Here is a 72,089-nt window from a genome sequence, read left to right on the forward strand (position 1 = left end):
ATCCCAAAGAAGCACAAAGTCACTTTTACGGACTTTTAAATTAAATGTTCCCTTCTGGTGGAGTCCTTAGCCATCTTCAAGAATCGGCTTAAAACACATCTCTTCCATCTTTATTTGACCCTCTAACTTTAGCACTCACTATTCTAATTCTATTTAAAAAAAAGATTAAGATTAGCTTTCTAATCTTTTTGTATTCTATCTATTTTCTTTTCATTTATTATACAATTATAAAAAAAGACCTCTAACACTAGCTTTCTCTATTCTTTTTCTATTCTATCTGTTTTCTTTTTATTTATTATATTATTTAAAAGCCCTGGCTACGTCCTGATGACGAAAATGGCGTAATGCTTACTTTGCACGGACGGCCGAAGTATACTTTGGCTTTTAAAGTGGCAGGACTAATCTGTGCACCACATGGGCACATAACCAGTCTGTGGGAGCCAGAATTCTTGCTGGTTGGTAGGGGATCAAATACTTATTTCATTCACTGAAAAGCAAATCAATTTTCTAATCTTTATATAATGTGTTTTTCTGGATTCTTTGGTTGATATTCTGTCTCTGTTAAAATAAACCTACCATAAAAATTACAGACCATTTCTTTTGTAAATGGACAAGTTTACAAAATCAGCAGGTGATCAAATAAATTTTTTCTCCACTGTATACAGTACTGTGCAAAAGTCTTAGGTTTTTAGTATTTTCACCAACAAAAAAATCAGTTGTTTCTATCCTTTGCTGTAGTGTGTCAGTAGGAAATATCAGTTTACATTTCCAAACATTGCTTTTTCCATTAATTCTAATAATCAGTGAGATTTTTCAATGCACAAGGTTTTCTTACAAAAACACATGGATCCGCAACAGGAGGCCTTTATTCACCCCCAAGAGTGGTGTGAGGCACGTTTATTATGAATGCGTGTGCTTTATTTGACGACTTGTGGACTGTTCAACTGCAACACCTGCTGACTGCAATGACAGAGCTTGGAAGAGCCAGGACGATTTTAATATAACTCCGACTGGATTCGTCTGAAAGAAGAAAGTCATATACTCCTAGGATGCATCGAGGGTGAGTAAAACACAAGCTAATTTTCATTTTAACACAAGCTAATTTTCATTTTCACCCCTTTAATAATATAAATATAGTTTATTTTTCTTTGAGGTATAATTTGACCAAAATGTAACATGTTCTTGATTAGGATTGCAAAGTGGCAGACAATTTACTGAAATTTTCTGGAAACTTTCCATGGGAACTTAATTTGGGGAATTTTGGAAATATTCCTAGTTGGAAACTTAACAGAAATTTATGGGAATTAATTGGAAATTTTGGGAAACTTATAGAAACTGTATCATATACAAACATTTTGTTTGGTCATAAGCTGACATGCATGCAAAAAAATACAAATTAAAAAAATTATGTTTTGGGATTTTTTAGGAACCTGTTTTTAGGATATTTTTTCAGCATTCATTGATGAATAAAATCTTAAAAAGAACAATATCTGTTCAAAATATAAATCTTTTCTAACAATATAAATCTTTACTATCACTTTTTGTCAATTTAACACATCCTTGCTGAATAAAAATATGAATTTGTTTCCAAAAAAAAAAAAAAAACAATTATTGACCCCAAACTTTTGAACGGTAGTGTACTGTTAAAACAATTTCTATTTGAAATAAATGCTGTTCTTTTTTAATGTTTTATTCATCAAAAAATCCTGAAAAAAGTATCACAGGTTGTGAAAAAAAGTGTTTCCTGCACTGATGATAAATCAAGGATCTCGTGACACTGAAGACTGGAGTAATGACGCTGATAATTCTACATTACAGAAATACATTATATTTTCAAATACATTAAAACATGAAAACCATTACTTTAAATTGTAATAATGCTACACAATTTTACCGTTTGTTCTGTACTTGAACATAAATGTATGTAATATTTAAGTCACGTATGTTAATACTCACAAAGATGGACACTGAAGAAGTTATCTGCATGTTATGGAGGAATGCACAGTTCGTGTAGGATGCGTGGCCTCAATAGCCCTGCAGCAAGTGTGCTGTGTGCATGTGATTGAGGAATGTGCAGGGGAGAAGTTTTTTCAACTACGTTTAAGTTCCAAGTTTTTGCAAATTTCCAGTTTATTCCTGTTAATTCCCATGGAAATTTTCTTGTAGTGGAATTTATTTATCATATTTATTAATGGTTTGTTTCTTGAGATTTAACCTTGTATACAAACATGCTTAGTTTTAAATGAAAATAAACTTTTTTTTGTGGTTTGTTTTATTGCTAAACTTTAGGATGGAAGTCTTGCGTCCCTCGTTGGGAGGTTTGGAAGGGATGAGTGGGAACTGATCGCAGGCTTCCTACCTGTGAGTGATCTAATTTAAAATGTGAATTCATAAATATTGGCGTGTTTAAGTTGACATTTGTGGTTGTACATATTTGAGATCTTGAGTCTGGAGTTGTGTTTGCAGGCTCGCCCTGCACATGACTGTAGATACCGATTCACTGTTGTCTTAGACCCAGAGCTCATTAAGGGAACCTGGACCAAAGAAGAAGATGAAAGGGTGAGCATTGTTTGGTGTGTTTATTATACTTGAATGAAGAATCAGGACTGGATGTTGTATTTTTCAAAGATGCTGCACAGCAGAACTGTTTACTTTAAAATTTTAGCATACAATAAGTTTTTTTTTTGACTATTTTGATTTCTTGATTGGTTGTTGTTTTTTTTGGTGACTTTGTATGGTGACAAGAATTGGAGCACAATTGCAAAGCACCTAAAAGGCAGAAGGGGCAAACAGTGCCGTGAGCGATGGCACAATCACCTCGACCCTTCTGTGATTAAGACCCCTGGACAGAAGATCTCATGATCATAAAATGCCACTGTGTGCTGGGATCTCGCTGGCCACAGATTGCAAGGTTTCTCCCTGGAAGGTAATTTAGAACTTTAAATAGACTTGTTTGTATTGTTATAATATATCTTTACTGTTATCATCAGTGTTAAACAGTGTTATAGTGTCATTTATTTTAATTACTGTTATAATTAAGGCTTTGATCTCTCAGGTTAGTTTCTGAATGGTAAGTTTGGAAATTGCTAAAGCAATCAGCATTTGGTAATGTTTGGTAGGACTAATAATTCCATAAAGAACCACTGGTGATCAACCTTAAAGCGTAAAATGAACAAGGGCACCTACAAGATAGAGGAAGGTGATCTTGGACTCTGTCTGTCACAAAAAGAAACCTCTTCTTCCACAAGTCATGAAAAGGTATTTTGTGTCTTTAGTGTTGTGTAAATATTCTTTTTTTTTTTTTTTTTTTTTTTTTTTCAATAGATCTTGCTTGTAATTGGGATAAGTTAGAAATAAATGTGTTTGCCTACACTTGTCATTTTAATGTTTGATTTTAATCCACAGTCAAAGAGCACAGCAGAGCCATTGGCCAAGGTGAAGAGGACAACTTCAGAAAAAACCCTGAAAGACAACAGTTTACCCACTCTACCCATGTTCAGCTTCACCCTCCAGCTCCAGAAGTCCTTCTGCTGTGCCGCCGCAGCATAAAGCTTTTGTTGATGATGTTTTGCGAATGCTTGCCGAGGACATGCTGCCCCTGAACTTCACCGAAGGCTCTGGCTTTCGTAAGTTCATGTCCTCAGTTGGTCCTCAACACCCACAGCTCTCACAACGCACCATAGCATTAGAGCTCTATAATACTGTGGAGAAAACCATCAAGCCACAGCTGATCCAGCAGCTCAGGAGCTGTGTATCTTTGAGTGCAGGCCGTAATGTTGTTCACATCACCGCTGATATTTGGGCTAGGGAACATGCAGAACCACTTTTTGCCGCTCAGATGCACTTTCTTGATGACGACTGGAACATTCACAGACCGACTGTGGCTTTTCGCCAGTTGCAGTGTAAACAGTTTACGGCAAAGTTTGGAGGAGAGCTTGAATCAGTTCTTCTAAGCTATGGTATTTTCCCACATAAAATTGGTTACGGCAATATTCATGAGGCCAAGAATACTATTGAGGCCAAGAGCACTACACATGGTGTTTTGTGTGACTACAAAATCATGTATTCTGCACAAAAGAACGATCCAGACGAAGATGAGTTACTGCGTTTTCTTGATGACCATTTCGCCATAGATGAATACTCTATAGCTGAAGTTTGGTGCAGCAAACATCTGGATTATATTACAACACTACTGCATTGTGTAATGAAGGAGGCACTGAAGAAGTCCAGAGTTGTTGAGCGTATGCTTCTTGAGATACAAAGCGTGGTGTTTTTTTTTTTTTTCGCCACAGTGTCAACTGGCTTGAGGTTCTTGCACGGAAATGCAAGCACTCACTGTCTGTTTCTTGCAGCACAAGCAGCTACACCTGGAACTCTTGGAATACTTTCACCTTGTCCCTCGTCCCTCCATCTATCACTGGACTCGATAAAACACTTGAGACCAAGGCCACGAGTTTCAGCCTTTTCTTCTCAGCCCTGTGCGCTGGTCTCCGCTCTTTTGTCCAGCCTCTTATTTTGCAAAGAGATTTTATACTAGCTGCATCAGTATTTATCAGAGCCCTTGTCTGAAGGAGATGTTTCTGTCCAGGCCTTCTGGAAAGAAGCTACCCGCTTCCCTCACCTACAAAGCATTTGCAGCAAATTATTGGTTGTCCCAGCATCTTCAGGAGGATTTAAAAGTTGTTTTCTCTAGCGTCCTGTATCGTACGGGCCCAGAGAAGCAGACTGCCACTACACACGACCGAACGACTTCTGCTGTACTAACAGTATCGGAAAAAGATGGCAAAAATGCAATGGAATAAATACTGAGATTTTTACTTTTTTCAAAGGAAGTGGAAAATATATGCTGATATAAAGTGCATGTATTTTTTGTTTAGTTTGTTTAATAATAAATCTTAAAACATCAATAATCTTGAAACTGTCTTGATATTTTGAATTAATTGTCAAAGTGTTGCCTGTGGTTTCACAAATAGTAGTTTTCACATCATGCTGAATAAGAGATAATCTGCTTATATGACCTGCTAACCAGACTCAGATGTATGGAAAACCTTCAGCTCTGCCTCTTCGTCTTTGGTGGGAGACCCACATGTAAACTTCTGTGAAACTTATTTTTTATTATATTATATTATATTTTATTATATATATATTTATATATACATATATAATTTTTTATTTTTATTTTTTAAGATTATATATTTAATAATTTCAATTTAATGGAGGAGGACTGGGACCATAAAGCTCAAAAATGTCAATAAAAGCTATCCTCTGATTAGGAATCTGATTAAGGACGTTACAGCAGTACCAGATGAATCAGTGGCCATGGTACAGTTTGCTAGAGTCAGAGATTCAAGCTACTCAGAGCTAAGGTGCATTACTCACATTCACATTTTTGAGGTGTGACATTATAAATAAATACAAAAATAAATACATGGCAATAAAAACCACGAGTCCTTGCTCTATCCACAAATGATGTTTGTTCTGGAAGAAAAATCTTTTTGTATTTGGTACGTTTTTGTTGTACTGTACATGTTCTTGTACCAGTGCAAATAAAGGTTATTCATAGAAATCGTTGACATGTTTTGAACAAAAGTGAAAGGAGACAACCTAAAAAAAAACACATGCCAGTTTTTAATTGGAAAGGTATAAATTACAACAATAAACAAAAAATGGGGAAAAGTAGGCTATATTAAAATAGTTATACACATTATCAGGAAACTATTTTTGTTTAATTATTACAGATATCCAACAAATAAATTTATATATGAATAATTTTCTATTATATATTATTATATATGAAGGTTTTGAAACTTGTTTCCTAAAAACAGCATGAACACTCTTACTGGATGAAGCTCTGTGAAGACTCTAAGCGGGTGCAAGGTAATACTCCTTGGCTATTGAACAAAAAGAAGAAGAAGAAGCAACAACTCTTCCTGAAGTCCTTTAAGGAGGTGCATAGTTCAAAAAACATTAGTCCAAATAGTAAAAAGGAAAGAGAAAAGAAATTGAAATTAATTAATGCAGTATGGGAATGCAGTATTTTGCCAAAGGAATAGAAGCATGCAACGATTGTCCCAATATTAAAACCGGGGAAAAATGCAGATGATCCTAAGTTGTGTCGTCCAATTGCTCTTACAGCTATGTAAGATAATGGAAAGTATGGTTAGGGATAGATTAGTATATATGCTTGAGAAACAAGAATTCTTTGTTCTGTATCAAAGTGGTTTTAGAATGGGAAGATCTACTATGGACTCAATACTAGTGTTAGATTTAGATATTAGAAGAGCTATTGCAAATAAGGAAGTTGTCATAGGTGTGTTTTTAGACATTAAAAAGGCTTATGATACAGTATGGAAAGAGAGCCTATTGATAAAGTTGTATGATGCAGGGATCAGAGGTAGGATGCTAAATTAGATTAATAATTTTTTGAAGGAGTGTACCATTCAAGTGAAAGTAGATGGGTCTCTGTCCAGTAAGGAAAATGTGGAAAATGGAACCCCTCAGGGAAGTGTTATTTAATGTAATGACTTATGATATTTTTAGCAAGTTAAATAGAGGTTTCAGAATGGCATTATTTAGTGATGATGTGGATGTTTGGAAAAGAGGGCGGAACTTAAATTATATTTATAAACAATTACAACAAGAAATTAATAAAGTAGAGGCATGGGCAGAGGAATGGGGTTTTAGAATTTCAGTCTCAAAATCTAAATATCTTGTGTTTGGTTTAAAGAAAAAACTTTTAGATAAGAGTTTAAGTATTTATAATAGTCTTATAGAAAGAGTTAAATCATTTAAGTTTTTAGGAGTTTGGTTTGAGGAAAGAATGACTTGGAAAGAACACAAATAAAACAGTAAAAAAGTGTGAGAGGGTTATTAATACTTTAAGGTGTTTGGTTAGAATGGATGGGGTGCACATAAAGAGTGTTTAATGATGATTTATAGGGGAATTATTAGAGCTAATATTGATTACGGTTGCATGGTATATAGATTAGCATCAGAATCTGTTTTAAAGAAATTGGAAGTAGTTCAAGCCAAAGCATTGAGAATATGTGGAGGAGCAATGAGTACTACTCCACTTAATGCTTTGTTAACTGAAATGGAGGAGACCACACTAGAGCACCGAGAATTATTAGTAACACTTCACCGATTAATAAAATGAGGAACATAGTGGGGTTTCTTTGGGTGCCAGCTCACACAGGTGTTCAGGGAATTAAGAGGCAGATGAAATGGCAAGAAAGGCTGTAAATAGAAGTGAAGTAGAGTTGGAGGTTATGTACGATAGGGTTGAGTGTAAAAGTATTATCCAAATAAAATTATGGCAAAAAGAACGGAATGAAGGATATAAAGGCAGACATTACTATTCTGTTCAGCCAACAGTAGGGCATTCTGTGATTAGAAGGTTAGGAAGAAAAGATAGTGTCGTTTTAACTAGACTAAGGTTGGGCCCTTGTGCGCTGAACTTTGGGTAAGCAAGGACTGGAAAACATCCAGATGGCAGATGTAGATGTGGACCAGAAGAAACTGAGCATGTGATAATGGAGTGTTCGATTCATCACGCAGCAAGACCTCACATGTTTTTAAAGTTATTTGAATGTGGAGTCACAAATGTTTCTGTAAAATTTATCCTTAGCACAAAGGATTATGAGTCTACGAAAGTCGTTATCAATTTTTTGCACACGACTGGACTTTACGCAAGGATTTAAAGGTTAAGCGGAGTCTCCAGATGACCTGAGGAGGGCAGTAATACGCCAGTGATGCGTATAGCCTGCCGCAAATTTTATGAGAAGAAGAAGAATAAGAACTTTTTCAGAGCCCGTCTACGGAGAGCCTTCCCACTCTCTATTAAGTCCTATTGTACCGAATTTTGGTTGCAGTTCCACCAGAGTTCCACTGGGGGCGATCGCCATGAGTGCAAAATGAATGGGAGTCTATGGGGCTAGACAGCTAAATTTGTCCCTTTCATCCGATTGCCGTTGAGAAATCTCAGATCTGATTGTAGGTTTTGCAAGTTCAACATGGGGTATAGTTCGAAAGTTGAATGAACGAGTACTTATGTCCTTTCGATTTCTTACAGGTTGAGTTGTTGTTGCCCATAACACGCTAGCATTATGCTAATGAACGTATAACGTATGACGTCATTGACATTTTAAAATACTTTTTAAAGCAAATAAGTGACTCTAAAAAATCTAACACCCAGCAATGTGTAATTTCTTTGCATCTCCTTTCGAATACAACATTCAAATTACTAGACAAAAAATTATATCCTGAAAAAAAGTGGATTTTGAGGGGTATACCGCCATTGACCTCCATTCATTCTGCACTCGTCCTGTGAGCGTCCTCATATGGAATCAGAGTGGAACTGCAACCAGTTCAGAAGCCGGAAGTGTAGTGAGAGTGAAACTTTTCGCCATATTAGACAATCTCTGACTTTTTTTTTTTTTTTGTATCAGGAGAAGAACTCTTCCTGGAGAAATGTCCTTTCCGGTGACGTCAGAGCCGGTAAAGCATGGCTGCCGCCACGAGACTAGGACCAAAGTTGAGCCTGCTGGTTCATCTGCTTATTTTTAGCTGGTATGTTTTTACTATCTGGAGCAACTGTACTCTGCAAACCTCGGACAGACACCCTGGTGTGCGATCATACGGAGGACGCTGGAAATACCTGACGTTTATTAATCTGGTAGGAGCAGTTCTCACTCAATGTCACTCCTGTCAGTCAGGACTACGCGTGTCACCTGCCCGTGTTGTTTCTGTTGCAGGTGTCGCACGCGCTGTTTTTTGGGCTGTGTGTGCTGGCGGACGCGGTGCACAGCGCTGTATCTGTCAAACAGAGCCGCAGCGGGGCTCCTCTGCTCCTCACCAGAGCCAGAGACTTCTACTTCACTGCTCTGGCGTTTCCCGTCGGGACTGTGAGTAACTCCAACCTACAGACACGCGCGCGGAACTGTTGGCGAGGACAGTCATGGTTTTCTTGTATGAGCGCAGAAAATGTCAGAACTTACAATAGCCACTAAAATATTTACTTAGACTTAATACACACTTACAGGGCTCCAGAGTCATTCTTCCCACACTGGTCGCTTTATCTGTTGGTTACACTAGCACATGATTTGAGTATTTTTTTTTTATGGGTGCTACAGAATGGGATTAATCAATGCATGCTGATGAACTTTTATCATAGTTTGCAGTTATATGGAAACGAAAGTGGCTAACATTGAACCCGGTATAGTATTATTTGTGATTTGGTTTTGTGAAGGTGAGTTCCTCTTTTGCTCTGTTATAAGCCCAGCTCGCGATCTTGTCACGTTTTAAGAGAAAAGATAACTGTTTTGCTTCCTTTCATCTACTCACCTTTCACTTTTTAAGAATAAAACAAAAGATGGATTCATTGTTATTCTAAATTAAAAGGCACAACAACAATAAAACCGTAAGATACAATGACATTGTAACATAAACGAATGAGGCATGGCATACATCACATGCTGTATTATATACAGAGTAATAAATTACAGAACATTTAGCAAACACTGAGGAATCTAATAAAAAAAATCATGAAATAAAATAAAAGAGAGCCTCCAGTGTAACGTGAGGTAAACAGCAAAGATAACAAGCTTTTCAAAATGAAAACAAAAAGAAAAGTAAAACCAAACTTGCTGTCGGTGTTTTTTCCCCACAAGAACACCAACATGTTCACCTTCTCTGGTTTAAGAAGCGGTCTTTTACTTCACTACTTTACTTTTTAGCTTGAAGCCCATCCCTCGTTTCCTCAGTACTGCAGATGCATCTGTCTGGTGTTCGTCTGGAGCCCTGACTGAACTCTTCACTAACAGCCCGGCAGAGACTCTCTCTCACACTCTCACGCTCGTGATGTTTCAAACCTTTGTGATGGGTCTTCTGTAGAACACCACAAGAGCTTCTAAAGAACACTCGGTCTCTCTGTTAATACAGTTAAAGTCAATAAGAACTGGGGCTGTCCAGCTCCAATATGACAGCACAAAAGTCTGTTTACGTATCATCTGACGTGTGTGCTGTATTTCATATGTCTCATGAAGTCATACTGTAGCTGTATTAGCTAAAAGTTTAAGTTCTCTTTCACATTTTTATGTGTCTAGGTATATTTCTTTGAGTAAACTACAGGTTTTATTATTGGTTAATTGATTTAATTATGCTACATAATTCTTTTGACATATTGCTATTTTTTGAGCATGACTGTCCGAATGATGTCACAGTATTTTGGAAAGACTAAATATACTGTTAATATCACAATAGATTGCTAAAAATAATTATTATAGTATTTATGATAGTTGTGAAACTTTTTTTAGGCTTTATAGTATTTCCCATGTATTCTTAGATTTATTTGAGGTACAGTTTTTTGTAATTTTGAAAGTGGTTTTATAGTATGTGACTGACTGATAAATAACATGGACATTCATTCACTTTTCATCAGGTTTTTAGGTTCAGATTTATCTGAATGTATAAGTGGATGTGAATGTATAAAACTATTAATAGATTGATATCAGGCTCATTGATTAACTGATAACTTTGCCTGTTCAACAAAAGGTGTTTGTTTGATGCTAATGCATGTTGTCTTTTATTATTACTTTTTTTTTATGTGAATATATATATGTTTGTATGTGTGTGTGTGTGTGTGTGTGTGTGTGTGTGTGTGTGTGTGTAAAATAAGTGTCAGCTTCAATAATTTTGTGTATTATTTATATCGGACCATGGACAGCCTGCTCTCTTGATATTGGTATCATCAGTGGTTATTAAAAACCTTTATTGGTCGACTACTAATGTGAACTTTGAATTTCTTGATGTGATCTTCTTGCCTGCAGTTTGTGTTCGTTTCTTTCTGGACTCTCTACACTTATGACAGAGAGCTGGTGTACCCAAAAATGTTAGACGAGATCATTCCCATCTGGCTGAATCATGCAATGGTGAGTGCATTATTTAATAGTTAATGTACTGCTGTGTTGACGGAGCTCTGTGACCCGTGCGCAGCATTAATCCAGGTCTGGTGTAATGCAGGATGTGCAGTAGTTGAGGTTTTGTGTTTTCCCAGCACACAGTGATCATGCCGCTGCTGCTGCTGCAGATGTTCCTTCAGAATCACAGATATCCCAGTCGCACAAAAGGGATCTTCAGTCTGGCTTTATTTGCTGCCCTGTATCTGTCATGGTAAGCTTGTTCTGCTTGCATGGATCACACAGATCTACGCAAAGTTTAGTTTTTGTCTGTGTTACATGCGTCTGTCTCTCATTAGGGTGTTGTGGGTGCACCATGCGTCAGGGATCTGGGTGTATCCTATCATGGCTCACTTGAGTCCCGTGGGATTGTGTGTTTTCTTCGGAGGCGCGTCGCTCAGCATGGCTCCTCTTTACCTGTTAGGAGAGAAGCTCAGCCTCATGATGTGGAGCAGCACAGGTGAGAAACCTGACCAAATGGGCAGTAGATTGAACTATTTTTTTTAACTCTTTCCCTGCCAGCATTTTAAAAATAAATAAATTGCCAGCAATGTTCCCTCTAATTTGTTTTTCTTCCTGAGCAAACCTTTTCTCTATTGGGTGGACATTCTTTATACCAGACCTGTACAGCGCGCACACACACACACACACACACACACACACACACACACTTAAGTGTACAACCTTTTAACGTTAATGTGCTATTTATATTTAATTTGACCCTTGATGTAAATAATGCACATTTTAGGATACCTGAGATTTTTTTACAGTGCTGTATTACCAAAAAATTCTATAAAAAATCATTTTTGTAAAAATTAGATTGAAAACAGTTAAATTCTTTTTAATAATAGAATATCATATTATGTATTTTAATATAATATAACATGAAAAATGAAGCTGATATTGCTCATGAATACCCTTTTTGAGGTCAATTGTTTATTAGATTTATAATATAATATAAAAACAAATTGAAGCATTTAAACTGAGATCTGTAAGCTAAATATTTTCAAAGAACGTGAACGTGAATTCTTATATAGTTATCTGAGTAGAGTTTAGAGTAGTAGAGTTTGTACACTACTTCAGCTGCTCTTCTTTCAAACATGATGACGTTTTCTTTCACATGTCATCACATTTGTGTTGGCTCTCATGTTGAGTTGATTCATCCTCAACTGTTAAATTATTTTATTTTTACAGCGACTCATTTGGCGCTTACAGACTGTACAAAAACATGGACGTAGTGTCCGTGACGTCACGCGTAGGTTTTTGAAGCCCAAAGTGGGCGGAGCTGGCTGTCACCATCTTGGCTGCGCATCACTCCAGGATAATCGAAAATGGGCAAAGAGGCGGGACGTGGGTGGAGCTGTTGCTGAATCCTAGCTCAACTGTGGTGACACCAGCAACAATCCACCTGTCACTCAAGTGGCCACGCCCTTAATTATGCAGAACTTTAAGACTTAATATAATTTAAACAGATGAGTTATAAAAACATTCACCCCCCTCACAGTTGTCATGAAGGGTAAAAATAGCTATATAGACCAAAACAACTTTTTTTCCATTAACAAAAAAACAACAACATTTTGCACAAAAATGTACGCAAATTTCGAATGCCTCTAAATTATCGAAATGATCAGAACACAATCTTCTACATGCCTTCTGTCATCTGACTGATTGTGTACCTTTGTAGCAACTAAAAGCTCTTTTAGTGTAATTGTACAAACATCCAGCTTCAGCTCGTGCTTCATGTGTCTATTTACTGTGATATCTTTACTTATTTTTATAAAGTAAACAAAAGTATACCTTAGATTGTTAGTAATGTTTCAAGATGAACACTTACTGGACTGAAGCAACTTTTTACTCCGTTTGGGCCTCTGAATAAAAATTGTGTTTTTCTTTCATCCTTGAGTATGAGCTTCATATTCACCTGTATCATAATATATAGCTATACAAGCTGATGTAGCAAATATAACACTCAACAAAAAATACACATGCAGACTTTTTTAAATTTCTTTTTCTTTTTCTGTCTATATGAACTTCGTTTCCTGTCCATTTCAAATCACAAAGTTCAACCTCAGAGTGTGGGAGGTTGTCTCTTAATATTATGATCCATACTGACTGTGATTTTTCTCTATAAGGGAATCAGAAGAAGAAAAAGAAGTAGATGTCTACTGGAATCCACATTAACCGTGTGGAGCTCAAACCAGCCAAACAACACTTTACAGAGCACAAAGCAACAGCTTCAGTAGCAGTACTTGTATTTTATACAAGAGGGGCGTGATTCGCCCCAGCATGCATACAGTACACATGAAATGTGTTTACGCTAATCGTGCTGATATTTTATTCTGTTATTTGTTTTCTCTTTTGACCTATTTTTGTGATTCTAAGTAAAATGCTGTATTTTTAAAATAATTTTCATTATTTTAGAATTGTGTAATTCCAGACACTAATTTTTCCAGAATGCTGCTGTTCATTAATTAAGGGACCGTTAGTACTGAGCACTTTCCCCTTCTCAGATTCATGATCTTTATTTTAAAACAAGTCTGAGCTGGTGAGCAGTTTCCAATGGCAGTTAGTGTCACGCTGTGTAAATGTGTCACAAGATGTGTCCGAGGGCTTTCTGAATGACACACTTCAACCTGTGTGAACTCTGGTAATCTCACCAGTGAAGCCCTTAATGTGATTTTCCGGCTTTGCCCAGAGTTTGATGATGGACTTTATTGGAAACAAGTAAACCCAAGTAATCTGTGACCTTGCTGTAACGCACGTTTAATTCACATCCAGAGAGATGGCTCTGCATGCATTCTTTCACTGACCCTTTCAATGACAGGTTTCATCAAATAAGACTATATTTCATGAAATCTGAAATTTTTTAATAATTATATTGTCAGCTTGTTGACAGTATTAAGCAGAATAGAGTGCTTCATTGCCATTATGGTGTGTTTCCTCTTCATTTTAATATGTGTGTAAAACAAATGTACGAACAGTGGATGAATCTGTTCGCTGGTGATTACAGGGTGACTGTAGATGATTCCTGCACTCATACAGTAGATTATGGCACTTGTATATGGAAAATATGTGATGCACTGACATTTAAACTGTCATCAGTGACACTTAAGAGGGCCAAACATGGTTTCTGTTATTACAGTTATGTAATTATTACTAATGTCATCTATGTCCTTTATTCATAAACAATAAAATCTCTGTTCTTTAATTCATTTAAGGTGGCTTACTGTCTTTTGTCTTTAGATATGTATTGTCATCTAAATGAGTCTGACTCTGATGCTGATGGAGAAATGGAGGAGCAGTGCGTCAGCTGTTTGTTAACTTCCTACTTAGGAGACTCTCCTTTAATCAGATTGGATGTAAGTCCATCAGTTTGCAAAGCTTTGAGAACTTCACCTCACTGTCATTTTCAGTTACTGGCTTTAGTAGGCGCTGCACTGGCCTTTTTGATGGGTTGAATTAACAGCCATGAACGTATGGACTGAAGCAATAAACTAGAGCTGAAAGGACTAGAATGCAGCCAGAGCTCCTGTGGCTGACGATGCTGTCCGTCTCTGAGGTCAGCGGTCAGAGAAATAGGCTATTTCAGGAGTAAGTGGATTAGATGGTAAATCTTGAGGGAGTCTGAAATAGCTGCTTTACTCTTTGGCTTGATGTGAGCACAGAACAGCAGTATTAACTCTACCTTCAGTCAGACACTCGCCGTTTGAAAATGACCAGGATGTACAGCCGATCTGGATGGGTCCATGAGCTTTGCACAGTGAGGAAGATTGTGCATCTTAAAGGAAGACAAAATAAATGATATATTGACACAATTGATCAAATCAGCTGAGGATTCAATGGATCGAAGAGAAAGTACAGTTGATTTTCTCTAGCTGTGTTTGGGTGAGTAATAATCAACTCTCTAGAATCAATGGTGAGTAAAGAAATTAACACGATGGTTGCAAAAGACTTTTTAATGGATGTCTGAGACAATGTCTTTGAAGAGTAAATTCAATATGTACAAGTGAAATAATGGTGAATTAATGAAAAATGCAAACATCTTTTGTATGAAGACGAGTTATATCCTTGATTTGAGAAGCTTTGAATAGCTGGAGCTCCATGGGTGTCAAAACCAAACTCTTTTGCATAAAGAATGAAACCTGACATTTTGTGCATTTTGACATTGTGACAATTAAGCACACTACCATCCAATATTGCAGTTACTGTATCGCATCTGGATGTTTAACTTTTGAGGGGGAAATTAAAGGTAATATTGATGAACTGTTTATATACTGTTTTTGCATTAATAAGAACTAGGGAGAAACTGTACTTGTACTCATCAAAAAATTAAGCAGCACAACTGTTTTCAACATTGATTATAATAAGAAATGTTTCTTAAGCATCACTGAAGAATGGAGTAACGATGCAGAAAATTCAGTTTGTTTTTTTTTTTTTTTACTGTATTTCCAATCAAATAAATGCAGCTGTCATTGGTGAGCATTAGTGACATCTTAAATATATATATATATATATATATATATATATATTTTTAAATAATGATATTAATCTTACTGACAACTTTGCTTTTCCCCTTTGACATCTGTAGTGCTAACTAATTTATCATGTGCCCAAACAGATATTACCATGGAGGAAGGAGTATCATGGACTTTGGTAAGGAATGGCAAAAACAAATGAATAAATTGATGTAATAGTCAAATAATAACAATCAGAATGATGTTTTGTCCTTTTGCCATTTTTAAAGACATTTTGAGTTCCTAATGTACTCCGTAAAGCAACACGGATTTCCATGTATACTTGAGATCTATATTGCAGAACTGAGCCAGTCTCATTAATTGGCGAAAGGTTTTGCTCACCTGAGCAGATTCTTAAAGGAATTCATTAAAGACAGTCTTCTGTAAGAGCCAGTGATCACTCTGCTGATTTTCTAAATAGATGATATCTGTTTGTTTTTTAAAGTGACGGGTTCCAGGGTCCCCAGAGCAAAATACACAATGGTTCAAGAGGCGGTGTGTTATATGATCCCCTACCGTATGCAGTGCTCCATGGGATGTGGTGGGCAGAACTGCAAGTACGAGGATCCTTCACACTGGAGTGAAGACGACCAGGCCATCAGAGGAATCTACTCGTCTTGGTACACTGCGTGCACTCAACACCTGTTTACTTAAACATGGCCTTTACCAAATAAGGTTAAGCCTTTGGCAGTCTTATGAACCGAAGCTTCTCTGTATTTAGTGTTCTCCCAGCACATCAACATGTCATGTTCATTGTTCTTTTATCAGAGTTACAAAAATAAAGAGTTTCTTTCCCTAAAATGTTTCCTCTTTAGAAAGTCAACCGATCATCAAAGGCTTGCTTTTATTTGATTTTACATACCAAAAAAAATAAAAAACAATCAATAAATCCACAGCATGTATGAATGGATTATTCCAACTCATGGTTCCTTCCTCATGGTTTCTTTTTAGGATCACTGATAATCTGCTGGCTATGGCCCGCCCTTCCACCAAAATCATTGAAAAATTTGACGTAATAGACCAGTTTTTGAGGTAAAACTGATGACAGAGCAGAAATGTGCCTTTAGAAAACTGGTTCTGCAGTATGTGTTTGGTACACTCTTATGATTAGCTGTTTTGTCGTGTTAAGTGTGGTTTGAGGACCATTATTAACCTCCAGTGCCCTGGCGAACATGCCAGCTGTGGAAACCCGCTGGATCCCCAGAGTGGCTTTACTTACCGACCGGAGACATTCATGGAGGCTGGCAGTGAGTGACTTTTTTGTACATTGCTTCTGCCAAACTTTTAGATTTCAATGCATTTTTCTGTGTGATGTGACATTAAGAAGCTAAAGACGTAAAGAATCTTCTTAACACATTAAGTAAAAACACAGCTGTGGTTGTTCTTATATTTTCAGGTTGTAAAGGTACTCTTGTTACTTTATTTTAGTATATTTCTACAACTTTAGATGGAATGACTATGGTGTGGCGTCTCTCACATCCATCTTGGATATGGTGAAAGTCATGTCTTTTGCCATCCAAGAAGGCAAAATGGCTGTTCACTGCCACGCAGGGCTTGGCAGAACAGGTACAGTTCTGTGTTGTTGATTTAAAATACAGTATATTTATAATTGAATGAAAATACATCTTTTTTGGGTGATGTGGCTTATAGGTTGCTGGTTCGATTCCCCTCACAAGTAGCCATGAGCTATTATTATTGTGTCTTTGAGCAGCACACTTAACCCCAGGTTACTCCAGAGGGATTGTGTCAGTAATAATGCTGCCGTAAGTTACTTTAGTTAAAAGCATCTGCATAAGCACTACTCATGCAGTGAGCACAAGGTACTAAAAATGTTTTTTTTTTTTTTTTTTTGTAAAGATAGCTATAGCCTTATGGACAGCACTCCAGGTGACACAAGGCTCATGGTCCTTTCCATTTACACAGACTCATTTAGCCGAAGCTTTTACATTAAAGCATTATACAGTTTTTCAATTCATACATTCCTTGGGAATCAGACCCATGACTATGGGTTAGTGTCGAGGGCTGGATAAAAGCACGTGCCCAGGCCACTAGAGCAGTGGGGGGCCCAGCAGAATTACCACCGCCCCAGTCAGTCCGTGCCCAGGGCACTGCCGCATCATAATCCAGCCTTGCTAATGCCATACTCTATTGTTCAGGCTACAGGACAGCTTTCCTGATCCCTGTCTCTCCCTGACTGTCCTCTCAAATACAGATAAAAAAGCCCTAATAAATAATCCTGTAGTAAAATGGCTGCAACCTAACTGCAACATTACAAGATGTACGCTTGTTGGATACTAACTCTTTTTACGTGTTGTTGTCATAGGTGTGTTGCTGGCCTGTTTCTTCTTGTTCACCACACAGATGACAGCAGACCAAGCCATTCTGTTAGTTCGAAGCAAACGACCAAACTCGATCCAGACTAGAGGACAGCTCCAGTGCGTCAGGCAGTTTGCTCAGTTCCTGGTTCCGCTAAGGAACGTGTTTGCTAACGCTGAGCCTAGAGCGCCACCTGTTACTCTTTCACAATACTTGGTATGCCAGAAACATATACTGCACGGATACGAGGCTCGGAAGTTGAGATACGTGCCAAAGCTCGTCACTCTCATCTGCAGACTCTTACTGGACATCGCAGAGAATCGCCAGGTTATCGAGGAGGACATTGTCGAGGTTCCTGACGTCACACCTGTGGCAGAGAAAACTTTTAATGAGAATTCAGTGTACCAGTTAAACAGAGAGATTTTGGGAAATGGGATGGCTATGATCAGTCCCCGTCTTCCAGGTCTACCCAGAGCCAATAGAGGCAACACTCAACCTCTTTACTATGTCCGTAAGAGCCTCAGCTACAGTGAGTCTGACCTCCAGAGGTTAGCAGCGTCTTTAAACCTCTTGGATAACCCTCTTGGGGTTTTAGCCAGCATCCACTCAACTACCATCAATGATCAGCTGGGAGCTTTCAACTGTGTTTCCCAGAACTACGTCACTCCTTCTCTGGGGGCTTGTAAGGACAATCCCATCTACAGCTCAACCAGCAATTTATGGGAGCTGAAAACACTTATGGACCAGACAGAAGGATCTCCACTGCTCAAAACCAGGAGGCAGTCGGTCCTGCAGCGAAGCCAATCTTTAGGCATTTCAGATGAGAAAAGCACCACAAGCATCACCCGAATACTGTCCTACTGGAGGAAAGACTGCAAGCAAAGTTCTGACCCTGACGAGGCTCAACTCAATGAAAAGGAGCATTCGGAGGTGCCCTTCATCACTGTCCAGTCCGAGCTGTCTCTGGAGTCACGTCGCCTCCTGGTGGCTCAGTCCCTTGCGGTAGACCTCGAGAAGGATGGAGAGAAGGAGCAAATTCAGAAGGTGTCTACTTGGCAGGTAGATGCATGTACTGATTTACTAAGACAGCTGTGCAGAACTGCAGAGTTTAGTTCCAACACATACTGTATACCATGTAGTTTTCAAATAAGCCTGAAGGACTTGATTAGCAGGATCAGGGCTGTGGAGTTCTGCACCCCTTTACTAAGAGTATTAAAGCTAAGGACAGGGATCGGCAACTCCTGTCCTGGATAGCCACAGTTTTGCAGGGTTTACTTCAATCCCTAATCAAACAGACCTGAAGAAATCCAACCAAACTGTTAAGGAGTGCTTAAAAATAATAGGACCGAAGCTGCCCATCCCTGGTGTAGGATTTGTTTGAGGAGCAGAGGTGTTTTTAGGGGTCTTTTTCAGAACTTGCACACCTCCAGGCAAGAGAGTCCATCTTTAGCAGGATGAGTTCTGTGGCTGCATAGTTTTTTGGATACCTGCTCCCAGTGATCTACTTTATATACTTTACATCTATCAGATTTGAAGAGTTGATCTTGTGGTCTTTTTGACCTGAATCAAGGTTTTGATGTATGGTCTCAGACAAGACTGCAGACTATTTCCATTGCACTTCAGGACACGATTACAAGTTGCCACTGTATCTTCACTGTTTTAGAGAGTTTGCATGGCTGAAAGACTTTTTATTTGTTCTTAGTTCATTGTTTTAAATATAGTTTAAATGAGTTTCAAAGAAAAGTTGGAAAGAACATGTTTATTTAATCTGACCAATCAGCAACTGAAGAGGCATATGTAAGGCGCTGCTTATCTCTGTTCTATATGACAGTTCTTCCGGTATCCCTACGCTATGTCATCTTCACCTCCTACCCCGGTAAAACCAGTCCAGTCAGTCCTAGGGGGTACTTCAGGCTCGGCCCGACTTCAACAGCAAGCCAAAATTCTTCATTAAAGATTACATAAACATGTGAACTTGTGAAATGTCACTATTAAATCAGCATATTCTCTGTTTCAGTGCATTAAAATTCCTAGCATGGTTGTTGAACCAACAGGTCAGGGGTTTATGTGGTCTTCTGTTGACAACACTGCATCCAAGTACTTACAATGAGTTTTAGCATGTATAGTCTTATTCTGCCTTCCTCCAATTCATCCTCATAGTGTCACTGAAGACAGGCAGCTCTGCATGATGGACCTAATTGACCTATCGGTAAGCCCTGCCCCCCTTAGTTACTGTTGCTCACTCGGACAAACAAAAGAGTTGCTAACTGTCTTACAATGACAGCTGTCAGTGTGAAAACCTTGTCCCAAGATGTTTTTGATGCATTTTGGACACAGAAGGACCATTCAAGTGGGACTTAAATATGACATGGAGGGATATATAACAGATTTTAAAATAAATATGGTGGGTAACAAGATTAATTTGGAAGTGAGGGTTTACAGATCACAATGCAAGCTGGAGAAGCCTCATGTTACGGTGGTCACGATCACAGATGACAGCATCCAGGATTCACGTACCACAGATGACATTAATGTTCTGCTTGAGCAGATGAAAATTGTAGCTTAATGAGAGTGACAACCAGAAAATTAAAGTTTTTATCTTCATTGGGATTGGGGGTGAATGCTTAGGGACATTTAGTTCTGTTTTGTTTGGGTTTAGGAAATAGAATAAAATAAATTCCATTGTCCATCCTCTCAGGATACCTGGAATCACTGTTCCAATCAGGCACATCGTTTTGCCATTTTTGTAGCATAAACACCATCAAACTGAACTCCAGATCTTCCAGTGTTTCTCCATGGTGCTGAAACCTACAGATGTCTGAGTTCCGCTCCCCGTGCAGCTGATACTCGACTGCCATTGGCTCTTCTGCGTTCGATGGGAGGGGCTTACCGATGGGTCAATTGTTGTCCTTTCTGGCTAGCAATCTGGCTATCTCTTCACATCATATAGAAAATATGGCCTAAACTTTCTGAATGTAAGATTTGTAAATTTGTTCATTTTTCTCCGCAGGCAGATCTTAATCGTCAAGGTGCGTGGGAGCGACTGTGTTTGGAAAAAGACCCATTTATTCTGTCTGGAATCATGTGGTCCTGGCTGGAGCAGCTCAAAGAGCCAATCATCTCAGCTCATGATGTTCACACACTAACAGAGAACAGCCAGGACACCAAAACTGTGCTCAATTGCCTAGATAGGGTAAGATTGAAATATCAGATCTGTTCTTTTAAACTTTATTAACTTTAGATTAGTATGGTTCAACATGACTAACAAGACACATTTCATGCGTACATTTTAATTTTGTTCCATGATGTGAATCCATTCTTATTACCATCTTCAGGCTTCAAGAGAAACAGTGATGTGTATTCTGGACTGCTTTGCTCATGTATTAACAATACCCGAGGAAGTTGAGAGCACTTTCCTGGAGCGAGCAACCAAAGCTTTCACAAAGGTACTGTGTCATTCTGAGATGTTCTGAAATGGTCACATGCATACTTTTATTTACTTTGGTGCTCTCTTTAGATGAAAAACAGAGATGGTGGGAAGAGTGTCCACAAAATCATGAACGGGATCTTGAAGATTGTTCTGCATCATTTGAGGTCGGCTGCCATGAACGAGTTTGAGGTCTAACACATGTGACAGTAACTAGCTGAACATCTTTATTACAAAGAGAATTTTTCATCTTTGTCCAACATCAAAGACAAGCTCTACACATCTGCTGCTGCAGTTTCTTTGGTTGTTTCTCAGGTCTCGGTTCTGATGAGGAATCCAGCATGTAATATAGCCCACAGATAGACTAATTATAATCGTCCCATTTGTAGAAGTTGGAAAATGCATTTTACATGGTAAATTATTTGATGTAAAAAAAAAAAATACCATACACTGTATATTATGTGCCATAGTGCTAATACTTGAAAAGCATCGCAACTGAAACCTCTCATTTTTGTACCATGTTTGTACAGTTATTTGTCATAAAATAATTTGATTGCACACAACAAAAACTTTGCTTTATCGCAAAGAGGAAAGGTTATAGTCATATTATAGTTATATATTTTATGCAAACAATCCCACAATTCCTTCTAACCTTTTTGATATCTATGTAAAAATATTAGTTCTTACTGTTTTAATTGTCTCAATGTAAGAGCATCTCATGCTATACATGGATCTTATTATATTTATGTATTTCTGCGTTTCTCAAAAGAATCATAAGCAATGGGTCTATGATCTACTTAGGCTTACGATGCTTTTGGGAAACGCAGCCCTGGCCAGTAAGTAGAAAAGATCTGAGGTCAGAAATCAAAGGTATAAGCCTTCAGAACATCGTTCCCATCCACAGACTCCACAGAGCCCACAATACTTGAATAATCACAGGCAACGTTGGTGAATCCTCTGGAAATATATATACAAAAAAAGTCAATTTATCTGTCAAAACATGGTGCATGTAAAAATCACCTGACAGTACGGCGATAATGCTGTACCTGGACCTTGTGAAGGAGCCTCCGAGCAAATGATATTGGCTTTCAAGTGTAAGTCCATGTTCTGGATCATTTCTCCAGGTCAGTATTCTGAGAGACAGGTCACGAGATGCTGTCACCACCCTAAAACTGTCCTGCAAGATAGCACAATTCATTTCAAGTCAAACTGTCCACCGGGAGAGTTTTGATATTGATTGGTCAAATAGCTTACCACACAAAGAGCAGTGATTGGTTGTAAATGGTCTTCAAATGTAGCGATGAGTTCTCCTTTAAATGTGTAGACCTTCAGATGGTTTCCGTCTGTAACTAGAAGAGTGCTGCTCCCTCTCGCCTCCAGAATGACATCCGAACGATGGCTTAGCGCCACCTGAAAAGAGGCGACTTGCTGAGCTAAAATGGGAAGGCATGACATATTGTATCAGTAAAGATTATTCCATTGTAATACTTTTATTTGTAATTTGTAGGTGCGTACGAAAAAAATAAACAAAAATAAGAAAGCAACACATTTTTTAAGGCCAACCTTGTGTTTCCTTTTTGTATTTGGATTCCTTCATGGTCAGGTCAAAGACTGAGAGTGTGGTGTTGCTGAAGTGGCCATCAGAGTGGATGACTGCGAGCCGTGCGGGTTGAGACGGCAGAAACAAAGCAGCACAACAGCCAGTGACTGGCAGAATATGACACAGACTGTCCTCGTCTTCAGCAGGGAAACACACACGCTCACTGTAGAAAACCTCCCCAAACACACACCAGATGACCAGATTCATTTCAGAATAAAATATCAAACTTTCAAATGAGATGACTATAATGCTATTATAGTTATAAAAATGTGATGCAGGGATGACAAATTATTGTAGGCCCAGAGATGAGTTAGCATTTTAGTACTTGGTTCTGAACTCAATGGGATTTTTGAATGAATTTTTGGTTCAATGCCTGAAATAACATCAGTGGTCATGAAGTCGTTTGAGAGACTGGTGTTGGCTTATCTGAAGGACATCCCTGGACCCACTGCAGTTTTCTGACAGATCTGTGGATGATGCAGTCAACATGTGATTGCACTACAATATCTAGACAAACCAGGGACTTGTGTGAGGATCCTGTTTGTGGACTTCAGTTCGGCCTTTAGTACAATCATCCCAGCACTCCTCCAGACCAAACTAACCCAGCTGTCTGATCCTGGCTCCATCCGCCCATTAGGGATGTAACGATTTACTCAACTCATAATTCGATTCACGATTTTGATTTCACGATTCTATTTTCTCTTTTTGTGAAAAAATGAGATTGAAGTCATAAGGTGTATTTTTATTAGGCTATTGCTGCATGTTTCTTTGTGAAATTGAAATATAACAAAAAAATTAATTTGAAAACAAACCCCAAATCAAACAAGTAAGTTACACAAATAAAAGAAATCTCTTAATATGAACAAGGTTTGGTCTGTGCTCGTTCCATTTCAAATTAGAGGAAACCACTGGATTTTAATCATGATCCAAACAAAGGTGCAGCATACATGCAGCATGGGTAGTTTTTAATCTAAATTAGACTGTAGAATTTTGAAATTTGAAGCAAAAACAGAATGGTCAGACTTTAGTTTTGTGAAACTATACTACATAAAACATATCTTCATATAACCCAGATTGCACGTCTGGAGGCAGATGGAGTATTCTGAACATGACTTTCATACCTTTTCTGGGCCTTGACATTGTTATTTACTTGGCGGTCTATGGAACAGTCTCAAGCCTCCCTGTTTTCATCTAAAATATCTTACATTGTGTTCCGAAGATAAACTGAGCTTTTACTGGTTTGGAGCGACATGGGGGTAAGTGATTAATGACAAAATTTTCATTTTGGGGTGGAGTAACCCTTTAATGTACACTACTTTAATATGCATTGATCAGAGGCAAGATGAAAAGAAAATACAGCGTAAATTTTTCTAAAGATAGTCAGTTCCCCTCAGAGATACATTCATTTAAACTCCTACTCCAACTGTATGGTGATTTGTTTGGCATCTCAACCGGTTTGAATCTTCACATATTTGAATCGATTTTCAACCAGCTCACGGTTAATCGTTACATCCCTACCGCCGATGGATCACCAGCTTTCTGACAGACAGGCAACAGCTAGTGAGGCTGGGGAAATTCATGTCCAACCGCTGCTCCAGCAACACTGGTGCCCCTCAGGGGTGTGTTCTCTCCCCACTGCTCTTCTCCCTGTACACCAACGACTGCACCTCTAAAGACCCCTCTGTCAAGCTCCTGAAGTTTGCAGATGACACCACAGTCATCAGCCTCATCCAGGACGGAGACGCGTCTGCTTACAGACGTGAGGTTGAGCAGCTGGCTGTCTGGTGCAGTCTTAACAACCTGGAGCTCAATATGCTCAAAACAGTGGAGATGATCAATAAATGTTTGTTGGTCACAGCTTATTTTCTGCAAAAATCCCAAAGCTAATGGTAAAATCCTGTTGTGTTTTTGTCAAGAGAATCAGGGTGATGTGAACTTCTGGGTTGGCCTACAGAAATACATCATCACTGCAGCACCATATAACCACTGTTCAATAGAACACAACAGTAACAACAAAACTGATTAACTGTTAATAATATTCCAGCATAGTACTTTTACCATTTGTTTCCTCCACAGACACACAGGTTTAACCCTTAAACCAAACCAATGAGCTCTGACACGATACACTGCAGTAAAACACTTGATTTGAAGCAAAAAAAAATTTTTTTAATTGGAAAAAGAACAAAGGTACACGATTATATATGTTGCACCTTTTAAATGGCTATGAAGTGCTTATTCTATGACAATACAATTTTCAAACTAATGACTATAAGTAATTAAATATAAAAAAAAATTATCACAGATTATCACTAAATATTCTACACACACATATTCATATCCTAAGTATCTCAGTCACAGTCAGTGGGTGATTCCTATGAATAGTGTATTTTTCCACTAAGAATTTGACTATCAAACAGTTTTTGGCAAATGAAGCTGAAATTACACACACTTCTATTGCTCTGTTTGAAAGCTTTATATTGTTTTATTTCCGGAACCGTACTGCTATGCTCTGTTTCACATCTATTCCACATCTATCTATGAAATCAGCTTTGAGAGCATTTGGCTTACCTTCGGGCTCAAGTCAATATTTTCTTTTGAGGCAGTGAATATCCATTTTTTATCTGGCGATGAGTGGAGGAGGTTTAAACTGAAGGAGTCGCACACCACGTGCCTCGAGACTTCAGACAGCGCAGGGCAGGTCAAGACCACCAGAGACCCTAGAGCAGTTCCCACCTAAAAAATACAAGATTTTCACTTAGGCCTGCAGCACATAGTACTGATTCATTGTGCAATAACTACACATGTAGCAAAGAAGTCTGATTATGCATGATAGCCTACCATGAGAAAAGAGCTGTCTTTGCTGTTGAATGACAGCAGTGTGGTCTTAGAGAATCCAGACTGGAAGCAGGCCACCTCCTCTCCAGTCCCAGCCTTCCAGGTTTTGATTGTCCCTGTGTTATCAGAAGTGATAACAACGGACTCCACCGGGTCAACTGTGATGTCCTGCATGGGGCTCTGAGCAGGACTGGACCATAAATTAACTCCCTGCATGGAATTGATCAAATGAGATCATAGATGAATGCCTTTTTTGATCTTGGGGTAGGCATTTCTTGAGATTACATTTATGCATTTAGCAGACTTACAGTGCATTCAGGCTAACGTTTTTTTTTTCTCCCCTGGGAATCGAACCCACAACCTTTGTGCTGCTAATGCAATGCTCTACCACCAAGCCACAGGAACACAACTGATCCAGATACAGATTAATTCCTGCACACTTTTATGAGGTCTCTGCCACATGCAGGAGAAAGCCTGTGATACCTTGTGAATGTCCCATGCTTTGACTGTGCCGTCTGTAGATGCACTGCACACCACTGGTGGCTGCTTCCCAACATCTGAGAAACCGTCATTTCCAACCAGGTATGCAAAACCAACAACCCTGCCTGTGCCATCAGAGAAAGACTCATAAAGACAAAATTAACTGAGCAGAATTTCAAACAGCTCCTGAAATGATTTATACCAGCGTTATAGCTATATGTTTGCTGAGCTCTTGAAGATGAGATCACTTGCCTTTATGGCCTCGTAGGCTTTTGCACGTGTAGTCTGCACAGGACCTCCCTGTTTTCATCTTCGTCTCTAGGTGGACACGGCGCAGGTAATAAGCCTTCCATGAGCACATTCCCGTGTCTGAGAGCAGCTGGGAAACATTGCAGAAACTCCATCTCTGCAGACACATTCTCCTAAACAAGGATATGTTCTTAAGTGTCTCATCAGAAAATAATGGTGTAAAGCACAAGGTATAAAGTGATATCAGCCTTTCAACATCATAAGATGAATGCATTTTCCTGTACAGATAATTATCTGTAGTGACTTACCTCCACAGCCATGGTGTCTCTGCAGCATGATACCATTCCTAAACAAAAAGTGTTTTTTCATGACTTTTGTAGTGGGATCCAAAAATCTGACCACAAGTGAAAATGCTTCTATTTTTTTCTAGTTATGTTTTTAAGTTATGTTTTTAACAATAAATAAATAAATAAATACACACACACACCATTCAAATGTTTGGGGTTAGTAATATGTTTTGATATAAGTGTCTTATTCTATATATATACACACACACACACATACACATGTTGCATCACTGTGTCCAGAATGCCTGCGCGATTATAATAAAGCCTCTCATTCTTCTTTTGTATCAGGAGATCTGCACTGTTCTAGAAGCGGCTGGTTCAGCACTGGGGCCGACGCCTACTTTTATATATAACTTTTGAAGTGGATCAAAATCAAAACCTTTCATCAAAGATGTCCTAAAACCAAAACAATACCCGTTCTTGTCTTAGGACAACTTTGATTAACTTCATTGATCCACTTCAAATGTTGACTACCGTGTGTGTATATATGAATCCTCACTCAGTGTCGCTTACCTTACAAACTGTGGATGCTCTGATTAAATCTTCATCATGAAGAAGTGAGAAAATACTGATCAGACAGTCCAGAGGTAAACTTTGGCGCATCTCCATTTCTACAGGTCTCACAGTCCTGCCACTGCACTGCAGTAGTGCTTTCGGTTTCGTGCGTGGTGACGTCATGGTGACGCATTCTACGGAACAACACCAGGCACACATATTACGTTGACTGTAAACGTAGATATTATTGTGAGCACACATATCTATGATTGTGAGCATGTATAACATAAAATACTGATTACGCAATAATTTAATCATTTTGTCAAGTCTCAAAATATTAAACCTACCGAAATGTTGTCATTAAAGTCTCTAAAATGAATCAAGAACAAAAATTTACTAAAGTCTACAGTACATCTTACCGACGTTGAACATTGTTATTGTCATTATTTTGTCATTATTTCATCATCTTTAAAATAATAAAACTGTGTTTTTAAAGTAAAACACTGTGAGGAGCGCCGCGATTAAAGTAAACGATACGATGTATGTAACTTTAGCCAGAGCTAATTTGCAGAAATAGTGATATAACAGAATAACAGGTCGAGTTCCCAGTCCTGCGCTCGTCAACAGCAGAGTGGCGCAGCGGAAGCGTGCTGGGCCCATAACCCAGAGGTCGATGGATCGAAACCATCCTCTGCTAAGCCTTTTTTTTACCTGTGGACACCTGTGTTTACTGGACATCCCTGTGGTCGGACTTGAGTTTAGCGTGTATCTGATTGCTTTTAGATGGAAAAAGCTGCCCATAACCCCTGATCTAGGATCTGTTTTCTTCATAATAACCGCATAACGATATAGATTTGGCAAACAATCCAGTGTATCTGCCCTTCTGATTTGGAAAGCGTCAAATGACTCTACAGTGCATTCTCGCAAAGGTGAGCAATGTAGCCAATCACAGACATGTGTGTTGATTTCTGAAACGCAATGGCCAATCAGAGGAGTTTAGGTTGGAATCCCCGCACTCACCGCCACAGTCACCGTTTTCTGTCCAGCGCTGTGAGACATGTTCCTGGATCAGCATCTCTTGTTGGCCCTGGACCAACATTACTGTCCAAAAATACAGACTTAAACCCAATCCCTACCCCTAAACCTAACTCTACCCATAATTTATTCCTGAAATCAGAGGGAAATGATATCTGATTAACAAGGATGTAGAAGCACCTAATCCTGATTATAAACCTAAAACTGACATTTCTCGAAAGGTTATCTCTCAGTTCTGATTGGTTGATTGAAATGATGTTGTACTTGGTCAAATCATATCAATTCTATCATGCTCGCAAATTCTTTCTAACAAAGACATGGAAAAAAGTTTTTTTTTTTTTTTTTTGTGAGATCGTGATTAATGAGTGAAAGTTTTTAATAAATTAAAAGGGAGCACTCTTTGCATGCTGTAATCGATAATATATTCAGAATCTAAATAATGTGTTTTTCATGCTTGACAAGCGGCCACGTACGACACAGACAAAGCTAACTACTACACTACACAGAAAAAGATAGTAATTTCAGAAGCACAGGTGTGATTCTGCAACCGAGCCTGGTCCAAACGCAGGGTTTAGGCAAGCAAACGGTTATTATTTGTATTGTCTGCCACGCCAAGTCATGCACACCTGCTGCTTTTCTGTTTAATTTAACAGTGTTTTTGTGAACATATATATGCACTTTACAATACGGTTCGATTAGTTATTGTTAGTTGGTGTAGGCCTAACGTGTTAATTATTGTAAAGTGTTACATAAATAATGTATTTCGAGTGTTCACTTGAAAAGAGGTGGATGGATCGAGTCCATCTTCTGCTGGAGCTGTGAAGAGCAGTCCGCTCAAAGTGCTGATTCACTGTTCAGTGAGCTGACACCACCAGTGGTCAGTCACTATAGCAACATTAAAGATATATACATAATGCAGATTGCTATTTTTTTTTTTTTTTTTTTTTTTTTTGTGAATGCAGGGCTTTCAGTGTTATTTTAGTATCTTTGATACTATTATAGTTCTGTCAGGACCACTATCCCATCTGTATAAATGATGGATACTTAGCATAAAGTTTGGTTTGGTGGTATGTTTCTGTTCTGGGAAAAAACTCCCTGCCCATCCATGCAGCCGTCATGAATGAGCAGGGAGAGCAGCGATAATATCCCCCTAGGGTTAACACAACAGAACAAGGCACATACCATTAATGTAATTAATGATATTTAAATGTAACTCTGAGTCTGATTCAGCAAGGAATATCAGAAAGCCAAGTCCTGACTGTGGGGAAAGGAGGAGCTGTGGATGGAGGAGGGTCATTTGCTCCTGAGCAAGTGGAAAAGCTGCTGAATAATACTGACTTTTTTTCACATCTGTCCACATTCCACAGCAAACACAGATTTTTGATAACCCATTTATTTATTTAAAGAAAACCTGAATAAAGGGGTCTGAGTACTTTCTGAATGAAGAGTACATCTCCTTATTTTGGCAATGATAACTTTACATAAAACATAACATTTTACAAAAGAGTGTCAGTATCAGAGAAGTCTTTGGCCACGCAGCTCTGCAGACATCACCACATACTGCAGTGACCTTCAAGCTAGTGCTGCGGTTACAGTAATGAAAAGGCATCTTGTCTTGAATGGTGCCCAACAGGAAAGACACTCAACTGAAGCTGAGCTGAGGAAAACTACAATTATATGCTAAGTGACAATATGTGCTCTGTTACTGTGAAATTATATGTAGGAACAATACAAACTTTACAGTCACAGATTTCATCTGACCAACATTTATCATTTTTTTAGACTTTTTTTTTTTTTGCAAATTTTATGATTTTTATATTTTTTTAACTACAGCTTTGATCATAATAATGCTACATAATAATAGGCTACAGCTATTTTACTATTTCTCTACAAAAGATTGTTCAACTTTATGATCTGATATTTAGCCATTCTGTGAAAGCTAGATAGTTAATGTCACAAATGGCTCTCTGGGCAAAAAATGTGGAAGAAGAATTTACTAAGACAATCAAACCTTTTTAAACATAAAGATAAGTTGTTTTCACCAGTCTGCTGGTACTCGAGATACTGATTATGCCAGTAGGGGGAGTGATTGCGAAAGGTTTTCAGAATTGATAAACAATACTGATAAGTAAACTGCTATGAATTAAAAAATTAGTTTTTAAAACTGGGAGGTGTGCCTTTCTCAGGAGTATAGAGAATAAACGGACAGATATCTGACTCTCGGGCCTTTTCTACAACCTGAAGCACCTGTAGTTTACCTTCCAGACTTCTACAACAATCCAAACCACATCCAAAATACTCCTGACAGCTGCCTGTTATTCCTAGTTTATCATCAAGAACGCCACCTGGACACTTAACGGTACTTTACAGTAGTATTTCTGTACTTTACAAAAAGCTAACACAGATTTAACTAAAACAAACAAACAAACAGGGTTTTGATACAGTCCTATTGCTGTGTAGTCTACATTTTATGTACTTCGAAAGGGTCACTTGTAAACTCAACTTGACAATTCACATTACTTCACGGATTCAAATGTACAAAAATCACCTGTTATGTTGAGACATGTTAAGGAGTGCTTTATCTGATTATTAAACTAACTGTTATCTGCATGACTGGATGTGTCAGATGGTTTGTTTTTATTAATAGCGGTATTTATGGATCTGAATAAAAGCAGACACACGACTTCTGTGATGCACATGAGATTGTATGGGTGGGCTCAGCAGCCCTTAAGAACACGCCCAGATATATAAAGTAGAGCTGGAGGATGAAGGGGCTCAGATCTGCTCTACCTGTGCGCGCTATGCGCGCTCAGCACGAGCTGCATACACCTTGACGGTGGCCAAAAAGTGTCCTTGTGGAAAACCAGGCTACTTCAAAACGGACTTTATATTTGCTGATTCGACTGATTATTCCAACTGAAAGCTCCGTGTCTCGTTACTTTTGAGCGAAACGAAAAGGACCATCATGAGCAGAAGAAACACGACGCTGGATATTTCACATTTTCCTTTGTATCGGATTAATCTACTTGAAAATGGGCCTTGGGGTGAGCTGGGGGAAAAAAACACGACAAATGCACTATTAATGTTGTTAGAATAAATAATGCAGTCTGGTGTCTATTCTGCATTAGACGACCGTACTGCTGTATATGTGACTCCTTTTCCAGTTGCAACATAAGTTAATTTTATGGCTATTTACAGCAACTAGTGCGACAAAGTAAAATAAAACAGTTTGATTCAGCAGGGGAAAAGGCGCTCTTTTTTGGATTATAAACCTTTTTAATAATGATGCTTTCCAAAGTCATTCATTGGATCTGCTGCGCACTTCGCAGGGGTCTTGGAAAACATCCGATGGTTAGCCACTGGACGCCTTCCGGTGCGCGCGCGCGGTGTGTGTCGGTGGTCGTCCAGCTGCGCGAGCAGCTTGTCATGGGACTGCGACCGAAGCTGTTGTGCAATATTAGCTCTTTATCTTTTTGGTAGCCTTTCAAATATTTGTTTGATTAGCAACCAAATGTTAAATATTAAGACGTACTTTTCTGATCAATTGTAGGGGATTCTCCACCGTGCTGGCGCTGGGAGCGAGCATCATATGTAACAAGATCCCGGGACTGGCGCCCAGGCAGCGCACCATCTGTCAGAGCCGGCCGGACGCGCTCATCGTGATCGGACAGGGCGCGCAGATGGGCATCAACGAGTGCCAGTTCCAGTTCAAACACGGCCGCTGGAACTGCTCCGCGCTCGGAGAGAGGACCGTCTTCGGAAAAGAGCTGAAAGTGGGTATGTTGGAAATCTCCTCTCGTATGTCTAAAACAGTACTTGGGGCAATCTGGAAAGAGGGAAGTGTTTCCTAAATCGGTTACGGGATATACAGTTTTTTTAATTTTGGGTGTAAAAACAGTTACCTCCTTTACTAGTCCCAGTTATAAAGATCGACCGGTCCAAGTTTTTCAAGATTTCCGTGCCACATGCCTGAAATGTCTGGCAGATGAGATACTTGAGCGTGTTTCTTACCTGCGGTCATGTATGCGCTCCAAAACATCCCAGAAACCAGCCATTAAAGACGCGAATATGAAGAAAACAAACAAAAAAAAAACTTAAATAAAGATACAAGCTCTTCGGTGGTTCTTGGGTTCAGCAAACAATCTTCTAATAGAAAACTATTTTGTAGTTCATCTTATAGTCTTGCTGTATAGTTCTTTGTTTGTAAAAGTTCTCGCGGTTTTATTCTGTGTTTGCAGTATTTAGGTTTCTTAGTTCCTTATAGCACCAGCAGAAGGTTTTTATAAAGAACTAGAGAATATAGTTCTGTGTGGGACTGTAGATCTTCTCTCATATAAGGTATATTAACCCTTTTTGGTTGTTTTTGAACCTTTATTTTTTTAAAAGCAATGGCCCCTCTTTCCTGACTGAAAGCCATCTCAGAGTTTGGGTATTAACATTTTTTATGCATGTATCAGTGTTTGGCTTGGTATTTGCAGCATGAAGAGTTTTTCCCACAGGTGCAAATTGCAGAGCATGATAAGATGTTCCTGAGACAAATGGACTTTTACTTTTCCAAATAAGGCACAGCTACTTTATCAGAAAAGTTCATGAAGTCTAAGCTCATCTGAGCAGAGTTGGGTAAAGAAACACAAGGCTGCTGGTGAATATTCATATGCTCCTATTATTGTGTTTAAATGAAAAATGACCCAAAAGCACAATTAACAGACAATTCTTGTAGCACACTTAGACTCATACATCTTTACTTTTCATAATCTTATGAGAACTTACTCAATTTGTTTGTGAACAGTTTGTAAAACAACTTAACTACCTTTAAAGGTTCCAGGATGAAAATGTACATTATTTTTGTATGGGCTCTGTGAAAGCTCAGATATAAAATAGATAACATTAAAACCTAACACATTAAACATAAAAACAATGAATTTTCACAAGTTTTTCTGATTGACTGATTGGTGTATAGTGTGCAATTTGGATTTTTGTTATTTAATTGAATCATTTCTGAATACTGCTTGTCTACTGATACAAGAGTGGGTTAAAGGGTAACTTTACAATAAAATCCCTTTAGTTGACATTAGTTAATGCATTACCTAACATTAACTACCAATGAACAATAATTTGTTACCATATTTAGTCATCTTTCTTAATGTTAATAATAATACAGCTGTTCATTGTTAGTTCATGTTAGCATTTTTAATTTTAATAATGCAGTAATAAATGTTGAAATTAACATGAACTAAGATTAATAAATGCTTTTGGAAGTATTTTTCATTGTTAGTTGATGTTAGCTGATGTAGTTAATGTTAAATGGAATCTCATTGGAAAATGTTAACGGTTAAAGTTGAAAATAATAACACATTATGAAAAAGAACAGAGAGTCTCAACACAACATGAGAGCAATCACATAGTTATTTTATCTATATAGGGTTATCATGGATGACAGATTGTCTGCACATAACTATTTTGTAAACACATATGCACTAGTGGTCAAAGAGATCTGGACATCAATCTGAAGTGATGCATGTTAGCAATGTAATTTTGAGTTTCTAACCACATTCAGTTATTCACTAATGCAGATGTTTGGTGCTTTATTTTGTAGTACTTGAACTGTGATAATACAGTAAATATGTTCTCTCTCCATGTTCACAGGCATTAAAGAGGCTGCGTCATGTACGCCATCATGGCAGCCGGAGTGGCTCTATGCCATCACAGCCGCCTGTACGCAGGGAAACTCAGTGACTGCAGCTGTGACAAAGACAAGCAGGGCTTCCACGGGTCAACCGCCGACGGCTGGAAATGGGGCGGCTGCTCGGCAGACATCCACTACGGCCTGGGCTTCTCCAAAGTCTTTATGGACGCTAGAGAGATCAAACACAGCGCCAGGACGCTTATGAATCTGCATAACAACGAAGTAGGACGAAAGGTATGTGTTCAGTTATACAAGCAAAGGCTTGGCTTTGTATGTTTCCTGTAAATAAAAATGTCAGACATCTCCATTTCTTCTGAGAGTTGACCCAACCCAATCTCATGGAGAACTATTTTTACCAGGATCTTTTGTAAGAATTCAAACAATTCACAATGTTACGACCTTTAGAAAAACAGTAAGCATGAATGTCCACCCCTAAACATAAAACCATCTGGGGGACTTTTGGCATACTCTTTCCAACATACTATGCTTTGAGACCACACTTATTCTAATCTCACATACTATTTAGGATGGATATTATGCACATTGGGACAGTTATTTTTATGGCTGGCCTTATTACATTGCATTCGTTGTTTAGCATATTCAAGCTGGTGTGTCATGTTGAGCTATGAGACACGTGACATCTGGCCATGCCTGGTCTTGTCAAGTCTGAAAATGAGCATGTGGGTGAGCAAATGACCAAATTTTCATTTTTGGGTGAAGTATTCCTTTAAGAGGTATTATCTATCAGTGAAGTGATGTTTTGGTTACACTGAACGGATCAAGTGAAAGTCAAGTACAGCGAAGGATTCAGTAACTATGGCACTGTGGTTTGCCAGCCGTCAACAATCCGGCACCGAAGCCAAGATCTCGTACTGGCACAGCAATAATAGGAAGCTTTAGAGGTAAGAGCAGAATACGTGCTAGAGTTTGATTACAAATCAGATCAGCTCCCAACACACGAGCTCTGTGCAAAATCCACTCCCCCTTTTCTGCTCAGTTTAATAGACATTGGATTACACCAGTATCCCCTATCGCTAGCTTTGATGGAAACACATTTCATCTTTGATGTAGTGTTTATGTCTCAACTTTCAATGCTCAAACCGCCAAAGATCCTAAAAGGCTTATTCACTTTCACCTGCATTTAGAGGCCATGCTTTTTTTTCTGCATATACATTTGTATGTTGTCTTTGATGTGGAATAAGTGATACAGTCCCTTAGGAAAAGGAAGTGTGCTTGAATGTATTGAATGTGCACTTGTACACAGTGTGTTTATATAGAGTATATATATATTAAAACTGTATATGCAGGTAATAAAATATTTACAAAATAAAAGACCACTACATTTTCATGACTCTGCGTCTTAATGCACTTACTGAAGTACAAAAAAGTGCACTTTGTAATAATGTCAAATTAACAGTTTTTCTTTAAGGCACATTTCAAGTCTAATGTTTTAAGAATCTTTTCCCATGCTTTAACAAATTTAGCTCAATTTGATATGTTGACTAGCATACTAAAGCACATGTAAAGTACTTGATTATAAGTTTTATTTATAGTTTGTTATTCACTATTACATTTAAGGTTAATGTTTAATATTTTAAATCTAATAAATCACTACAAATATGTATAATTAAATACAAATATTGTTTAACTTATACAGGACATACACGTTTCAATACTTGTGGGACCTTCTCAGTACAATCGACAGTACGCTGTTTTTTAACCATATAAACTTAAAATTTAACTAATTGCATGTAATATATATATATATATCTATATATATATATAATATTATATATATATATATATATCTATATCTATATATAGATGTATATATATATATATATATATATATATATATATATATATATACATTTTCACTTAATTGTAAATAACATGTCATCAAGAGTCCGGAAATATTACATTCAGTTCACGCTGTAATAAGTGCTCTTTTTAAAAGTACTAAAGTGTATTCTTTCAAGGCCACCTTGTTTTACAATTTTGTGTTTATGTAAATGAAACAGCAAGTTGCATTATCTGTTGTTATGGGTTAAAGGAATAGTTCAGCCCAACAGTACTCATTATGAAGCATGCACTATATTTCAAGGCTTCTGAGGCTTAGTTTTTGGCACGGGGGGTTTAGACTTCAGTGTAATCAAAACATCATGTTTCATGACCAAACATCATTCTCTGAACCTCAAATCTGTCGAATACTATTAGACATAAATTTCCTTTATCATTTAAGCAAGACCACAACAGGTCTGTCGCTAAACGAGAGAGCAGAATAATCACTCTTGCTCTCCCAGTCAAGTTTAACGAGGGGTAAAGAAGCTTCCATCTAATGTATGGCTTGTTCTACGTTTGGTCACAGAGAGCTGATTCGTGGCACCAACACCTCCTCATTCACCCAGCCTCCACTCTGACATTGTGCAGCCAGCAGAAGGAGCCTTTTCTGTTCATACCGTCTTATCGAACAGCTAAATTGCCTCTTAGTTGAACTGACTTACAGGATCATTCTAGCTGCAGGTTTTGTCTTGAACAAACTAAAAGAGTGCTCTGTTTGACTGTGCCCCTCCCATTCTTAATTCATGCCAGCTATTGTAATGACGCTGGCTCATGGTGCCCATCTTTGAAAGAACAGATAGCAGAAGGTCTTCTTGTTAGTTGCTGAGCTGATGTATGATACGTAAGGCCATTTTGTTTGGTGTCATTGGTGTTGGTATGTTGTGGGGAAAAATAACATTGTGTGCAACATTTGTTTTTGAATGTGAAGTCCATGGAATGAGAAGATACTTCAGGGGCCAGTCTGTGACACTTTTGTTATTGCTTATACAGGGTTCATGATTTAAACAAGTAACCTAAATATCAAACTAAGTAAGTTTGCCCCTCACCATTTGAGCTGTGGGCATGAAAGAATGTTAGCCTTTTTTTATCATGCAGATGTCCTCGCACTACATGGGAGTAAAAATAATCAACACTCCTTTTGCACCCGAATAAATCCCCCTGACAACCACCACCAACAGCACCATGGATAGCCACATTCTAGTTGTTCTTTTCCACGTTCTTTGTGCAAAAATGATGATGTTACCCAACATGTTATTGTCGGATTTGTTACCGCTGGTTAAAGGCTGGAAACACTACTCATGACTTTTCACTAGAAGATGTATGCTAGATAAAACAGCATGTTTTGGATCAGCCTCAAAAAACATTTTTGATATCTCTCTGACCAACACCCGGACAGCCCATTCATAGTCTGATGCTATAAAATTGGTTTACACTTTGAATTTTGAAGCCCACTTTAGACATTCCTACTAACAAGGAGTAACTTCTGCAACTACATCTCAACTAACTCTCATAGAGTATTAGTAGACTGTTTGGGTTACAGTTAGTAGAATAAGTTAACATGTATGTTGTGCATAAGTTGATTTTACAGTCAGTAGAATGTGCTGGGGAGCATCAAAATAACATGTTCAACAGATATGAAGCAGACAGTGTACTAATACTGTAATGATTATAATGACTGTAATGATTGCTGTGAATTGGTCAACTCTGAATGATCTGGCCTCCTGCAGATTGTAAATTGGGTTTAATAAATTAAGCCAGCCTTTAAGTTTCAAAACCAAACTTTTCAGTCTGAAATGACTTTGCTAGGAGCACAATTATTTCTCTTCACAAAGAGGTACAGTTGTGAGGCATATGACTAATGAAAGCACAGATTTCTCATCATTCTGCTGCTGTGCTGGTCTCAGGTCCTGGAGAGCGAACATGGCGGCTGGAGTGTACGTGTCACGGTGTGTCTGGATCCCTGCACCACCATAACCTGCTGGATGAACCCCTCCCCAAGTTTCGCGAGCTCGACTTACATCCTCAAAGACAATAACAGCCTTGCTGTACACGTGGAGCCGGTCCAAGCCACGCGCCACAAGCGGCCCACCTTTCCTCCAGATCAAAAAGCCCTACTCGTATACCGCAAAGCCCATGGACACGGATCTGGTGTAAATTGAGAAATCGCCCCTACTACTGCGAGGAAGACCCCATGACGGGCAGCGTGGGCACTCATGGGCCGGGTGTGCAATAAGACGCTGGTGCACCCATCCCAACGGCTGCAACCTGATGTGCTGCGGGCGCGGATACAACACACACCAGTATTCACTAGCGTCTGGCAGTGCAACTGCAAGTTCTTCTGGTGCTGCTACGTTCAAATGCAACACTTGTCAGCGAGAGGACAGAGGTGCACACATGCAAATGGAGTGATGCTTATGGATCCTTTGACCTAGTTTTTGAGAGGGTCTTTCATCCTGACATTAAAAGATGACTTAATCATGTGGTGTTTGTTCTTTTGCACAAGACCCTTACATCAGACATGCTTCCTTCACGTTAATGGAAGAACATAAAGATTCCGTCTGGAGAAGAATTGCGTGAGAAGGAACGTGGAACTAAAAAGTGTAAATTACTCTACTTTGATGCCACAGAGTTTTCTCTGTGAGCGTTACTCCAGTCTGCAGGAAGCTGTCTGGATTAAAATAATCTCTCTCTCTGTCTTTCACCTGCTTTGTAAAACCCCTTACAACTACCCTCACCTTGATTTTACCAACGGAGCTACTGGGGTCATGGGGACGTCTTGCGGGCATGCTAGTGAAACTTACAGAGATATTAACAAATGAGCCAAAACAGCATGGTTCCAGAAGTAAGTTGAGATTTTAATTATATTTTTAAAGAAAAATTTTAAAAGAGAAAAGTGAATGGGGAAAGTATTTTCTGTGGAACCAAGGCTGCTGAAAATATGCACGATCGCTGTTGTGCTCTCTTGTTACATTCTTCCAAACTGATTTTATTTAATTTATTAAAAAACAGTGTTGTTAACTGTAATTAATGAGACTCCTGGAAAGAAATAGTGGATCTGCAATTCTCTTTATGCATACACTGAGATTTGTATCTTCTGAAAGTATAGCTTTTTTTAGTTTACTAATGCATTGTTAAAAAAAACAACACAAGCAATATATTATATATATATATATATATATATATATTTATTATATATATATATATATATATATATATATATATATATATATATATATATATATAATTTTTATTTTTTTTCTATGAGAAATTTCCTATATGCTGCTAGTCTGGAATAATCACATTTCGCTGTAATATTTAAGAGACTACTGACCACAACTTTTTGTAACTGGTATAGTGACAAATCAGAAATGTAGAATTTACAACTGAAAATATTGGTAAGAGAGTATTGTTTTGTGAAAGAATATTTTTTTATATGATGTTTTATTTATACTTTGCCATTTCTGAAAAACCAATTCCGTTTTGCATTTGTGCAGTAATTTTAATTTGTGGGTGACAAAGTTGGAATGTGGATGTTAATTAATTAAAATCAAACTTTGATCTCATGCAAACCATAACCAAAACACTATGTACTAGTGCTCTTACTTTGATTGAGTGATTTGAACAAACCCCTAACTTTGTGCAGCTGCCCTAAAATGATTCTTAAAATCATGCAGCTTGATGAGTAGAGGTGTGCTGCAAAACATGAGACCTGAACCATTAAATAGAGAGCAGAACATTACAGCAGAGGGTTGTGTTTGGGCTCGTTAATGAATTGGCCAGTAAGCATCTCCCAACACATCAGCTCTCTGCACTGCACAAAAACACAAATCACAAAAACAACCCTAACGTCACAACACCAAGCTGACCAGACCAGCAACCACTCACTCACGTTTCCTTCAGGAACATGCTGTTTTTGTTAGGCAGTGTTAGTGTTCCTCATGGGTGATGCTGCCACAGTTTTGTCTTCTGTTTATTCAGAATTCAGGCTGAATAAACATTAGACAACAGTATAACCCCACAAATGCTTCATTTTGGACAGTAATTCCCAGCTCCTCGTGTTAATTGATGAGTGCAGGGAGTGTTATGGTGATGACTTAGCTCAAGTGGGCGGAGCTGGAGCTGCTGTCAGTTGATTGAATGACTTTGACATTTCTTTTTCTTTCATTCAGACCTTTGCTGCTAGTTTTGCTAAACAACTCCATTGACTGCTGCGAAATGGTCAGCCAGTCACGCAGGCTAAGTCAGCTCATCCCATTAGCGCTTACCCGTGATAGCATTCAGCTTTCTCAAAAAACATACACACATGGAAATTACCACAAAGGAAGAACTGCTAACACAAAACATTAGATTTTAAGATCATGGTGAATTAAGTCAGCAGAGAAGCGTAGAGATTTTTCTCCATTCTGGTTCTGTCATCGAACCTCAAGCTTCTGTTGTTTTTTGTGTGGTTAGCTAGCAATTGCTAATGAGATAGTAAAATGATCACTTAGATCACGATTCCAATTTCTCAGCTGTGTTTGTACATAAACATCAGTTTTTCACTGCCAAAGCTTTGTGTGACGTCCAGCTATGCTGAGAACATAAGGCCGTTTTTGTTTATATAACGCTGTAGTAGGTTTATATTACATAACGGCATTTTTTCTAACCGAATAGCATTTGTGTTTTATTCACTGTGTTTAGTCACTTGTCCATAGCAAGTACAATCAGAGTATAGAAATATAAAATAAAGTATGGATAGCATAGCTCGAGGTGGGAACTAATCGATCATTTGATTTTGGGTGAATTTTAATGAGAATTTGGAAAAATCTCAGACTTGCTAACGCCATGGTGTTGCTGACACACTGAGAACAGATCAGTTTGAGACAATGTTGAGATGAAGCGTTTTAAATATGCTGCCCAATTTATTCAGTTATCATTCTCGGATCATCGTACCGACATGGACAAAAAAGTCCGAAGTCGGAACTTTTCAACAGATATATGCTTTTCCAAAGCGTTTGAGCTTGCTGTGAGTAGCATGAACAGATCTGTTGATCCGACCATTTTTTCACTTAAATTGAGGGTAAAAACCACAAAACTATCAGTAGGCCAAAGATACTAATAACATCGGTAATTGCATTGTAGTGAAGATGGGGTAGAAAAAGTGTTGTTTTGCACCCGCTGGCCTGTTCTATAAATCACCCGAACACATTAATTCCAGTCAGTCATAACGTGTGTTTTTCATATCTGTGTTGAGACATGCCCATGCCAGCTATCGGATGCGCTGTGGAATCACAAGGGCGTCCTTTCCTCTGGTCTCCATACATGTGGCTTGTAGAATAAGTTGCCTAATCATTGTGTTTTGCCTTCTTAAGAAGAATGTCTTGAGAATTGTTTCTCCAGCAACACGTCTGCGTCCTCTATGTTAATAGAATAGCGTTTTGTTTTATGGGATATGAATTTGTTGTTTTTGGACAGCTTCTCTTTGTCATTGGTAACCTATTCCAAAAGGTTCAAAGCTTCAGAATCCCCACAGGGGAACATTACTAGACGCTTAGCTTTAGACTTGTAAAGTTGGCAGTGGCTCTCAGGCCAGCAAAGCTTATATTGTTAAAGGGCAAAAAAAAAGCTTCCTCCCCTTTAGGTCTAGGTATTTCGCAGAGCTGGTTGAGATATGGGGAGAGTGATTTTGGTGAGTGGAACTTAAGTAACAACTGCCTTTGAAAGATCATGCCATTAATTCTTGTTCTGGGTTTCGTATAAATCGTAAGAGTCCCATATGAACAACTTTTCAATCTTTCGCTGGTGGGTTGTGGTGTGGGGGTATGGTGGTCCCTCCAACATGCACCCCTCACCTTTAATAATTATCTGAGAACCAATTACTGCAAACCTTCACATGTCTGGAGTATCTCCCATGTGTGCAAAACTCCTAAAAACTTAAATTATCCCACTTCCTCTTTGGGTGTGAATTCCTGACACCAACCCCACCCACGTTAACTTTGAGGACGCCCAGGCTGCTTATTGCACAAAGCAGACACAGTTTCCATATTTTGTTCTTATTTGCGTGTGAAAAAAAGACTACAGTATTTAACCTAAAAATGCGCGTCATGTAAAAGCATCTAAAATTTAAATGTCATTTTTTTTGCAAGTCAAAAATATTATCTAATATTACTGATTCACCCGCGCTACCATAGGGTTTACAAAAACCAATAAAAGTCTTTTATTAAGGGTCTGAGTAGGCCGAGATCGTGCAAAATCTCGTTTTAGCAGTGTATGGAACTACAGCTGAAATCTCAGTTGTTTCTCCATAAATCTTTTTATATACTTTATGAGTGCAAAATGACTGCTGATCTCCAGCTGGGTAATTCGTGCTGGGGGCTAATGGTGGCCGTACTCTTCCTCTTTGAAGCTGCTGTATGTCTTTCAATGTCCTCGTGGGCTTAATGACCACATGTTGCATAGCAACAATTGTTGTGACAACAGCACCACGTCTTAGTCCCAGATTGTACTGGTTGTTGAATTAAAGACAATGTTTTCTGTGGTCCACAGTGCTTTAATATACAGGAAAAAATTGGACTTGTTTGACTTTTTTGTCTCACAAAACTCAAATCTACAAACTTATTTGGTAGCAACTGATCGCACTTAATCCATACAGCGAGGCAAAGAAATAATACTATTTTAAAATCATTTCTACTCTGACCTACAAAGACAATCGATCACAGATTATTTGAAATTTGCCCTGCTAGATTGCTAATATGGCATTTGTGGCATAAAGTGGGACTAAGCCTAAAAGATCCTAATGGCATCAAATAGAATATCACAAGGACTCAAGATCGATCGCTATGGGAAGGCTCTATATCTCTGGTTCTGTCCATGTACATTTAGCTCCAATCCTGAACAACCTCGTCAGATTCATATATATTAAGTCGCATTCGGCTTCATAAAAGGACTGCTACTCACGTCCATACTCTGTCCTTGAATAATTATGTTGTTCGTACAAACTCAGAAAAGCCTTTTATATATGATCCAATATACATAGGGAAATAACTCACTGTCATCTATGACAATAATTGCTGCTGTATACCATTGTTTGAAAAAAAAACAGATTTCAATATATAACATGGATTGTTTTTGAATCTTTAGATTAATTTATGTTTTTTTATTTGAATGGTATGATCTCTGGTTACAACAAAAGTTTCAATCATCAGTTAATGCCCGTAGTAATTATAAACAAACAAACCAAAAAGTTTTTCCAGTAGTACATTTTTGTCAGCAAGCCAAAGGAAACCAACACAGGTAAATGGACAGTCCTGACGAGAGGCTTTATTAGAGGTTTCAGGCGAGGAGCGATAGCGATGATCACGCTGAACAGTCACACTGTGGCTTTCCTTTGCAGGTTTGAGTCCGATCCGGTGTGCTGAGCTGAGGGCAGAAGATGATTGCTGACTGACTGGTATGGGTTTTTCCGATGGGAACAGGTAAATTAGAGACGGGTAAGAGCCAGGTAAACAACAAGACCAGACACTGATTTTTTTTGGTGCTGATTGTGGTTTCCTTTTAGGTGGCTTTATACAGTTTTAGTGACCGACAGGTGAAGTGTGACTGTGAGTGGGTGCGAGCTGAAGGATCTCGGCATTGCTGGGGACTCTGTGGACAATTTTGGGGTTGTTTTATGATTGTGACAAACTTAAATGATGTTTACGACAAACTAAATGAAGTGAAAATCAGCTGCGTTGGAATTAATTCCCTGTCCTCCAAAATAACTCTGAAACTGCAATTCTGGAAATAAAATGCAATTCCACTTCATACAGTAGGATCTAACTTGTAGAGACACCCCTTTTTTTTAATCTCAGAAGATCCAGTTGGAATGATTCCAAATTATGATGATGACTTTTCCGTTAGAAAATCCTGAACATTCCATTTGTGCATTACAGGATTCATTTCAAAGGATACCCATCATCCTCACTGATGATCTGAAGTATTAGCTGTGCTATGACAACTTAGCAGAACAGGTGGACAGTCATCCATAAAACAATGTAAAATGCATATTTTTATAGACAAACTGTGTTTGTTAGTTTTCACCATAACTGAATGTTTACAGATGTCCCTCCCCATGCAGTTATTCTCTGGCTCCTCTCTCTCTCTCCTCTCTCTCTCTCCTCTTCTCTCTCTACACCCACTCTCTCTCGTCTCTCAGGGTTCTCTCTCTCTCTCTCTTGTTTGAAGTACATGTACATGTGGGTTGACATGTGAGTTAGAGGAAAGATTGATGTCATAATGATTGTGATGTGCATGCTTTAGTCATTTAAACTGGCAGTTATCATCTCAAATTATATTCATGGCTTTCTGCAATGCTACATTCAGAGCGCAGGTCCAGACAGGAGTGGGAGATGTAGGAGTGAAGGCTGTGTGTTTACAGTGCCTGGAGGACATGAGGAGCTCACTGTAGAAAAAAAACAAAAAAACATCTGCATATGAACCCTGCTATAACTCTTTTCAACTGCATTGAAACTGAATTTTGAATGCACTCTATAAATACTTGAAGGTAGTGAGGACTGAGTTTTTGCAGAGTAAACTTACTGAGTGCTCATAGTTTCCCTTTTTATAATGTTTAAAGATGTGATGAAGATGAAAGTACCAGCATGTCTTGTTTTCCATATTGGTGACGTACATCTGGACTGTAATGGATTATTGCAAAATTATATAAATGGATGCTGCATTAAAAAATGAATGTGAGCTTGCAGTTTGTTGTAGAGGGCCAGGTTTACTATTATTTCATTTTCATTTCATGCCAACTTTGAACTATTTAGTAACACTTTAGTTTAGGGACCAATTCTCACTATTAACTAAGTGCTTATTATCATGCATATTACTAGGCATATTGTCTTATTTTATTAGTACTTATAGAGCACATATTAAGGCCTTATTCTGCATGACCATTTCTAAATCCTTTAATCCACCTCATACCTAAACCTTAACAACTACCTTACTAACGATTAATAAGCAGCAAATTAGGAGTTTATTGAGGGAAAAAGTCATAGTTAATAGCTAATTAACAGTGGAGAATTGTTCTGCAAAACTAAAAGTGTGACCAACTATTGCATAAAAGTTTTGGTGAAGCTATTGGAAGAGAGCTGAACTGGATGAGGACATCACCGAATCATCAATGAACTGACTTTAGCCTTTAAAATGACTCTTGCATTATTGACAATGTAATTTTCCTGTTTGAGACATGTAAAGCTGGGCTGCTTTGACACAACCAGTATTGTATAAAGTGCTATACAATAAAAGCTTGACTTTTCGAGGGGTGCTCTTTTAGAAGAAAACAAACATAACCCCAGGTATTTATTCAATACAGTGGCTAAATTAACGATAAATAAAGCATCAACAAGTGTTGACATTTCTCAACAATCACAGCCGTATATGAACTTTATGAACTTCTTTACTTCTAAAGTCCCAATACTATCACACTATTCTTTTGCATAGACTTTAGATAACACTTTGTTTTTTGGCATTAATGGAAGTGCATTAGCATGGTTTCAATCATACAACGGTATCTGACCTCCATCACATTCGTAGCAGTGAATGAAGAGGTATCATATCGATCACAAGTGCAGTATGGAGTACCGCAAGGCTCAGTACTAGGGCCGTTACTCTTCACAATTTACATGTTACCCTTGGGAGATACTATCAGGAAACACGGTGTTAGCTTTCACTGTTATGCTGATGATACTCAGCTCTATATTTCTTCGTGGCCCCGGCGAAACATACCAATTTGAAAAAAACTAACTGAATGCATAGTCGATATAAAAAAACTGGATGACCAAGTAATTTCTTACTGCTAAATTCTGAAAAAACAGAGGCCTAAAGGCCTAAAAGCTCTGCATGTTATAACCTAGAACGCTGTCTAAGCCTTGATGGCTGCTCTGTCAATTCTTCGTCATCAGTTAGGAACCTAGGTGTGCTATTTGATAGCAACCTTTCCTTAGAAAGCCACGTTTCTAGCATTTGCAAAACTGCATTTTTCCATCTCAAAAATATATCTAAATTACGGCCTATGCTCTCAATGTCAAATGCAGAAATGTTAATCCATGCGTTTATGACCTCAAGGTTAAGACTATTGTAATGCTCTATTGGGCGGTTGTTCTGCACGCTTAGTAAACAAACTCCAGTTAGTCCAAAATGCAGCAGCTAGAGTTCTTACTAGAGCCAGGAAGTATGATCATATTAGCCCGGTCATGTCAACACTGCACTGGCTCCCTAACACTGCACTGTATAGATTTTAAAATCTTGCTTATTATACTTATAAAGCCCTGAATGGTTTAGCACCTCCAGTATTTGAACGAGTCTTGTTTACATTATAGTCCTCCACGTCCGCTCCGTTCTCAAAAACTCTGGCAATTTGATAATACCTAGAATATCAAAGTCCCTGCGGGCGGCAGATCCTTCTCCTATTTAGCGCCCAAAGACCTCTGGAATAACCCTACCTAACATTGTTCGGGAGGCAGACACGACTCTTGCAGTTTAAATCTGGAGGATTAAAGGACCCATCTCTTTAACCTGGCTTACACCATAACATACTAATACACATTCTAATATGAGAGAAAATCCGTTAATGGATTTTTAGGCTGCATTAATTAGGTTTAAACTGGAACCGGGAACACTGCCCATAACACCCGATGTACTTGTTACATCGTTAGAAGAATGGCATCTACGCTCATATTAGGCTGTTTCTCTCTTATTCCGAGGTCACCGTTTAGGCCACCAGATCCAGTCTGTATCCAAGTCAGAGGGTCACTGCCAGTCACCCGGATCAAGTACGTATCCAGCCCAGATGGTGGATCAGCACCTAGAAAGGGACCTCTATCAGCCCTGAAAGACAGCGGAGACCCAGGACTAGAGCCCCAGAGGACAGATCCCTGTAAAGACCGTGTCTCAGATGACCACCGGGACAAGACCACAGGAAAACAGATGATTCTTCTGCACAAATCTGACTTTGCTGCAGCCTGGAAATTGAAACTGCTGGTTTCGTCTCTGGTCAGAGGAGAACTGGCCCCCAACAACTGAGCCTGGTTTCTCCCAAGGTTTTTTTCTCTCATGGTTGTTCTGTCACTGATGGAGTCTTTGATTTGGTTCCTTGCCGCTGTCGCCTCTGGCTTGCTTAGTTGGGGGACACTTCATTTACAGCGATATCGTTGACTTGATTGCAACTGATTGCACAGATACTATTTAAACTGAACTGAGCTGGATGATGACATCACTGAATTCAATGATGAACTGCGTTTAACTCATTTTGCATTATTGACCCTCTTTTCCTAATTAATGTTGTTCAGTTGCTTTGACGCAATCTTTTTTGTTTAAAGCGCTATATAAATAAAGATGACTTGACTTGACTTGACTTGACTTGACTTGACTTGACTTGAAGCTTGAAAGCACTGTGAGGAGTTAAGAATTTCAATGGACGTCTATTGGATTTTTGGCCTGCTGCTATGGAAAAACATTAATTCATATTTTTTATGTAATTATTTTTAATTGATTCACTAGCGAAAATTGTCAAATTTTCAAAATTTCAAAATTTGTGTAGCAACTTTTCATAATATACATTGTTTCAATGCAGCTTTACAGAAAAAATCATTAAAGTGTGTAAAATATCTTCATGTCCGTATTTTTTCCTTTTTAAGTTTACATTTTCCAGCAATACAAGCAATCCAACAGTTATAGGGTTTGCTGATCTATACAATAGTAAATATCACCCTATGTGAGTACACTATAAAGTTGGACATATATATCTAACTTTATATAAAGAGCTGATCGATAACATAGTTTCATTTTGTGACAAAATAAAAATCAGGTAATTGAGAGTTTGCTAGATATATCACTTTATGTGAGTGTACTATATAACGTTGGAGCATGATAATACAGTTTACGTTTTGGATGATATAAACAACCACACATCAGCGTAGATTTGCTATATAGTATATATCGCTTTCTAAGTCAGATCAGGCTGAAGATCTGTGCTGAGTTTGGTGGAAATTTAGGCAAGGCAAGGCAAGTTTTATTTATATAGCGATTTCATACACCAATGGTAATTCAAAATGCTGTACATAAAAGAAAGTAAAATAACCATGAAAAAATAATAATCACAAAAAGTAAACCAAGGAATAAAAATGATTTAAAACACTGATTTAAATTACTTTTAAAACAGTTAAAAATAGAAAATGATTTTACATAAAATAAAGTGCAATACATAAAAATACATTGCAATCAGTTCATACAACGCACAGTGCTCATCAGTAAATGCAAGGCTAAAACAGATGAGTTTTGAGTCTAGATTTAAATGTGACTAATGTTTTAGCACATCTGATCTCTTCTGTAAGCTGAACTGTAGGCAGCATAATAACTAAAAGCAGACACCCCTTGTTTTGTGGGAACCCTTGGTATTTCTACCCACTGACTCGATCACTAAATGATCTGAGTGCTATGTTAGGTTTATATTCAGTGAGCATATCTGCTAAATGTATTTTAGCAAAAATTTGGAACCATGTAAGAGTTTAGAATAAAAAACCCTAATAAATTTTTAAAAGCAATCAAAACAGACTGACAAAGATAACTTAAAATTAAATCAGTGTGAAAGTTAAAATACAGTGATTTATGTAAGGTATTAGAGTCCAAACCTCTGTTCAGTGACTATATGACCTATTAGCAAGAGAGTCAGAGTAAGGTCAAAGGTCATGCTCATGTGTTGGAGCAGCGCTGCTCAAGAATAGGAATGTTAATGAGTCAAATTGATGTGACAAAAGATATAAAGGAAGGAAGAGGGGAAAAGCCATTGTGTCTCAAACAAAAAGACCGAAAACCCTGGTGATACAGCGCTGATGTCATATTAACCTGGTTCACACTAACTAAATCCCTAAATGCTCAAGTTAGTGACATGGTTGCTGCTGTACAACAGTATCCAAAGGCAGAGACAGACAGAGACAAATGTGCTTGGAGAGAGGGCATTGTTGTACTCTTTCAGGATTTCTCTGGGCTTACAGAAGCAGTCTCTTCCCATTTGAGGGATCTTGTCAGTGGGTTTTAGCCAGTCTCTGAATGTGGGATGGTGTCAAAGGAGTCTTTTCAACACTGCGTCTCGGAGGGGAAAGTGAACACCGGCTCTGCTATCTTCCATTGTTGAGGATATCTTGGGAAAAGAAAGTAGCACACTTGCATTCTGTGCTGTAACTGGTGTCATAACTCACCTTTGTAAATGAGAGACTTTCTAAAGACTGAATCTCATATTACATTGAAGACAGAAGAATCCAGAAAGGCGATGAGGACAGGGGAAGTCCAGCAGCATCTGAATGAGAGGATGTGTATGGTGCCATAAAGACATTAATTACGCACAGGTGCCTCCTTTAGAGGGATCCCTCTGAAAACATTAGCAAGACCATTGTCTTGTTCAGGCCTTTGTCTCAGGGTACACAAGACACTAATGAAGGGATGGCCAAACGGTTGGACTTTATAGTCTTATTCAGCTGTTTCAACGAATACAGTTCTTTAATGACTCACTTACTCATAAATAGAAAAGAACAGTGGAAATCCCATATGTATTTTTAAAACATTTATGATATGATGTCAATTAATTTTTTAAAAATCAATTTATAAACATTTTTAAAACATTCTGTCTTATAACCTCAAATAAAAACTGTATGTCTTTATTCATGGTTATGATTGCTTTCTGAAAAAAACTGTATCGTTCTTCATATATGTTTTTTTTTTTTACCTCATATTTAATCTACATCCCCATTTACAACACCCTCTCAAATAGTTTCTTAAATAATATATTGTTACTTTAACACATTTATATGTTGGATTAGATATTTACCTCCCTCTTTTGTAATATATTGTTGTAATTTAAAGGTTTAAAGAATATGTATTTACAGGTTCACACTTTATTTTAAGGTCCAGTTCTCACTATTAAATATATAACTACAAGTTGTTGCCTCAATAAACTCCTAATTTGCTGCTTTTATTTTGAAAAAAGACTATTGCTCATAATATACAAGCCTGTATGGCTCAAACTATATTTAATATCCTGGCCAGGAAAAGTAGGGGAGACGAGGCTGTCACACAAGTTTTGAATCAACTCCTGTCTAATTGTGTGTTTTCAGTGCCTTTTAATGTTTTTTTTTTTTTTTCTTAAACACTGAACTCCAAATTCAGTCCTTAAATTAGTGAATTAATATTGAAAAAAATAAATTCTGTCATCCAAATGAAATTAGCAGTTTCACTATAAGCGTAAAACAAAACATTAAAATCATACTACCATTCCCCTCACACATGTGTCAAGGTGTATACTTTTTCTCAGGACAAAGATATTTTTCATAAATGACAGGGTTGGGACAAGTTGTCATATATTTCTTATGTAAATTATGTTTATGTGAATTAAATTCATACAGTTTGTTATTTATAATATTTTTTGGCCAAAATCATTTTTCTTCTACACATTTTATACGACATGTTTAATGTAATGTTTCATAATTGTTTAAGATTTCTTGATCTTGCCAACCCCTAAATAGGGCTGTATAATGCCAGGTTCCATTGTGAACAGTTTAGTACCCATATATACTGTAGTGTGACAACATGCTATTAGGATCATGTACTGGGATTGCAAAAAGTCAAAGGGTTTCAGTGAACGATATCATTTTTCCTGGGCAGTAATAGTTCAACTTAAAGTCCAACATCATTTTTGTTATGTGTGTGTACTTTGTATAAAAATGTACTTTGTAAGATTAAATGAGAACTCTTCTCTAGTGTAAAAATGTGATGTGAGTTTGCTCTGGCAATTAGACTTCCAGTCTACACATCCACTGTTTCACAGCAGATGCTGGGAAAAACAAACCTTTAAAAATACTTCCCAAAAGCTTGTCATTAAAGACCAAATGTGTTTTGTTGATTGATCTGAGTGAAATGAACAGGCTGCTTCACGCTTCTATCATCTGCAGCTTTGAAGCCTGTCAGATAATCACTCCCAGTATAACAACTGCAGTTCTCATTAACAAATATAAACCCTTGATGGCTGTCCTGAAAGACCGTTTTTCGTTTTTTTGTTTTCAGAGATATGTTTGGCCAAGACAGACACCTTTAATGCAAATCATACTTGTTATGACAAATCATTTTTGATGGCTAGGCCCATACTGGCAAGACAATCTAAATCTTTTGCAAGAAGAAGCCTGAGAATATTTTCCAGGTAAAGTGAAACTTTCTTGTTGGGACCAAACTGCTGAAGTCTTGCTGAAGGTGATGATCATTCAGAATATTGAAAGAGAAAGAGAAAAGTTTGCACACAATAAAAGCACAGCATGCAGGGTGTTACATAGACAGCTTTTGGATTCAGGCCATTAACCCATTCAGACTATGATTATAATGCTATTTATTTTTAGAATAGCTTATAGTCTCATCTCTGAAATTGAAAGCGTACAGAGCAATGTGTTGCCAGATTGCAGAACATTTATAATATGTTTGTGTGTGACACCATCCACTGGCAGTTTAACAGAAGTGGCATCCAGGAACTCATAGACACTTACAGTATGATGTCAGACACTGTAATATGCTCAGGTCCCCTCACTGCTTACTGTGGTGATGAGATACATAGCAGACTGTCGTCACTCAATAGCTGGATGTCTAAGTGGTGCCCGCAGAATAACATAGGTTTCATACAATTGGATGAGCTGAATACTATGCTTTTCCGGGCCACCAAGAATGTCGGTCAAATGTGGAATACTCCACCACCTCCCGATTCTTCGAGGCTGGATGAGTGGTTTCTTGTTGAAGGTCGTACTGGTTGTCAGCGCCCCCCCTACAGTGCTATTTTTTTGGAGGTGCATGAGGAGCTTACAAGATCGTGGAAGGCACCTTTTACTACCCGAAACAAATCTGTTGTAGTTCTTCCACTCTCACCACCCCTGTTGGTGGAGCTGCTTTGGGTTACACGGACGTCCCCTCATTGGAGTGGTCGTGGCCATGCAAACTGTGTCCAACAGCCGCTTCCACTTTGCGGGGTGACCTGTGTCTCCCCTCACGGTTCTGCATGAACTGTGTACTGCAATGGACCTCGCGCTTCGAGCGACGAAGGTGACCGCACAGTCTCTAGGTCGTGCGATGTCCATGCTAGTGGTCCAGGAGCGCCATCTCTGGCTGTGTCTGGCGAACATGAAGGAGCATGATAAGTTGCAGTTCCTGAATGCTCCCGTGTCACGGACCAGCCTTTTTGGCGACACTGTCAAGAGCTTTGCCCTGCAGTTCTTGGCGGCACAGAAGCAGACTGATGCGTTCAAACACATCCTGCGCCGGAGGAATGGAGGAAACCTTGTTGTTCCAACCCGGGTTGAGGCCCTTAAGCCTGCTTGTCACTGTGGGCCCCCCCTGTGGCTGCCCCTGCTCCCACGAAGCAGCAGCACAAGCAGCGTCGTGGAGCCGGTCACAGGCAAGACGCCCAGCCCGCCCAGCCCGCCCAGGCCCCTCTAAACTTGGCGTTAAGCATAAGTGCAAGAGGTCCTGGGACGGGCGACCCAGAGATTGAGGAGACTGCTCGTGGGGAGATGGTGACTGCACCACTCCCTCCCCCGGAGGAGGGCCGGGTAGAAAATATTTTGTTTCATTTTGTTTTTCTTCCACGGTGGCCCAGCAGCCAGCAGTACCCAAAACTTAAACAATAAAAGTCTCTGGGTCTCAAGAGGAAGAGAGTTGTGAACTGTGTATCACAGGGTCACTTCCCTCCTCCTCTCTCACAAGCAGACAGCAGTGGGTTGCCCAAGAGACCCCCTCCTGCCCATTCGTAGAACCAGGTAAGGGCTGTAGCATTCAAGTCCCTGCTTCTTGTCGTCACAGGCCGGGATTTCACAAGCCTCAAGCCAGGACCCTGTCTTTTCTCCTGCACACGGAGGAATCAGGTGAGTGTTACAGTTCCACACCCAGACTCTGCCCCCTGCCTTCACAGGCGAGTCCCTGTGTTCCACCATGCTGCCCCACCATGGGTACGTCGGTGGCTCCATTGGTTCCTCTGGCACGGTCTCTTGGATCCTGGTTAGCACTCCCCAGTCTGTCTCGGTGGCTCCTGCGGACCATCAGAATCAGCTATGTGATTTAGTTCACCTGGCGTCCCCCCAAGTTTAGGGCCATCTGGTTTACTTCAGTCAAGGCTGTCAATGGCCCTGTCTTGTGTGTGGAAATCGCAGTCCTGTTGGTGAAGGTTGTGCCTTTCAGGCTGTCACTGTTGCCTCACGTCTTCACTAAAGTCGTGGAGGCAGCCCTTGTTCCTTTGAGATAACGGGGGTGTGCAATCTCAACTATCTCGACGACTGGCTCATACTCGCACAGTCTAGCGATCAGTTGTGCGCACACAGGGACTTGGTGCTCAGACACCTCAGCCCGTTGGTTCTTTGGATCAACTGGAAAAAGAGCAAACTCGTACCAACGCAGAGGATCTCTTTTCTCAGCATGGAGTTGGATTCGGTCAGCCAGACAGCACGCCTCACCCAGGAATGTGGTCAGACGGTGCTGAACTGCCTCAAGACTTTATCAGGCAGGACGGTGGTCCTACTAAAATTCTTTCAGAGGCCCTTGGGGCATATGGGTGCAGCTGTGACAGTAGTTCCGCTTGTTCTGCTCCATATGAGACCACTTCAGCACTGGCTCCATGGCCGCGTCCCAAGGTGGGCGTGGTGACGCGGTACTCACCGGGTTCAGATTACACCGGCCTGCCGCAAAACCTTCAGCCCATGGTCAGATCCCTCGTTTCTCTAGGCAGGGGTTCCCCTGAAACAGTTATCCAGGCATGCTGTGCTATTCACGGATGCCTCTGCCACTGCCTGGGGGGCCACGTACAACGAGCACGCAGTGTCAGGGGTTTGAACGGGTCCCCAACTGCATTTGCATATCAGTTGCCTTGAGTTGCTAGCAGTACGCCTTTACGATCCCGTCGCATGTCACAACTCACCTGCCACCTCCTCCTGTGGAGTCAGAAGCATCTGAGGTCCCTTCGTGCCATTCACATCCCGGGTAGTGGCACTGAGAGGCCCTGTTCATAGTCGGCTTGTGGCATCCTGGATGCCTAGTTCTCCAGAGAGTCCCCTGACTGGACAGACCCTGTCAAGTCCTCCAGCACTCCAGCAGCCAGATGTCATGGAGCGTCCGGTGCCAGGCCTTTCAGCCAGTGAATTCCTGAAATCTGGTGTGAGGCTAGTGCCCATATGAGTGACCTGGTTGGAATCCCATATGTGTATTCCATGGTACACCTACTAAGGCCGTGTTTCCCCTGGCAGACCACATTCTGCCATGTCTAAATGATGCAGCCAAGAGCCATCTTCCCTCAGGGTTACTCCACATGAGTAAATATCAATTAACCCCCTCTGGAGAGGAGGTGACTCCGCAGTGTGTCCTCTTCCAAATGGAAGGGCAAACCTTCCCAGTTTATCCAAATACTACTGCTGGGTTGCGAGGGGAAAAACTGTAGTCGACCTTCTCTGTGTAGAGCCCAGTCCTATCGTCTGCCTTACAGGAAGGATCAGGAGGCCTACACAGGGTACTGGAGGGGGCAGCATCTGTGGCGTGTTGGTAGGGATCCCAATTTGTCGGTCATCACCAACGTGACATCGAGAGTGACCGACTGAAAGGGAACGTCTCGGTTACGTGTGTAACCCTTGTTAAATGAAGGAGGGATCGGAGACGTCACGTCCCATCGCCACAGCTGCTGTAGTTACCGACTCGGCTCCTCAGCGAAAGCATGAATGAATGCGATGCAACTGCTGCCTTTTATACTCATGCTGTGATCAGTGGCAGCTGGATGCAATAATCGCATGTCAGTTTGCATTGGCTCATTTAGTTACACTCGAAGTGGATTGGTCTCTCTGGCGAGATCCCAATTCGCCAGTCATCACCAACATGACGCCTCCATTCCCTCCTTCAGGGAACGAGGGTTACATACGTAACCGAGATGTTTTTGGGGCAGACCTGACCTGAAAGAGATGGTCTTCATCCCTCCTGGGGTGGTGCCACTCTTCGCTCTAGAAATATGGCACATAGTCTTAGAGTTTATACTTGACTAATTGGGGTCCAGGTCAGGAAGCACACAGACTGGCTAAACCGACCATCTGCTAGCCGCCTCACATCACAGAAATCAGTTTATTCTCAGCACATAGAGACTCTTTCACCTAGATATCACACTATAGAGACTGTGTCTGTTCCCCGAACTAGGAAATACAAAAAACGTCAATCAAAAATTATTACTCTTAAATCAATTTAAGAGTAATAATTTAATTGATGTTCAGTTAAACATTAGGTGATATAGAGATCATACAAATTAATTTAATGTTTTCAAAAACATTGAAATGTATTGATTTGGTTCAGTTTCAGACAGCACAAATAATGTATAAAACAAAAACCAATCTACTCCCTGGCAACATTCAAAAATTGTTTTGTAATAGAGAAGAGAGGTACAGTTTTAGGTGGGAGTGCAACTTAAAACATCCTTGTGTTTATGCAACATTAAAAAGCTTTTGTATTTCTATATGTGGAGTGAAGCATTACAGTGCTCAAGTAATGTTCAAGCATGATCCAGTTTAAAAAGCAGTATAAAAATATGATATTAACAAGGTATAAGGAGAAAGAAGGGATTTGACAGAGATCTCTCATAATATTTATTAAAATTATAACTATTATTATTATTATTTTTATGTTTTTTCTTTTTATTTAGTGTTGGTGTATGGGAATAAACGTGTAAATATATGTAGTATTTTGTAAATAGTGTATTAAGATTAAGTTGGTACAATCTAACCCTAACCCTTATTAAGACTGTACAATTATGAAACCAATTTGTGATAATTATCAACGAACAGTGTAGTATGGGTAGTATTAAATAAGCTTACGCTTCTTCCTACTCATTTTCGGACATGTATAAGTTAGTATTGTTTTGTTCTGTTTTGTTATTTATTTATTTATGTTTTTGATTATATGTGTATATGTACGTATGTATGTTTGTATATGTATATATATATATATATATATATATATAGAGAGAGAGAGAGAGGTGTGTATATGTGTATGTACTATGTGTGTGTGTGTGTGTGTGTGTTTGTGTGTATATATATATATATATATATATATAATATTTTTTTTTTTTTTTTACTGTATTAGTTCGACATGTTCGAAATAAAGTTATCCATGCATTCATTCATTTAGCAAATATAAAACTGACATTATTCAGATAAAAAAATGATTAAGCTTGGCTTAATGAATATTTGATCCCTTTCTACAAAAGCACTTTTTGTAAATTATTTGATCACAGATCATAACTTAGATGTGCTCTGTCTGACAGAAACCTGGCTAAAACCAGATGATTACATTATTTTAAATGAGTCTACCCAGAACCTCCCAAGCCCCCCCAAAGATAACTGTTATAAACATGAACCACGTCCAAAAGGTAATGGGGGAGGTGTTGCTTCGACCACAAATGGAATAACTGGTAAGCGAAATGGGGTTTATTAGCTACAGGAATGGGATGCAGAGGAATGGAGAGTCAAGCAGGTGAGCTCTACTTTGCTTGGCGAGCTAACAGGCTCTTTCTCCTTTTCACAGGTTTCCCAAGATGTGGTTAGGAGAGGATGAAGAAGATCGGAATCGGCAGCCCTTACCAAAAAGTAGTATATTTAAGTTTATTTTATTAAGTATACTTAAGTAAAGTTCAAGTATATTTTAAAGTATACTTTATGTAGCAAGTATACAAATATCAGTGTTCTAGTAGTATACTTGTAAGTGTACTGTTTCAATACTCCTTGGGACTAAATTGGCCCACTTTGTAGTATATAAAAGTATACTATTAAGTATACTTTAAGTATAACAGTAGCAAAGTACACAAAGTCCACTTTGAGTACACAAATAGTTAACCTCTGTGTTTGTAGTTTGTACTGTAATGCTAAATTTGAACTTATAGGTATACTGACAGGTCACTAATTAAATACTTTGTACACTTCGAATACTTTAATGTGGGTACGTTTCATAAAAAAATAAAGAAATAACATTTTGAACAAAAAGCTGAAAAAAGACTATGAATTGGATTCAGAATGAAAAATCAAAATGTAGATGGAGTCGATCATGGAGTCGATCAACAAAGCTTGACAGTAATTATTACCTCTTCATCAGTCGACATTTTATTCCATAATGTTACAGTTTTGATGCTGTTTCATGTCAGATGATAATGTTAGATTACATATGTTAGTATTTGTTTTTTTTTCTTCTTCACTTGTGTTTTTTTTTTTAATTCTGTACAGAAAATGTTTACTAGCGCCCTCTAACGTATAACAATGAAAACACAGTTTCTATGAGCACAAGTATAGCTCAAATATATTTAGACTTTTTGCAAGTATAAGTCAAGTATATTTAAATGATGACTAGTAAAATCATTATGCTAAATGTCATGGGTTGGTAAGGGAGGAACTCAAGTGCAGACAGGATTCTCAACACAAAGGGTTTATTGATGACAACAGGGGAAAACAAAACCCACGAGGAGGGGAAAAAACAATAGCTAGGGTAAGGACTAAATAACCAAACAAGACAGGGCTGACCAGATAAAGACACTAAACACTAACTATAAACAAACACTCACGGTATTACAAAGACTTCTTCAGGGATGACAAGGATAAACTCACGAGGCTGACAGGTAGCAACATATATCAGGAGCAGTTTGAGGAACAATCACAATGAACCGACAAAAGACAGAGCACACTAGGAGATCTAAATAGGGGAACTAATCAAGACACGACAGGTGGCACAGATAGGACAATCACGACAAGACTAGGATAACAAGGGGGGCGGGGCAAGGGAACGAGACAACACAAGCACATGGCCCAAAGACAAGGCCATGTTCTTGTACACAAAACACGGGTCTGTCATGATCCTGCCTCTAGACTAGAGAAAAGTCAGGACATGATGGCAGGACCATGACAGAACCCCTCCCTTAAGGAGCGGCTTCCAGACGCTCCCTAAGGGAACATCAAACGCAGGACATGACTGACTGGGACAGAGACAAAAACCAACACGACATGACAAATAGTAATAAGGGCAAACATGAAAACACAACAATAGGGTTAGGGTGGCATATCAAGAAAAACAAACAGGGAAGGGGAGGAGGCGGGACCACAAAGTTCATGGGGGACAGACCAGGGTGGGTGGGTGGGGTAGGAGTCTTAGGAGGACGGGACGAAGGCTGACAACGAGGGGTTCGGGCAGGTCTGGGTGGTCTAGGGTGGGGAGTGGTCTCAGGACCATTTACAACAGAGGACATGACAGGAGAACTCACGTGACACGGGGAAACATCTACTGGACACGGGGAAACACCTACGGGACACATGACAACATCAGCTGGACATGGGGCAACGCTCACAGGACACGGGGCAACGTTCACAGGACACGGGGCAAGATCAGGGGAGACAGAAACTGGGTCAGGAGTAGCACTAACTGTGGTTGGCTCGGGATCTCTGGGGACAGGGTCAGGGGACAAGACAGGACTGGCGGGGATTTCCAGGATCTGGACAAGACGGGACAAATAATCAGACAAGGCTTTGGCGGCTATAATAACCGGCATCTCCTTACGAGACGAGACAGACTGTATCAAAGTTTCTGCTGCAGAGTCGGCCGCGGCTCTCTCCTCCGCCCTCACGACAGCAGACTTGAAACCTGTTCTCTTATTCACTGGCTCGGGCACGCCAGCGCTCACCGCTGCTGGCTCGGGCACGCCAGCGCTCTCCGCTACTGGCTCGGGCACAGCGCTCTCCGCTACTGGCTCGGGCACGCTCTCCGCTGCTCGCTCGGGCACGCCAGCGCTCTCCGCTGCTCGCTCGGGCACGCCAGCGCTCTCCGCTGCTCGCTCGGGCACGCCAGCGCTCTCCGCTGCTCGCTCGGGCACGCCAGCGCTCTCCGCTGCTGGCTCGGGCACGCTCACCGCTGCTGGCTCGGGCAGCCAGACCGCTGCTGGCACGGGCACGCTAACCGCTGCTGGCACGGGCACGCCAGCGCTCTCCGCTGCTGGCACGGGCACGCCAGCGCTCTCCGCTGCTGGCACGGGAGGAGACAGGGTCACAGGACCGGCAGGCCCCTTCTTCTTCCTCTTCCTCCTTGGGCGCGGTGTAGAGGCCACAGCTGGGTCAGAGGCGGGTTGGGGGAGTTTGGTCTCGGGCAGGGCAGACTCGGACGCCGAAGACTCTGAAGCTGACTCCCACGACAACCGTCTCCCTCGCTTGTTGGGGAGACTGAAGGTAGTGGGAGGTGCCTCAGGATTTTGGGAGGGACTTGCCTGATCCCCCAGGGTTGCCACGGCCAGGACACGACCCTCTGGGATTGTTGGCAGCTGGGTAGGTGGAGGGGACCTCTGTGGCTCCTCCTGGGAGATGCTCTCCCACAGCCGGGCATAATTTTGGAGGATCCATTCCCCCTCAGGCGAGTATGGGAGGGTGACCCCCTTCCTGTCGGTGGGGGACGACATCCAACATTGACGACGGAACTCCAACAGGTGTTGGAGCTCGGGGGACCTCCTGCCTGCTGAGTTCCTTCTTGGTCGGTTCATTCTGTCATGGGTTGGTAAGGGAGGAACTCAAGTGCAGACAGGATTCTCAACACAAAGGGTTTATTGATGACAACAGGGGAAAACAAAACCCACGAGGGGGAAAACAATAGCTAGGGTAAGGACTAAATAACCAAACAAGACAGGGCTGACCAGATAAAGACACTAAACACTAACTATAAACAAAACACTCACGGTATTACAAAGACTTCTTCAGGGATGACAAGGATAAACTCACGAGGCTGACAGGTAGCAACATATATCAGGAACAGTTTGAGGAAACAATCACAATGAACCGACAAAAGACAGAGCACACTAGGAGATCTAAATAGGGGAACTAATCAAGACACGACAGGTGGCACAGATAGGACAATCACGACAAGACTAGGATAACAAGGGGGGCGGGGCAAGGGAATGAGACAACACAAGCACATGGCCCAAAGACAAGGCCATGTGCTTGTACACAAAACACGGGTCTGTCATGATCCTGCCTCTAGACTAGAGAAAAGTCAGGACATGATGGCAGGACCATGACACTAAATTCTGAAAAAAAACAAACAAAAAAAAACAGAGGTGTTAATTATTGGACCAAAAACTCTGCATGTACAGTAATAACCTAGAACACTGTCTAACACTTAATGGCTACTATTTGATATTACTATTTGATATCAATCTTGTATTTGAAAGCCATGTTTCATTTGTAAAACTGCATTTGTAAAACTGCATTTTTTCCATCTTAAAATATATTTAATTATGACATATGCACTCAATATCAAATGCAGAAATGTTAATTAATGTGTTCATGACCTCAAGGTTAGATTATCGTAATAATTTACTGGGTGGTTGCTCTGTGCGCCTAATAAACAAATTCCAGCTGGTCCAAAATGCAGCAGCTAGAGTTCTTACTAATACCATGAAGTACAACCACATTAGCCCGGTTCTGTCAGCACTGGCTCCCTTTTGAACATCTTATACATTTTAAAATCTTGCTGACTACTTACAGTATAAAGCCCTGAATGGTTTAGCTCCTCTGTACTTGAGCGAGCTCATATCACATAATGAGGTTTTTATACAAGTTTTTTTCTCCATTTCTGTCACTGAAGGAGTTTTGATTCCTTACCACTGTCGTCTTTGCCTTGCGTAGTCAGGGACCCTTGATATTAGGCAATATTGTTGACTTGCACAGACACTACTTGAAGAGAACTGAACTGAGCTGGAAGAAGGACATCACTGAATCAGTGATGAACTGACTTTAACTGAAAAACTGACTGTTTACTTGTGTTTTCTTTTTAGAGCTGCTTTACAGCAGAATTTAACTCTGTTTGCATTATTGACACAGTATTTTCCAGTTTAACACTGTAAAGCTACTTTGACACAATCTATATTGTATAAGCACTATATATAAATGTGACTTGATCTGACTTCCTTTACCAAAAAGTAGTATACTTCAAGTTTATACTTCAAACTAGTAGTATACTTGTAAGTGTAGTGTTTCAATACTCCTTGGGACTAAATTGGCCCACTTTCTAGTATATAAAGTATACTTTTAAGTATACTTTAAGTATAACAGTAGCAAACTTTGAGTACACAACTAGTTAACCTCTATGTTTGTAGTTTGTAGTGCAATTATACTAAAAGTGAACTTATAGATATACTAATAGTAAATACTTCGTACACTTTGAAGTATAGTCTCAGTAAACTACTAGTTTAGTAGTTTTATACTGCAAGTGTACTACAAGTTTCATAAAAAATCAAAAAATAACATTTTGTACTATGAATGGATTCAGAATAATAATCAAAACATAGATGGAGTCGATCAACACCCCAAAGCTTGACTGTAATTATTACCTCTTCATCGGTTGACATTTTATTCCTTAAAGGGAGGGGGGGGGGTCGTGGCCTAATGGTTAGAGAGTTTGACTCCTAACCCTAAGGTTGTGGGTTTGAGTCTCGAGCCAGCAATACCAAGAATGAGGTGCCCTTGAGCAAGACACTGAACCCCTAAATGCTCCCTGGGCACCCCACTGCTCCGGGTGTGTGTTCACGGTGTGTGTGTGTTCAATGCTGTGTGTGTGCACTTTGGATGGGTTAAATGAGCACCAATTCTGAGTATGGGACACCATACTTGGTTGTATGTCGCGTCACTTTCACTTTTTCACTTTGATAACGTTACAGTTTTGCTGCTGTTTCATGTCAGATGATCATGTTACATGTGTTAGTCCCTGCGTCTCAATGTTAATACTATCCATCCTAAATAGTATGTGAGATTAGAATAAGTGTCCCAAAGCATAGTATGTTGAAAAGAGTACGCCAAAAGTCCCCGGATGGTCTTCTATTTCAGGTTGATTTTTGAAGTGTGGATCCATGCACACTCTAATGGCTAAAAACTAAAATTGCCCACAATCCATTGCGCTTTGGCTAAGGATTCGGTCCAGAACTACAAACACGAATAAAACGCGTTAGAAAAACTACAAATGTGGCGGATGCGCGCTAATCTACGGTTAGGTAGAGAGGGTTACAAAAAGTGGTTTGAGTTACTAATTAACATTTAACCTGGTAAAAAAAAATATATATATATATTGTTATCCTTGTTATATTTAATCTGCAACAGCAATGTGAACTTTTATAAACATCCATTTGGTCGTTAACTTTTAAATGCATCATTATGCAGAAATATGAGCAGAGTTCTTCGCATGAAAGACTGGCAGATCAACTAGCTACTTCTTTTCTCTCCAGTACGGTAGGAAGTTTAAATTAAATTAAATGTGGAGGATTTCAACAGGGACAGGATTCGTGTAACATATGCGAAAGAGCGGTCCTTTAAAGACGCAGTTGTGTGACGTGATAGTATGTCCCAAAGCTTGCCTACTCTTCTACTACACACTCAAAAGTGTGTACTTTTTCTTCACCAAAAGTGTACATACTTTAAGGGCGTAGTATAAGTAGGCACATTGAGATGCAGGGATAATCTGTTGTTTCTTTTTCCTCTTCACTTGTGTTTTTTTTTTTTTGGAAATTCTGTGCAGAAGATGTGTACTAGCGCCCTCTACCACATAATAATGAAAACACAGATTCTAAGAGCACAAGTATAGCTCAAATATATTTAGACTGCCATTTTAAGTATATTTCTGAGGAGTACATAAAGCCCATTTCTGAGAAGCACATAAAAAGTAAACTAAAAGCATACTTTTCTATTTTTTAGTTTAAAAGAAGTATACTAATAGCACACTTGAATAAACATATTATTCGTAAGGGTTGACTTTATGATGGTTCCTGGATGATACCGTATTAAATGTTACACTATGCGCAAAACCATGGTAACACTGTTACTTTTAAGTTAAAGAAAAATATTATGTAACTGTATAGCTAAAACAATAATATGCTACTGTAGTCAGAGACAGCTGACAACAACAGCTATTCATAAACTCAGGCTTGAGTTGGTTCCAGTGGTGGTCAGTGACGGAGTAGCTTTACTTTGTTACTGTACTTAAGTACATTTTTCAAGTATCTGTTCTTTACTGGAGTAGTTTTATTTTGAGTAACTTTTACTTTTACTTCACTATATTCCAAAGCATAAGATTATACTTTTTACTTCACTACATTACATAAGTTGAGGTAATTTTTAGATATAAAGTCTAAATATTTTTATTCAACCACCTAGGTCCCGCTTCCTCAAATCTTGCTCTGGAGGTCCAATGCGCTGCGGAGTTTAGCTCCAACCCTGATCAAAGTCACCTGCCTGTGATTTTCTAATGATCCCAAAGACATTGATTGGCCTTGAGTAGCATGCTCAGTTGTGTTTAATTAGGGTTAGAGCTAAACTCGGCAGGAAATTGGATCTTGAGGTCCAGATTTGAGGATCCCTGACCTAGATAGATTATATCTGGGGGGAAAAAAGGATGTGATGTTCAGAACATGGTAACTACAGTAATTATCAAAGTGGGAAGTGATGCCCTCTGGGGGCATTTGGCCAGGGGTGTTACCTTTCAAGGGAACTTGAACTCTGTCCTCTAGGGGTCGCTATGGGGAACACCTCGTCGTGACCTGTGTCTGAAGCATACATTGAAAAAACACCAACGAGTTGGCCGGCAACAGCCTCTGACGTCACTACCGGTGCGACTATAAACAGGCACCGGGATAACACGTCATTCTCTTCTTCGTCTTCAAAACTGACCATTTGTTTGAAGCGTGCATCTGAAAGAACCGGTAAGAGCGCTCTTTCTCTGTCTATCATGGCGACTACTAGCAAGTGTTTAGACAATTTGTGCATCCGTGTTAGTGGTTTTTTGACACCCGATGACACACGATCTTTGCGTCATTTGTTTGGGTAAAGAGCACGCACGCGATGTCTTTGAGGAGGCAATCTGCGTGCATTGCGAGCGTTTTTTCAAGGAAAAAGCTCCGCTCTCGTTCATCTCTCTTTCCGAGGAAAAAAAAAAGGAAGCCATCTGCTTCCCGCGGTTCAGGACCCGCCGCTGCTGAGGCACAGAGGAGAATGTGCTCGTGAGAATTTCAGGTGGATCTGTCTGAATGGTTTAAAGAGGGACTTTCCCTTTCATGCTCATAATGGCGGCGAACAAGAGAGAGCCTCGGGAGGATGATGTTATATCTTTAACACTTTCTGATACTGAGGGTAGTGCTCTGCTGGGTTTTTACCCAGGAAAAGCAGGAGATATTTGAGGATGGTGAAGAAGCTGAGGCTGAGCCCTCTCAATTCTCCTGCCCTGCGTATGTAGAGCTATTGGAGTTTATGGATCGCGCCTCGATGAGCGTTATCTTTCGACCATAGCCATCCAGCTCAGGTGAGCCTTACATTTCTGCCTGATCTCCATACAGAGATCGAAAGGAAATGAAAGAGGCTGTTTTCTTCTCGCATCCATCGATTTCGGCATAAGAGTTTTGCTGACATCGAGGCGATCGCGAAAACGGCTATGAGAGGATGCCCCCTGTAGAAAGAGATTTCATTCTGCGGGGGACGACATCCTCTCTTAATCTCCCTCCTTGCCATCTAAGCCCCTTCAAGAAATACATCTCGCTTAAATAGCAAGGCATACGCAGCAGCAGGACAGGCTGTGGCTTTATTACACTCGATGGTGGTGCTTCAAGCATATCAGACTGATCTGCTAAGAGACCTGGATAGAGGCGAAGGCCTTTTTCCTGATCAGGTAGCCGAGCTGCGCCGCACCACAGGCCTCTCTCCGGGCTACCAAGCAGGCCGCCTCTGCCAAGCGCAGGACTATGGCGGCCATGGTGGTGGCGGAGAGACTTCTGTGGATGAACCTGGCAGACATCAGGAAGAAAGAAAAGGCTTTCTTCTCGATGCTCAGGTTTCGCCTTCTGAACTTTTCGTTATTTCCGTTGAGACGGTGATCAAGAAGTTCGGGGAGACGAAGGCGCACTCCGCTGCTTTCAGATCCTTCGTTCCACGAAGGTCCAGGTCTGAGCCCGAACAAACATAGGGGTCCTGGCCTGTCTCGATCTGAGGATCAAAGACGGGCACAGAAGGCTAGTGTCGCGACTCGCGCTCCTCCCCCACCTGCGGGCAGGGGTAAGAGGAATTGTGGGTCACAAGGAGGTAAGCAGAACTTAAGGGATGTGATCCAGATGAGGCAGCATTCTCGTCTGAGTCAGAGTGATACTGAGGTATCTACTCGTGCCCTTTAGGGATTTTTAACTTCTGCTTTTATCCTCCCCTTCCTAATTCCCCTGTAACCACCAGCTCTCCACCTGATCGAGGTTAGGTGGAAACCTCTAACGCATAACAGTCTCCTATGCTGGACCTATAATGTTTTTGGCTGGTTCTATGTTCATAGCAACCACTTTACTGATGACTGACTAAAAAGAGGCGCCCCATGAGCAGGGCTCCAGCGCAGTAGGGTGGGAGTATAAAAATAACCCTTTCTGTATATACTTATGTGTAAATTGCTGGTGGTTATGTGTCTACTAATAAACTCTGTGAGTTTCCTTTGCAGTGCTCAGTTACAGTGTTTAATAACACTCGTCAGTACTAGCCATCCAAGAAGGGTCGCCTATGAGCGCGCTACTCTGGATTCAGGAGTTCTCCTCTCATATGAGACTGAGTTCACTGTTTTTCCCAGAGCACTCCAGCATTATTTTCACAGATTGAGTTGATGACTCTCAAACATACTGTTTTGAGATGCACCACTCCATCTATGAGCTGCTCTATCAGAGTGCCACGAGAGCCCTACCTTAGAACAGTATTTGAAAATCCATGCTATGGTAAGTGTGCACGTGAAGTCTTTGCACACTTTCTGAAATCCACACTGTGGTAAGTTCGCACTTTAGTATTCTGCGTTTTTTCTAAAATCCTATATGGTGAGGGCTTCGCGCGGTTGCTTCATGCCCTTTCTTGAGTTTGGTAAAAAGCCCTGTTGTTCATCTTGGGCGCCACTCCACCTATGTATCCTCGGATACCTATCTAAACAGGGTGTTGCTACTGGAGATATGTTGAGACAGCTCCTTCAGCAAGCTTTTGCGGAAGCAAGCGGTAGCCCCTGTGTGACAGGCAGGACTTAGTATAAAATGCTAGGTTCCTAGCCGTATCCCTTTAAAGGAATCTTTCCTGATTCCAAGCCTTCAGCTCAACCCGGGCCAAGGCCCTAACAATTAAGTTGGGTATGTAGCTTAGGCCTTTGGCCATAAGGGGTACTGTCACAGACAGCCGTCTAAACGTCCCAGGGGCAACTCCCATGTAAATGGTAGAGTTGGTACTTAGTGTTCGCCATGATTCTGGCCTGCACTCCCCTCAGTATGGCGGCGTGGGTATACTGTTCCCCATAGCGACCCCTAGAGGACGCAGTTAGAAGTTCCCTTGAAAGGGAACGTCTCAGGTTACGAATGTAACCATTGTTCCCTGAGTAGGGAACGAGGACACTGCATCCTCTAGCTCCCTGCCATGCTTCGGACGCAAGCTTCAGACGAAGAAGTGAATGACGTGTTATCCCGGTGCCTGTTTATAGTCGCACCGGTAGTGACGTCAGAGGCTGTCGCCGGCCAACTCGTTGGTGTTTTTTCAATGTATGCTTCAGACACGGGTCACGACGAGGTGTTCCCCATAGCGACCCCTAGAGGACGCAGTGTCTCTTTCCCTACTCAGGGAACCATGGTTACATTCATAACCTGAGATGTTTTTTTTTACACCACAGACAAGGTTTGAGAAGAAAAAAATCATTATGAAAATATAATTATATTTTCCTTAAAATGTTCTTCCTAACTAAAGGCCTTATTTGAGGGGAAGTCGTGGCCTAATGGTTAGAGAGTTTGACTCCTAACCTTAAGGTTGTGGGTTCGAGTCTTGGGCCGGCAGTACCACGACTGAGGTGCCCTCGAGCAAGGCACCGAACCCCCAACTGGCATAAATGGCTGCCCACTGCTCCGGGTGTCTGTTCACGGTGTGTGTGTGTGTGTTTACTACTGTGTGTGTGCACTTTGGATGGGTTTAAATGCAGAGCACTAATTCTGAGTATGGGTCACCACACTTGGCTGTATGTCAAGTCACTTTTCACTTTTGTCACTTATTCTCATGCCATATATAACTGTGATGTTCTGCAAAACAACAAACTTTAAACCACTTTTTCTTACTGGTGAAAATCTGTTTTCTCTCAGGTACATGTAAGCTTGTAGTGAACATTACTACATCACTCATCAACTGTTGTATCAACAACAAAATATATCTTGACTCCATTTAGTAGTTGTTATTTTGGGAAAATCCCAGGCATTTTCAGCAGTATAGGATTATAAAAAAATATGTGCTAAATATAAAATTAAATTAAGTAGTCTATATAAAATTGCAAAATAAAGCTATCTATCAGTACTTTTTTTACTTAAGTACATAAAAAAAATTTAGTACTTTTGTACTTTCACTCAAGTAAAATTTTAAAAAGGAGTACTTTTACTTTTACTGTAGTAATATTTAATTATACGTATCTGTACTTTTACTCAAGTACTTGATTTGTGTACTTCGTCCACCCACTGGTTGGTTCTCACTCATACAGTTGAGAGAAACTAAGAAGTGGTGCATTTTAGCTCATACAGCTCGTCAGGCAGGTTTGCTGTAATTATGTGAAAAATTGCCTGAGTCCCTGGAGGCTTTGAGCCCAATGCAGGCAGGAACTATGTGAACCTGCATGTACTTCCACTGTCACTGCTCATTTTACAGCCTCGCTCACTTGCTGTCTCCTATCACACAAACATCTGTGCTATATAATTAAAATGTTTAATGAAGATCATTCATTTATTGTGAATACATATTAAATCTATCTATGGACCAATTACACTAAATAGTTTTATTGATACATAAACAGTAATGAAATAATGAAATCATAATTGCTGATAATTTAATTGTATATACTCATATTCATATGTAACCTGTCTGTCAAATATTTCTACTACACCAACACACACACACACACACACACACACACACACACACACACACACACACACACACACACACACACACACATACATTTGGACAAAGCACAAGAAGTCTAATTTCTTACACTAGATAGATGGCAGTGTTTCCTTTGTTCTAGCTTTTGCCTTATGGGGTGTGATGAACGCATGATTGATTTCACCTTACATGTTTATTTGACTGTGCCAAAAGGACTCAAACTAAAAATTATTATTGTTATCAAATATAAATAAACTTCTTTCTACATACATATCTTCTATGTGTTTAACAAAACCTGACTGAATTTCACGTCTGTCATGTTTGCATGATTGCATATTCATTTTGTGATTTCTTTTCACCCTAATGTGATCTCATTCCTTCACATGAGAAAGAAAGAGATTCTCACTCTCATCAAGCTTCAAGTGGAATAAAGAGAAATGACTTGATGAAGATCCTGTAATTTTGACTCTAACTTTGACTTTTTATCATTTTACGCTTCAGACTATGCTAATACCCATACAATTAGAATATACCAACAGTATTCAGTATATATAAGACTATTCTCTTCATATCCCATCTCTCTCTCTATTTCATATTTGATAATCCGGCTTGGCTCCTGTCATGTTTCATGACGTCATGGATTACACAGTTTAGCCATTTTACTCAGTTTGAATGTCCCAGTAGTTGCTTGCTTCTTACCATGCTAGTTTTATAGTGTTTGAGTTCTTGGTCCTGTGGGGACAAGTTTGGAGATCGCCCATAAAGGAAGCCCATATTCTGCTCAATGAGGCAAAGGAGAAAAACATGGCCCTGCAGGTAGCCATTATCCCGCAGGGATAATGAATGCATTCACATTCAACTGATATTTTGAGTAGACAACTTTACATATGATAGTTTACTATCTCATGTGAAGTTCACAACCATACTTCACATTGGGGATGAGGTACTGAGGTTTCTTTCTGTCTGTTCTGTTCTTTCTGTCTGTCTGAACTCTATTTCAGTCATATTTGACCATATCATGAGCATTTCAACCACTGAACTATTTTCTTATATACTTATTTTGTTGCCCATCTTTACTGTATTTTCAGGTTTTTCCTAACGCTGACTGTAGGAATTTGTCTTGTGTGTTACCTCAGATTTAGAGTCTAGTGAAACAGGAAGTCATGGCTTAAGCATTTCTAATTACAAATGTGAGCTTAAAAACATACAATATCAATCAGATATTCTTCCTTTCGATTTGTGCACATTAGCATTTGTAGGGGTGCCAATAATTTTGGCACAGATATTTAGGAGAAAAACAATTTATTAATTAAAAGTTAGATGTTTGTAAATATATTTCCCATGAAATCTATGTGGAGGCATAGCAAAAATTACTTTTCACAGTTTGTTTTGTTCATATTTAGCCTGCCAAGTGTGTCAGTACTAGTGGAGGACACTGTATTGCATATTTTACCACAAATGTGCACCTTTTAAGCTGAAGCTCCACTCAAATAATATAATGAATAAATCAACTATGCCAACCGTTTCCCAAGCAGATGGTCTGGGTTTTCTTTGAAATAGGCCACCTGAAATAGGGTGGGTTCTAGGTTTTTATATTTGCTAACTGTTTTGTATTCTTGTATTTCTTTTTAAAGAAATCTCAATAAAACAGTTGTTAACTAAAAAAAAAAAAAAAAAAAAACTGAAATAGATAATTAAGTATGTTGGGGAAAAATAAAATAAAATACAAAAGAGAGACTTTGAAACTTAAAAACTTTCTTTTATTTGTTATAGCTTTTCTCAAATTATATTCATTTTGATTTAATATTAATCTAAAATGTTTATTTTCCCCAAAATATGAAATGATAAAATGAATAAACCAGCTTGAATATTCGATTTCCACACATGGGCAGGAATGAAACACCCTTTCTGCTGACTGGTCAGCCGAAGTTCAAATCATGCCATCATCAGTTCTTCCGCAGTTTTTGCGCGGCAGAATAACTGTGCGTTCAAGCCATATCTTAATTACTGTGATTCCGAGATTCCAACTTATAAAAAGTCCTCGTAGAACTCGTAATTGCCACTTGTGAACTGGCAGTTTTTCTGAGAGCTACAACTTTGTACCACTAGCACCTGACCACCTCAGATTCATTAGGCGCTCTGTTTAGGCATTGATAGTGCGATAGTTCAGAGTCCAAGGGTGTAGAACGTCACACGTTGTCATCTCAAAATCACAGTAATTATGATATGGCGTGAATGCAGAATAATAGTCTTCCGTTGTATGGATTCTTAAAACGTTTATTGCAAAGACATTTCATCTTTTTCTCAACAAACAACCAGGCTAACGAATGGCTCGACACAACCCATACCAGGACAGAGCCTCGACAGGGCTTACCTCTGTGTAGACATATTGTGTGTTTTATTAAAACTGATTATAACTGATATCTCATAAGGACTCACTTATGCACTGCAACACACAAGATTCTCATAAATGTAGGTTAATGACTTGCCATCTCGGTTTGTTTTTCACCAGACAAAAGAAGGCTTCATACTTCAGTCAGGTCCCAATATACAAATGTGTTTGAAATAACAGCAAGTACAGGCCATGCAATCTCTTGATTTTTTCTTTTCCTCAGCAGTGGAAACAATTTAATATTATTTTTTTTGTCATACAGATAAGAGTAGGATATCATTCGAACCACACCAAGATAAGTGGACCTCTGAACTTGGAAAAGCATGCTCTTGTTAACATTTAGCCTTAACCCCAACTCTTTTATATGAGCAAGGATGACATCTCGATGTGAAACGCCATTTGCTTTGTCTGAGCCAGAATCAACCAATCCTCTATATAGTTTAGAATGTGGAGCCAGAGAGGACGCCAGAGCTGCATCCACACACTTGGTGAAAGTGCTAGACCCGAACAGAAGAACCCGATATTGGTAAACCTTTTTTTTTTGAGGGGGGACACGGGAAGTGACACTCCTTTCCTGCTGCTCCCTGTATGAGGAGCTATCTGATGGCTGGGGCTGTCCCACCCCTGAGACCCGGGATCGGCAAGATAGAAAATGCTGGAATGCCACTGCCTGCCTTCTAGATCCCTGGAAACCTCTCGACGACAGACCTCACTGCGTCGCTAAAGAGGCCTGAAGAGACCAGCAAAAAACGTAACTTACAGTCCAGAAAATAAGTTAGACTATAGCAAATTATTTCCCCGGCACCTGTCACTTATTAGTCTGGTTGTTTGATGAGAAAGAAATGAATTGTATTTGCGATAAACGTGTTAAGAATCCATACAACTGCAGCAGCAGAGGACTATATTTCTGCCACGCAAAACTGAGGAAGAACTGATGACAGCCTGGTTTGTGTGTGTGTGTGTGTGTATATATATATATATATATATATATTAAAGAATTAAGATTTCATCTCAGGAGCTCCATGAGAAATGAGAAAAGGCTCTTGATACAGTTTTGGAAGCAAAAAATAACCTTTAAAACATTAGTACCTATTTGCAGGATGAAGGCCTGCTCCGGTCTATCTCCTGCTCTCTTTTTTATAGCTCTGCAAAATAGGCCTAGTGGAAGTAGAGTAACACCCCAACAATTAACTTTGTAGCATTTTTGTAGCAAATAGTCATCTTTTTATTTCTTGAATGTATTCCTCCACAGAAACACCAACTTTCAAATTTTGGATTATACAGAAAAAAACGGAAAACCAAAAATATGACCTGTTTTTTACCATTTTTTGTTTGCAAATTGAATGGAATAATTGAATGATCAGATGATACATGGACCTTTTCTGTTATGTACTTAAACAAACAAACAAACAAACAAAAAAAAAAATTTCCCCTATGGGGAGTGTTATTTGCTTTTTGACAAACTAAACAAAACAGAAAAAACATGATTAGACCAACATAAAAATGCGCTTGAAATGAAAAGTTGTTACATGTTTCTAAGTGTAGGACATTTCCTAGTGTGCTGTGTTTGTTCTGTCTTTCTCTTCTACATTTATATGTATTCACTGAGGAATTTGTCTTGTAAATACCATGTCATCAGAATATTAATCAAAAAAATCTAACTCAAGTATCACTTTCTTGAGTGTCTTTAGGTAGCAGTCAGCTCTTCATGCTGCAGGAAATTTCCATCTTCAAGTCGTTTTTGATGAAATGCCTGGGACCAAATGTCAAGAGTAATGAGCCTTCACACCTGAAACACAGCAGAATAAACACACATGAAAGACTTGACCGAAATTCAGCATCTCTATTGAGGTTTCAAAATTAAAAGGAGCGGAAATTCCCTTGCAAAAATCACCACTGAGCAAAGCCTAGTCTCTAAATGCATGTTTATG

General features: G+C 39.5%; 3 protein-coding genes, 1 non-coding gene and 2 pseudogenes across 5 annotated transcripts; 5 read left to right on the forward strand and 1 right to left on the reverse strand.

Annotated features, from left to right (window-relative positions):
• The first annotated feature begins 3,369 nt into the window (after positions 1-3,369).
• On the forward strand, positions 3,370-4,907 carry LOC109090971 (annotated as a pseudogene).
• A 3,548-nt stretch (positions 4,908-8,455) lies between these two features.
• Positions 8,456-14,167, forward strand: adtrp1 (androgen dependent TFPI regulating protein 1). The gene is made up of 6 exons (XM_019104775.2): positions 8,456-8,674; positions 8,754-8,903; positions 10,827-10,928; positions 11,054-11,169; positions 11,255-11,415; positions 13,088-14,167. The coding sequence occupies exons 1-6, from the start codon at positions 8,504-8,506 to the stop codon at positions 13,111-13,113; spliced, it is 726 nt and encodes a 241-aa protein (XP_018960320.1). The 5' UTR covers positions 8,456-8,503; the 3' UTR covers positions 13,114-14,167.
• A 133-nt stretch (positions 14,168-14,300) lies between these two features.
• On the forward strand, positions 14,301-21,703 carry LOC109083063 (protein tyrosine phosphatase domain-containing protein 1-like). Of its 2 annotated transcripts, none has more exons than XM_042713726.1 (10): positions 14,301-14,840; positions 15,574-15,608; positions 15,915-16,089; positions 16,421-16,501; positions 16,599-16,716; positions 16,898-17,035; positions 17,793-18,844; positions 20,796-20,978; positions 21,121-21,231; positions 21,303-21,703. In XM_042713726.1, the coding sequence occupies exons 5-10, from the start codon at positions 16,704-16,706 to the stop codon at positions 21,408-21,410; spliced, it is 1,605 nt and encodes a 534-aa protein (XP_042569660.1). In that variant the 5' UTR covers positions 14,301-14,840; positions 15,574-15,608; positions 15,915-16,089; positions 16,421-16,501; positions 16,599-16,703; the 3' UTR covers positions 21,411-21,703. The 2 variants fall into 2 exon arrangements, with proteins under 2 accessions (XP_042569660.1, XP_042569661.1); XM_042713727.1 differs by having other exon boundaries at positions 16,917-17,035.
• Positions 21,704-21,970: 267 nt separating this feature from the next.
• LOC109083064 (F-box/WD repeat-containing protein 12-like) lies at positions 21,971-27,402 on the reverse strand. The gene is made up of 10 exons (XM_042713728.1): positions 27,237-27,402; positions 26,685-26,722; positions 26,380-26,549; positions 26,131-26,252; positions 25,651-25,857; positions 25,381-25,545; positions 22,776-22,986; positions 22,467-22,645; positions 22,259-22,389; positions 21,971-22,169 (listed from the first exon to the last, which is right to left on the reverse strand). Exons 1-10 carry the CDS (start codon positions 27,399-27,401, stop codon positions 22,070-22,072), a joined length of 1,488 nt encoding a protein of 495 aa, XP_042569662.1. The 5' UTR covers position 27,402; the 3' UTR covers positions 21,971-22,069.
• A 441-nt stretch (positions 27,403-27,843) lies between these two features.
• trnam-cau lies at positions 27,844-27,915 on the forward strand. The gene has a single exon. It is a non-coding gene; the product is annotated as a tRNA-Met (tRNA).
• A 3,620-nt stretch (positions 27,916-31,535) lies between these two features.
• On the forward strand, positions 31,536-38,251 carry LOC122135152 (annotated as a pseudogene).
• Positions 38,252-72,089: the final 33,838 nt, after the last annotated feature.

The sequence above is a fragment of the Cyprinus carpio genome, chromosome A23, assembly GCF_018340385.1.
Source record: "Cyprinus carpio isolate SPL01 chromosome A23, ASM1834038v1, whole genome shotgun sequence".
Classification (NCBI taxonomy): domain Eukaryota; kingdom Metazoa; phylum Chordata; class Actinopteri; order Cypriniformes; family Cyprinidae; genus Cyprinus; species Cyprinus carpio.

Bases quoted from the DNA above. Each gene is read 5' to 3' on its own strand.
- adtrp1 (XM_019104775.2), top strand. From the start codon at position 8,504: ATGGCTGCCGCCACGAGACTAGGACCAAAGTTGAGCCTGCTGGTTCAT. The intron at 11,170-11,254 runs GTAAGCTTGTTC...GTCTCTCATTAG, and splicing joins GCTGCCCTGTATCTGTCATG to GGTGTTGTGGGTGCACCATG. The intron at 11,416-13,087 runs GTGAGAAACCTG...TTTCTCTATAAG, and splicing joins CATGATGTGGAGCAGCACAG to GGAATCAGAAGAAGAAAAAG.
- LOC109083063 (XM_042713726.1), top strand. The intron at 18,845-20,795 runs GTAGATGCATGT...TTTTCTCCGCAG, and splicing joins AGAAGGTGTCTACTTGGCAG to GCAGATCTTAATCGTCAAGG. The intron at 21,232-21,302 runs GTACTGTGTCAT...TGCTCTCTTTAG, and splicing joins CAACCAAAGCTTTCACAAAG to ATGAAAAACAGAGATGGTGG.
- LOC109083064 (XM_042713728.1), bottom strand. From the start codon at position 27,401: ATGACGTCACCACGCACGAAACCGAAAGCACTACTGCAGTGCAGTGGC. The intron at 26,723-27,236 runs GTAAGCGACACT...CTTTTTGTTTAG, and splicing joins GAGCATCCACAGTTTGTAAG to GAATGGTATCATGCTGCAGA. The intron at 22,390-22,466 runs GTAAGCTATTTG...GCTATCTTGCAG, and splicing joins CAATCACTGCTCTTTGTGTG to GACAGTTTTAGGGTGGTGAC.